A 60,276-nucleotide genomic window follows, 5' to 3' on the forward strand; every position below is an offset into this window, starting at 1 on the left:
AGATTTTTATGGGGATGGCATTAAATCTGTATATTGCTTTTGGCAGGATGGCCATTTTGATGACAACATGCTACTTTTTAAAGACCTCCCCCAAAGCATTAAGACCTGTAAGACTGGGCCCTCCCTGGTGGTGCAGTGGGTTAAAGCACAGCACTAAAAAGCTAAAGCCACTTCAGCATGAGTTTGATCCCTGCCCCGGAGGTTACCCATATGGTGCAGCAGACCTCTCCTGGCCCACCCGCTGCTTCCCTCAGCAGTGTACTTCGTCAGTCAGCCTGTTCTGCTCCCCACTCTGTTTTCAGTGAATCCTCTCACTGCTCCTGCACCTCTGGCCTATACCCCAGTTCTGTATGCATAAGTAAATAAATCTTAAAAAAAAAAAAGGACCTGTAAGACCAGTCAGATACAAGTAACAGCATCCTTCTTGAAGTAGCTTTAAAAATTGCTCTTTACTAAGTGTCAGGTACTGTTGAAAAACTTCATGTTATCTATCTCATTTCATTTTCATAATGGAGTAGGCACTATTATTATGACTATTTCATATATGTGTGTGTGTATATGTATGTGTGTCTTCAGTGTGCATATATACTGAATATATATGTATATATATACACATATGCTGAAACTAGATAAGGTTCAATAACAATATGGCATAACAAGTGACGAGACCTAGTTTGACTGTCATATTCACAGTTTAGAGTTTCTCTCACTCTCTTGTACACACATCCAAATTCCAGTTTCCTGAGGAAAAGAGTTTCACTGACTTTTGGTGTTTTTTTTTTTATGCATACAGAACTTGGGTACAGGTCAGAGGTGCCGGGGGGGGTGGTGGTGAGACAATTCACTAGAGATAGAGTGGGGAGCAGAACAGGCAGACTGAGGGGTACACTGCTGAGGGGAGCAGCGGGCAGTCAGGAGAAGTCTGCCACACCATGTGGGTCACCTGCACTGATTGAACTGATTGCACTGACTGAACTTGCACTGAAGCGGCTGTGGCTAGGTTGCAGCGCTGTGTCCTAACCCATTGCACCACCAGGGAGGGTCCTTGGTGTTTTAAGATTGATTTATTTATGCATACAAGAGCTGGGGTGCAGGCCAGAAGTGCAGGGGCTTGAGAGGATTCACCAGAGACAAAGTAGGGAGCAGAATAGGCAGACTTACTGAAATACATTTCTGAGAGGAGCAGAGGATGAGGCCGAAGAGGTCTGCTGCACAACGTGGGTCATCTCCCTGGCCAAGGATCAAACTCAAACTTGGGTTACAGCCTGATAGCGCTGCTGTCTTTAACCCCTGTGTCACCAGGGAGGCACCTGTTTTTGTTTTTGTTTTTAAAGAAGTACTCAGAAACAGCTGTATCCAGTGGTTAACACAAGATCAACAGTTTCTCTACATCTTTTAGCTCTAATCTTTTAAAGATTTATTTATTTATGCATACAAGAATTGGGGTACAGGCTAGAGGTATGGAGACGATTCACTAGAGACAGAGTGGGGACAGTACAGGCAGATCTACTGAAATACACTGCTGAGGGGAACAGAGGGCTGAGACAGGAGAGGTTTGCTGCTGAGCAATGTGGGTCACCTCCCTGGCCAGGGATCAAACTCATGATGCAATGATAGCTTTAATAGTGCTATGCTTTAACCCATTGCATCACCTATCTACCATTTTAGTTGCAAGATTATCTTCTACTACTCCATATGCTTACCTTTCAACCAATAGAAAGGTACTCCTTTCTCCTAACTTCAGATAAAGTCCCAAAATGGAAGCTCATTAGATCCCTTTGGGCCACTAGCCCTCCCTGACCACCAATCACTGTGTTCCAGAGAATCAAGTGCTTTGATTGACTAGTTTGGGGAGAACAGTAATAATGAAGTATATAACCACCCTACCCCCAGGCAAGTATCTAAGTGAGGGGAAACTCAGCCTAAAAGAATAGCTGTTAAGACTATACTATAATTACTTTCCAGATTGCTCAAAGAACCTAACACTCCTTGTGAAACAAAAGAGTATCAACGTGCAAGGAATCAAAAAATCCACCCATCCCCAGAAAAAAACTCACAAAGGATCTCTCCAGCTCCAGAGTGTGTATAATTTTGCAAACCCAGGATCATATTGTACATTCTGTTTGGCAGCTCTGCCTGGCACTGGGCAAACACTCAACAGTTAGTTATTAAGATTTTATTTATTCTTACCCGATTAGGAAGAGATCTTGGGCCCTCCCTGGTGGCGCAGCAGGTTAAAGCACAGCACCAAAAAGCTAAAGCCACTTCAGCATGAGTTCATCCCGCCCAGATGCGACCCATGTGGCGTAGCAGACCTCTCCTGACCCACTGGCTGCTCCCCTCAGCAGTGTACTTGTCTATCTGCCTGTTCTGCTCCCCACTCTGTCTCTGGTGAATCCTCTCACCACTCCTGCATTTCTGGCCTGAACCCCAGTTCTGTATGTATAATAAATAAATCTTAAAGAAAAAAAAGATTTTATTTATTCTTACCCGGAGTAGGAAGAGATGTTGATTAGTACGATAATATCAGCAGCGTACAATACATTTTTTGAATGTTTGCTTTGTGCAAGGTTGGAGTTCACAGATGAGAAGGTCGAAGCCCAGATAAGGTCAAGTCATTTGTCTAGGGTCACACAGCAAGAAAGTAGGTCTGTAGCCAAAACCATAGCTTTCAGTCCTCCCGGAGAGACAGTGTCCTGGAGGCCCCTGCCCCCTTCAGCCTGGCGGGCCTCCCTCTTATCTCAAACCAGGCTGCATGCTGGTCCCGCCCCCTCCAGGGAACTGCCACTCTAGGCGTCTTGCCGGGAAAGCCTGGTCAGCTGTGTCCGGCGGAGGCAGCTGCCGCTGACCCAGCTCTGGACTGTGCTAGAGGTGGAGGAGACGCGAGGAGCCCGGGGGTGGGGGTGGGAGGCAGGGCAGGGGGGGTTGGCAGAGCTATATCATGGACCACCTCAGCGCACCACTCTGGCCTGGAGTTAGCTCCCTCTGTCTACTGCTAGCTGGGGTCGCCTGGGCTTCTCCCACCATAACTCCGGACCCCAGGTTTGAAAGCAAAGGTAAGGATGGGTGTGTGTGTAGACTTCTGAATGGTTCTGGAGGGTAATGCTGGGTCTGAAATTGTAGCCTGAGTCCTGGGACAAAATCTGTTGCCTGAACCCCTAGACCTGGTCCTGGTGGGGCTTTCGATGGTGGGGTGGGAGCAAATAGGTGTTGTCTAAATCTCTAGACTGGGTCCTGGGGGAGGTAGATATATAAATTTTAATGGGATGGTGCTGGAACTAGGCTCTGAAGTGTGAGTCCCTGAGGAGAGGGGATCCAGTGAACTCTCCAGTTGGGAAAGTTAAAGCCCTGGTCTCAGTTAGAGGGGCTGGGCAGCAGGCGACTGTAAACACCGTTTGCGTGCGCGCGTCTGATCCCTTTTTCTGCCGGGTACAGGGAAGGGAGTGGGGACACGGTTGGCGCTATCAGGTAGCTGGGAGCCTGCAGGAGCTGATACCGGGCCCCGCCTCCTCCACACACCCTTCTACCGGAACGCGCGTCCGGGCTAGGGGAGGTGGGGGCGGGGAGCGGGCGGTGGAAGGCTGAGACCTTGAAAGCCGAGCGCGGTTCAGTCAACCGTGCGGTGGGCTGGCTCTGCAGTGCGGAGAGGTGAGGTAGTAAACTGCTCCTGGGAGTTTGGGAGCCCACACCTCTGCGGACCCATCCAAGGGGCCCGTTTGGATAGAGCAGGGCGGGACATTTTTCTTATCGGCCTTCCCAGGCAGCGGAAAGTAGTGGGGAGGGCTCTGAGGACTGAGGACAGGGCTCAGCTTCCTTGACACCCCTCTTTGTACCACACCCTCAGTGGCTCTGCTGGCGGCCCGCGGTCCCAAAGACTTTCTGTGCTTCTCTGAACGATTGGAAGACTTAGTGTGTTTTTGGGAGGAAGCGGCAAGCGTAGGGGTCGGCCCGCAGAACTACAGCTTCTCTTACCAACACGAGTGAGTCCGACCCGGCAGATGGAGCACCCCACAGGTGGAGGTGGAGGGGCAGTTTGGGACGTCTCATGGTGCCAGGAACCGGATGGCACCTCCCTTGGTTCCCTGGTGGGAAGGTCGCGGGGTCTCGGCTGACTCGCCCCCCTAGTGGCCAGGACTGGAACACTCCCGTGATCATCCCGAACTTCAGAGACAGGACAATACTCCTCCAAATCCCAGACCTACTTCAGAGCTGAAACGCCCTCTGGTGATAGTATCCAAAAGCGGGGCGGTACAAATTCCCTCGTCCCCACTACCAACTTCCTCCCGGTTCCTTGATTCACAGGGGTGAGCCACGGAAGCCCTGTCCCTTGCACCAGGCGCCCACGTCTCGCGGCCTGGTGCGTTTTTGGTGCTCGCTGCCTACGGCCGACACGTCGAGCTTCGTTCCCTTAGAGTTACGAGTCACAGCGGACTCCTCGGGCGCTCTACTCTATAGAAGAATAATCCACGTGAACGAAGTGGGTCAGTTCGCTGGGAACGGGAGAGTGGTGGGGGAGAGGGTCACGGCTTCCGCCCACCTCATCACCCCCTCTCTGCAGTGCTCTTGGATCCCCCCGCTGGACTGGTAGCGCGACAGGCCAACGACAGTGGCCACGTGGTACTGCGCTGGCTTCCTCCTCCAGGGGCACCCATGACGAGCCTTATCCGTTATGAGGTGAACATCTCTGCAGGCAGCTCTACAGGAGGAACTCAGAGGGTGAGGCTCCACGATCCACCCGGCCCAGCATCATTAGCTCCTCCCCAGGCAGTCACCACGGCCCCGCCCCCGTGGCTTGACCCCGCCAGACCCTGCTCCGACGCCCGAGCACCCAAGACAGCGCTAGGACCACCGTCTTGTCCTGTTACTGCCTCCCCCGCACATCTGCACCCAAGCCCTTTCATCCCTTGTTCCCAAACTCCCATCCCTTCCGCAGGGTTCCGCTTTCTTTAAGCTCTGACCCCGCCTACTGCGACCGGTGGTTGACTGCTCTGATTGGTCCTGAGTCTTTTCTGGGTACCGCCTCCTGCTTTCCTCTCTGCTCCCGCTACCTGCTGCTCACCGCAATGCTTGGGCACTGTCCTTCCTTTCTCAGGTTGGTTCTGTACTTCCAGAGTCCGCCCCCAAGTGTATTTCCCGCAAGTATACTTCTCCGCTTGTCCCCGTCTTACTGACCACTCCTCTCCCCGGCCTCCCCCCCCCGCCCCCCAGGTGGAGATCTCGGATGGGCGCACCGAGTGCGTGCTGAGCAATCTGCGCGGTGGGACGCACTACACCTTCACTGTACGCGCACGTATGGCTGAACCGAGCTTTGGTGGCTTCTGGAGCGCCTGGTCTGAGCCAGCGTGGCTGCTGACGACTAGTGGTGATGCCCGAGGCAGGGGTATATGAGGGCCTGGGGTGGAGCATGCCATAAGCCCACCACCCTGACTTTACCCTGTTCCCCAGACTTGGACCCCCTCATCCTGACGCTCTCTCTCATCCTCGTGCTCATACTGCTGCTGCTGGCCGTGCTCGCCCTGCTCTCCCACCGCCGGTGAGCGTCCCATTTCGACTCCTGGCTCAGACTCCTCCCCTCTAACGACCCCTTTCTCTGGGAGAATATAGGCTCAGAGACAAGCAGGCACTTTCCCGGTGTCACATAGTAAGGAGTCAGTGGCTGGACTGGATGCAAACTAGACCAGATCCAAACTTAGCTAAAATTCTGTGCTCTTGGGGACATTTTTGGTTCTTTCTACCCCAGTGGATGCCCCTTCTTGGATTATTTTGTTAGTTCCTTTCTCTATTTTCATTACCTGAGTAGTTCACCAGATGGGTTTAATGTGAAGAATTAACTCCTTGAGTGCCTCTCCTTGCCTTGTAGTTTAGTCTCTTAGAGCAGCCACCTTGAGTGTTTTGTGGTTCCAAGCAGTAGCATGTCGTTTCCCATCCCCGAGACCTGGCCCATGCTATTCCTTCTACCTGGAACACCATTTCTACCGTGTCCACCAAGTAATCTCCTTGTTGTTTTTCAAGGTCCCATTCGTTTACTTAGTTCAAAAATACATGTGTTATGCACTGGGGAGAAAATTAAGAACATAAGATATCCCTCACCTTGTGGATCTCATAGTTGTCAGACAACAAACAAAGGAACCAACAGATATATGATTCTAAGTTGTGATAAAATAAACAGGATATGGCAACATACAGGATGGTAGGGGAAGGCCCCTAGGAGGAGACTTCAAAGCAAAAGTCTGAAAGTTTAGTAGGAGGTAGCCATGTGACAAGTTGGGAAAAGAAACAGCAAGTGCAAAGGTTCTGAGGTGGGAATGAAACACTGAAGCAGTTGTAAGAAGAGCTGTCACAACTAGGGCAAAGTATGTGAAGAGGGACTGGTGAGTGATGATATCAGGGTGGTGACAGGGTCAGGTCTTGCATTATAAAACAGGTTTTATTAATGCATGGGAGAGCCGTGGAAAGGAGTGAGGAGGGAAGTAGCAAAATGAACTTCCAGGCACACCTGGGTCAGTCTAAAGGGAATATAAAGTCATATGTATCGAACTCTACATATTTTTCAAACCCTATTCTAGCCCCTGCCTCCCAAGGCCTCTGTCTCCATCACAATCACCAGATGCCAGAAATATCTGTGTCCCTGAGAATGCTATAGGAATATGTTGAGTGTTCAGTGACATAGTTTTGTTTCTTTTGGCTTCACAGGGCTCTGAAGCAGAAGATCTGGCCTGGCATCCCAAGCCCTGAGAATGAGTTTGAGGGTCTCTTTACCACCCACAAGGGTAACTTCCAGGTAGGTGGCCTGACTGTCCCCTCAGGACCTGGGATTTCTCTGTTCCTGTGGCCAAACCGCAGGTCTCTGAGTAGATTGGTGCTATTTTTCTAGCTGTGGCTGTACCAGAATGATGGATGTCTGTGGTGGAGCCCCTGCACCCCCTTCACAGAGGACCCACCTGCCCCCGTGGAAGTCCTCTCTGAGCGCTGCTGGAGTGTGACACAGACAGTGGAGCCTGGGGCAGATGATAAGGGGCCCCTGTTGGAGGCAGTAAGCAGTGAGCATGCCCAAGACTCCTACTTGGTGCTGGACAAGTGGTTGCTGCCTCGAAGTCCATCTAACGAGGACCTCCCAGGGCCTGGTGGCAGTTTGGACGTAGCAACCATGGATGAAGGCTCAGACACATCCTCTTGCTCATTCACCTTGGCCCTGAAGCCTGGACCAGAAGGGGTCTTGGCTGCCAGCTTTGAGTACACCATATTGGATCCTAGCTCTCAGCTCTTGCGTCCACGGGCACTGCCCCTTGAACTGCCCCCCACACCGCCCCACCTAAAGTACCTGTACCTCATGGTGTCTGACTCTGGCATTTCAACTGACTACAGTTCTCGTGGCTCCCAGGGAGCCCAGGGGAGCTCGTCCAATAACCCCTACTCCAACCCTTATGAGAACAGCCTCGTCTCAGCTCCTGAGCCTTCACCTCCCAACTACGTGGTATGTTCTTAGGACTCTAGACCTCCGATTCTTGATTCTTTAAGATCCAGATTGACTTCAAGTGCCAGTCCAGGCCAAAAACTTTCAGGCAGGTCTCCCTCAGGACCAGGGCACTGCTCACTTGACTGTGTGCCCAATCTATCCTGCTCCAGAAATTACTAGGCAATACTGCAAAATGTATGATCTTTTTTGTGTGCACACACACAGACACATATATATACTCTCACATAAGTCTATCATAGTTTCTACTTACATTCTGTAAACCCCATATTTCTCTGGGCCCAGGCTATAGTAATAGGCCTTGAGCTCAATGTGAAATTTTGGATCTGGCAATTTGAATAAAAGTAGGTATTCAGTATAAGTTACATCAGTTGCCATAATAAACAACTAATCTGAATGTCTTAACACATAAAATGGTTTCTCTCTCATACCTCCATTCAAATAGGTGGGTAGCCCTCCCTGGGATGAGTCAGAAACCCAGACTCTTCCAGACTATAGATTTCACTATGCCACAGGGCCATCCTGGAATCTTCAGATGGATCATCTATACCCTGTTAGTCAACAGGCAAAGAGAAAAGCAGAAGATTCTATGGACTATTTGGGGGATCTAGCTGAGAAGTGGCTGCCATCTTTTCACAAGTCCCAGGGAGAAGACAGTTATGTAAAGAGTCTCTGCAACTAATAACAATAATGATAACATTATTAATTCATAGGGCTCTAGTCTGTTAAGCCATGTTATAAGTGGTTCAATGGAAGTTCTGTTTTAATCACTTTTATTTACAATTTGATATATAACCTAGGAAAGCAGAACAACAATTATGTACTTTTTGCTCCAGCAATTCCACTTCTAGATGTATGTCCTAAAAACGTACACCCATGCGCAAGGATGTATGTGAAAGGATGTTCATAGCAGTAAAGAAGTAAATCTGATTAATAAATTGGGGTATAGTCACTCATGGAATTATATGAAGAAAAAGGAATGGTCTAAAAAATATGGCTAAATCTTAGTAACAATGTTGAGTGGCAAAAGGAAGTCTCAGATTAAATTTTTCATAAAGTTCATTTAATATAGTTACAAAGAGCAAAACTAAACAATATATTGCTTAGGCATAATATGTACACAATACTATTATTGAGTTTAAAATTCACTTTACATTCTTTAGGTCTTAGAGTGGGTACATGTCCCTGAGGTTAATTTCCAGCCTTGAGAAACAAGAGAGGTGGTCAAAAGCTCAAGATTGGCCTTCAGAACTTGAGCTCTTGTCTGAACTAGGATTACCAGTCTGGGTGGCACATGAAGTGATTGTCATCTCTCCATCTTGTTGGAAAGACATCCACCACTCTGCTCTAGGGCCCAGTTCTCTGGGCTCCAGGCAGATTCGAAGGCGGTGGGGACCTGGACCTGGTGCCTCCAGCTGTAGCCAGCACTGGGCAGGGAAATACCTCTGGAGCAACAACAGCTGCAGGGTATCACCACTGTTTCCTTCCTCCTGGGTCTGCAGGGTCACAATGAGCCCACAGCCCCGGCCTGGCCCAACCCGGTGGCTGAAGTGGGCAGCTGTGTCTAGAAGCAGGGCAGCCAGGTGGGCAGTTCCTTGAGTTCCCAGGTCTTCCATGAGGTACTTTTCCAGGCCATCCAGCAGCAGGAGTGAAGGGGCTGGCCCCGGGGTTTCATGAGCTGAGCACAGGAGACGAAGAAGCTCACGGGTTGAGCTTGGGTATTGAAAACGGATCTTCTAGAGGTAGGAAAAGAAAAAAGTTTCAGGAGAGAGAACTTTTAGGGGGAAAGAAAACCCTGAAGGAGCTCCAAGGTTTTGTAGCCTCCATCCCCGACTTCAGGCCAAAGCCATCCAGACAAGGGAAACTACAAATCCCATCATCACAGAAGGGAAGATTGCTGGGACTTGAGGGTGGAGTTAGCCAGCTAGGTTTGGTAAAAAACCAGACATGGGGGCCTTGGAGCTCTCTTGGTTTTTGACTCTTCTTGCTCCTGCTCCTCTTGGCTCTTGGCTTTCACTGGCTCCTAGCGTATCATTGGGATTGCAGGTTGGTGGAACTGGTAGGACACAGTACCAATTTTCCCCCTCTCTTTCTCCTGAAATATTAATTTCCTCATTTCCCATACTTTTGTAAATAAATCCTTTACCAACCTTTTTGTGTGTGCCTGCAGTTGAATATTATTATATAAGTCCCTTCAAGTGCACGGATGAGGACCCACAATCAGGCAACCCAAGGTTGCCTTGTAACAGAACCAGACTTCTAGCTATGGCAGCCCTGTTCCCTTGCATACTTTCCTGAAAGACGCTGGTTCCAGAGCATAGCGCTCAGAGTGGTCAAATATTATATTTGCCCCAACACACACTTTTTAAATCTATCGCCCTAATGTTAGATAAGAATAGACAAACTGGAAAGAATGCCACAGGTCAGGAATCTGTTTCATACAAGGAGATGGAGGTAAAAGAGATTAACACAGACATTAATCCAGCTATCAGACTCTGTAGGGAGTGTCAGGAGCACAGACCTGAAGGTGAAGGTATGGGAATTAAGGGACAAAACATCCACCCTCAGAGATGAGGCCCCCAACCCCCATCCAGTCCTTCTCCCCACAGAGGGGCAGCAGTCTTTCTACCCACCTCTGACTATTCAGGTGCTTCTTTCCACCCATTCTCTCCCTCCGCAGGGCAGCAGCTTCCTGCCTGCCCAAGCTAATCTCCCTCAGCAGAGGCAACTCTCCTCAAGGCCCCCAGCGTGCAACCATGCAAGCCGCACTCAGCAAACCTGCCCCTTTTTCAGCGCAGCTCTTCCTGTCCGCTGGTGTCTATGCAAGTGTCTTTTACTCTTCTGTCCTAATAAACCTGCTCTTCAAATATAACTAACATCTTTGTGTAGTGGAGAAACTCGCCTGGGAAACTCGCCACCGGCAGCAGAAAGGGGAGCTCTGGTGAAACCTTTAATAGAGTAAACCTAAGGACCCCGCTCTTAACTTATCTCCAAAAACTACATGATCCCCATATTAAATGAGAACAAGGTGTGTCTTTCTGCCAAATCTCTAGGGCAGTCTTGCAACGGAAAACCCGCCCCTGGCGGTCCTCCGTCTCGAACCATTTTCACCCAACACTCCGGCTTCACTGGAAGCAACGAGAATCCAAGAGAGGGCCCAAGGTTAGTACTTTACTCGCCCCAGACCCTGGCCTTAGGGCATCGCCTTTCGCTAACTCCACCACTGGAAGGACTCTTAATTAGCCTCGCTGGGTGTGCCTCTCCCATACTCTTCATTTTGTCTCAGGATGGCGGCTCAGGCGCATCCTTCTGCCTCCTCGCTATTGGGCTGTGTATTTGTCACTCAATTCTTGACTCGCCCAACACAGGCTGACCCGCCTCCGGTCTCGCTTCTCCGTTACCTGCAGCCGCAAGGGATCTAGCCCGGCCCGGGTTCCGCGGGGCAGGCTTTGCAGAGGCACCCGGGTCAAGAAGAGGACGGAGCCTCGGTCCTCCCCCGCCACCTCCAGAGCCGCTGCCAAGAGCAGCGCTGTCTTTCCAGAGCCTGGACCTCCGAGCAGCAGCAAAGGTGGCCCGATCTCAGCAGCGTTCTCCTGCTGGGGCCCAGCCGGGCGGCCCCAGTTAAGCGCCCGCCTCAGGATCTCCGCCATTCGCAACGTGCCTTGGTCCAATCGGCGGCCTTAATCCTGCCCAAGCCGAATCCGCATTGGTTACGGCACACTTAGCTTCTCCATTGGTCCACGTTCCTGTCCATCAAGGTTAGACCGGCCTTTGCTAGCTCCTCCCCCGGTGAAGGGGCGAATATACTTTGAAGGAGAAATATGGGTATTAGAGAGAAATAAGACCCTTTCCTGGGTGAGTTGGCAGGGGGAGACAACACAAATGCTGTTATTGTGAGTTAATCCTCTAGACAGAACACTGAGTGTTGGAGGGAGCAAGCCCAAAACCCTGACATAAAATCCTAGCTTCGGGTTGCTCACCTGGAAAATGAGTATTGTGTTAGCTTCTCTCGTGTATGTTTCTGTTGATGTCACCCAGTGACAACTGAGAAGTGGAAAGATGGATGAACTGTGTCTTTGCCTTTCTGTATCTGAGTACTGGCACGTCAGCAGATATCTCTGAGGGCTTTTGAGGAGTTTCAACTGACCAGGGGGCGTCTTGGGTACAGGGGAAGGCATGGCACCGACAGACAGCGATAGGGGTTGGGAAGCTGAAGGAACATTATTGCGGGGATCTTGTCTGTGTTCACTTCTGTATCTCCCGTGCCCCCGATGGTGACCGCCTCATAGGCTCTCAATCTAGGTCCCTAAATGAATGAAAAAATGAAGGTAGAGTTAATGAGAAACTGGGAGAGAAGGTGGAATTAGGTTAGTGATGGGGGCTGGTCTCCTTACCCAGGCTTTGCCCCAGAGCTGCCACTCATGCTCCTGTTGCCCTGGCAACTCGATTTCCTGGTAACTTCAAAGTGTGCTGTTGCCAGGAGACCTGGGGGCAGGGCAGAACAGACTTCCTGGGCTCCCTCTCTTCCTCTGGGACCAGAACACAGATCCACAACATCCCCCAATACACCCACTCACACAGCTGGCTACCCCCACATGCTACACACACACACCATGACATCACTATATATATTCTACTTCCAAAATCCCCCTCACTCACATGCTCACAGCCTTATCTTGATATAAAGCATCCTATTCATCTCTTTCCTAAATTTGCTCTCATACCCTTTCCCCTGTACAAACCACACTGATATAACCATACCATTGCTATGCACACACATGCCAAACACCCCACTTCAACTCCACAAAGGATATACAACCCATGAATCACCTCACATTGCAACACTCCAAAAGTATAGGCACCCAGTAGTGACACTTGTACCACAGACTCTCAAACAGTTAAATACACAGGAACATGTGAACACTGCCCACTACAGGTCTGGCACTCCTTTTTTTCTTGCCTAGAACACTCAGCTCACAGATATCCCTGTGGCTCATTTCCTCACACCATTCAGGTCTCTGCCCAGATATTACTCAGAGAGGCTTTCCCTGACCATCTGTGTAAAATCACACACCCTTCACTCTTTAACTGTTTATTCATCTTTATTTCTATTTAAATAACATGTATTCATCTTTTTCTATTTAAATAACTTAACATTTTCAATGTTATGTATTTTATTGCCTCTCTCTCACCTAGAATGTCAGTTTCACTGAGATAGGGTCTGTTTTTTTTTTTCACTGCTGGGTCTTGAGTGCCTAGAACAGGAGCCGGTACAAGAAGGTACTCATAAATATAGGCTGAGTGAGAGTATTGGTAGAGATGTGGATGTTTTGCAGATCTCTCACACATACAGTACTTCTCTCAGTTCTCAGATTCCCATCTTAATATTCTGACAGGACACTTACCTCCTTGGGAGGTTGAGGGCTGATGGGTAAGGGGGTGGGGAATAGATGGTTCAGTCCATCTTTCTACCTGAAATGACTAGTTCACCATCTGTAATTGATTAGTTCTTTTCATTAGCAAACATTTCTTGAGCACTTACTATGTGTCAGGTCCTATTTTAGGCACTGGGGATTCAGCATTTTGAACTATTAAAATGGAGATAACAAAGTCTTGGGACCCTCCCTAGTGGGGACAGGGGTTAAAGTGCAGCATTATGAAGCTGTCTGCAACCACTGCAGCATGAATTCAATCCCAGGCCGGGGAGTGACCCACATGGCATGGCAAATCTACTGCTTCCCTCAGCAGTGTATTTCAGTCAATCTACCTGTTCTGCTCCCCACTCTGTCTCTGGTGAATCCTCTCATCCCCTGTACCCCAGTTTGACCTATTCCCCCAGTTCTTGTATGTATAAATAAATCCAAAAAATAAAAAAGGTTTCAGTCCTGGTCGAACTGACATTCTAGCAAACGAGATGACAGCTAAACATAAACAAGAGTAAGTAGTCTATGAGCAGAAAAAGGTGTGCACACAAAAATGTTTGAATAAGCAAAGGAAGCTGAAGTGTCAGTTCGTGTCCTTTTGCAATTTTGAATAGGGCAGTAGAGACGGATCTTTGAGAAAGTGATTTGAAAAAGGTTTTGTAACTAGGGAAGGAGTGAACCTCTGTGATAATATACACAATGCAGATGTGGGGGGAAATTAACATTTCAGGTGGAGGCACTTGCAAGTTACAAAGGCCCTGAGGCATAGAGAGAACTTTGACTTTTACTAACAGTGCCATGGGGAGCCGTGAGAGGTTTGAAGAAGAGGACCATGGTCTGCCATACATTCTAAACTGGAGCTCTGCTTTGGTCAAGTTGAGAGCAACATTGAAAAGGTTTTTTTGAATAAGTAAAGTGCACCTTAATCTGAGTTTTCTGCCAAGATTATTCATCCTGAGATGGGGGTATGGGCAAGACTAGGTAGGGCTCATATCATCAGCCTCTCTAGCAGGCCCAGACACTCCTTCCTACTCTATAGCTCCCCCTTTACCCTTTCTGGGCTGGAACCATGGACAGCACAAAGCAGGTGGTGGTCAAGGTGCTGTCCACTGTGCTGAAATTATGCTTCTTTCCTAGCCTGTGCGGAGGCACTTGTGCCACCCACCAGCTAGAAGGTGCCATAGGTACCAGAGTTTCAGCCCTGGGAACAGATGCTCTGGTCAGTGAATCAGAGATCTCCATGATTCTGTCCCTCCGCTGCCTTCAGCCTCTCATGATCCCATTTCATATCCCATGACCCACAATCACATTGATCACTCCACTCACAGGTCTCCTCATTATTCCCTGCACACAGCAGGCATGCTCCTTTCTCAAGACTTTCATGCTGGAAACAGTTCTTGCCTCACCCCTGATGTTTTCATGGCTTCCTCTCTCCCTACTTAGACCTTATCTACAGAGCCATCTACTTACAGAAAATTTTCCTGACCACCCTCTGTAAAGTGCAAACCGTGTCCTCATTCCACAGCTGTCCCATTGTTTCCTCTAGCCAGCCTTCTTATCAGTGATCAATATTTAACAGCTTATGGGCTTTCTTGGTGGTACAAGGGGTTAAAAAACAGCACTATGAAGCTATCTACGGCCACTGTAGTTCAATCCCCAGCCAGGGAGCTACCCACATGGCACAGCAGGCCTCTCCTGTCTCTCCTGCTGCTCTCCTCAGCAGAATATTTCAGTAGACCCACCTCTTTTGTTCCCCACTCTGTCTCTGGTGCCTCCTCACCCCTTCCCCTCTGGCCTGTACCCAGTTCTTGTATGCATAAATATATCTTTAAAACTATTTAACATATCAGAGTCCTTATCCTTGCCCTAAATACTTGATCCTAAAATTCAAAATTTTTTATTTTTTCAAAAAGCATAATGGAATAAAAATTACTTACTGTATAACAACCATAATGGGACCTGGAATAACATCTCAAAATAAAATGCCTTATCTTCTGTGGTACATAAACACAATGGAATATTACTCAGCAACCAAAAAAAGAAACACATGTCTTTTGCAGCAACTTGGATGGAGCTGGAAAAGATCATGCTTAGTGAGATAAGCCAGAAAGAGAAAGAAAAATACTGATGGTTTCACTCATAGCAGGAGTATAATGGACCAGGCGAGAAAATAATAATAATAATGAACAGCCATATACCAGAGACATTTTGTGGGGGTGGAGCGGGGAATGGGATAAAAAAATGGGGAGGGGGCAGAGGAGGAGGGAAGTGCAGGGGACAATGGTGATGGCACAGGGTGACTTGGTGATGGGAAACCCAAGGGGATTACAATTGAGATGAAAAAAAAATTTACAAAATGATGTAAAAATAAACTATTACATTATGAATAAAATAAAATGCCTTATCTTCAATGAAATATAAGAATATATTCATTGAGTGAAATAAAAACTATATATGTCATGTCATTTCAGGTCAGGTTTTGCTACAGTGAGTTATAAAAAAAAGTTCAGTTTTCAGACCTTTCTCAAATCATTAATTGTAGCTCTGTGTATAGCTTATTTATCTTGTTTATTGTCTGTCTCATATATTAGAATGTAAGCTTCACAGGGGCAGAAATCTGATTGTTCTGTTCACTGCTTCAGCCCCTGTGCCTAACTAAACAGGTTCTGGGCTCACAATCAGTGCTCCATAGTGTTTGTTGAATGAATGAAGGATAAAGAAATAGACTATGCTTTTTTGCTTCTTGGACAACTGTGTGCCCCAGTGACCTGTCTGAAGCCCCCTCAGAGCCACAGTGGTTGTGATTGGGTGTGGCTTCCCAATCCTCCTACCTTATCTGGTTTCTATTAGGTCTTCAGTGGTCTGGACACAACACACTCTCACAATCACAAATCCTGCTCTCATTCAAGCAATCGTGGGTTATTTTAGTGTTCTCAGTATCCTCTTTTGCCTTTATCCTGTTCTTTGTTGCCTGGCAGTAGTCAGAAACAGGCTAGATGCCCAGAGTAAACAGTCACATGAGGCCCTTATATATTTCTTAGATGGAACTTGTGGGTCTGTCCTCATTTGATGATGAACATACAAGGGCATGGAAAGGTTAATCAACTTCCCTGAGGCCACACAGCCAGGAGATGTTGAACCAGTATTTAAGTCCAAACTACTAGACCCACAACCCCACACTGTCTCTCCACAATCACCTTCAGACACACTGTGATTCGTGATTGAAGTCTCACACACAATACCACCAGGGGGAGGGAGGCTGGTGGCCAAACTTCTGTTACAAACAGGTCTTTATTAAAGATGAGGAGGGGCAAGGAAGGAGGGCAGTGTCTCCTCTGTCCACTGCCTTTGGCTGCCCAGGATGGGAGAGCCCTCTTTGCCCCACCCATGCTCCCCATGATGGAACATCTGCATGAGGCTGAGGCATGGGGGGCCAGTGTTAAGAACAGGGGTGGGTTCCAAGAAAAATGTCCTTTCACAGCCCTCATAAATAAGGATTTGGTTTAACCGGGGCACAGGCAAGGGGAGACAGCACCCTGGACCCCAAAACCTATAAACTGGGGCAAATCCTGCATAAGCAGGGATTAAGGAGTTAAGGTTGTACATAGGGGAGGGGCTGAGAAGCATAGGGGGATCTATAATGACCCTTCCACAGGGGAACCTACACCCCCACTTTAGCTAGACTCTGAATATGAGGAGAGAGGACCTACTGACATAGGATAACCCGATTTCCCTCCCTTCTTCTGCATATGCCTAGACATGGGTGGTCCCCCATTGACTGGAATCATACCCACCCACCCTAGAAATTCTGAAAACCAAGGCGCCTGTTGGCTATTCAACACTAAATACTGGCTGAAGTTGCCCACTTGTCTGAGGGTCCTAGGAAGTGAGGGGAAACATTGGTTGGCTAGAGTAAACTCCTCTGGTCAGAATTCTGAGAAATGGGGTCTTCTGTTGGCTGGCCAATGACCGATGGGGTCAAGATATGGCCCTTAAAAGGGAACTCCTGGGGCAACGGTCCATCTCCCAGTTATACCCATTTGGATGTCCCAGAGGACAAGTGAGGCAGGGTGTGCTCCATGTCCTTTCAGCCATCTTCTGATCTTGGAGCCTGGCTGGTTTGGGGACAGGGAGCTTTGGCACTCACGTGGCATGTGCACACACATGTGTGGTAGGGAAGAAATGGGGACAGGGCAGGTTCTGGGTGGGGGGGGTAGGCTTCACAGCAGGTGGTCACGACTGGCAAACAGGTAAGGGCTGAAGTTGTCCCGGTGGAATGGAGAGGGGTAGAGTCCACTAAGGGTGTATAGGTCCCGCAGCAGTGGCGTGGGCAGCAGCAACTTCCGGCCACGTCCACTGCCTCCCCCGCCCGGCCCCCCAGGTCCAGGGGAGGAGGGCGAGGGGCCCTGACTGGGGGTTGGTGCAGGCAGGGGCACAGGCAGTGGCAGGGGCGTCGGCTCAGACCTCAGTCGAGGGCGGGGCACACGGGGTGATGAACACATGGCTGGAGCCCTGGAGGACACGCAGCTGGGAATCAGGTGGCCACGGCGGGCGCAGTTCTGCGGCTCTGGGGGTTAAGGATCAGAGGTCAGGTGATGAGAATGTTTGGGAGGAGGCCATGACAGCATAGACCTCTACGGCAGTTACCGCCATCTAGAAACCCCCCTATTTGTCCCCCCACACCCTCAACACTCACTGGATGGGGTGAGCCGTGCCGGTGTCGAATGCGGCCTGCAGGCCTCGGGTTCCTGAGACAAAAAGGTAGAAGGAAGGGGCTAGCGGCCCCCCAGGCCCCACTGACCGTAGCCACGAGAGACTCATCAGGTAGAGAGCCCGATGGAAAAGACAACCAGAGTTCTCAAGTATAACCACATACCCATGACAGGAAGAGAAGAAGCTAACCTTTATATTCTGTAGGACTGTCCCCCCAGGACCTGGGGCCATAGAGACCAGCAATTGCACCCATTGCCCAGAGCCCCCCACCTGTCGTCTGACTTTCTGCCTCCTTGGAACCCCTCCACCCACCACCCTCTCCAGCCGGGAGTGGCCCCCGGCCCCCCTTACCTGGGCCACACTTAACTTTTCGAGGGGGTTATCCATGGCGGGGGTTTGGCCCAGATCCTCCCAGGTGGGGAGCCTTCGACCAGAAGGTGGCCGACTCTGGAAGTTGTGAACAACACAGGTAACCTAGGATAGGGTGAAAGAACTGTGTTAAGGCCCAAGGCCAATAAAGTAGGAGTTGAGTAAATATCATCCCTGTCATTTAGATAAGAAAACTGAGGTTTAGGTTTTAAAAACAGCTTAATTTTTATGGTGTTCACGATGTGCCAAGCTTTGTACTTTCCACTTTACCAAGGGGTAAGGATTATTATTAGTTATTACACAGAGTGGTGCTAGGAAGAGGCAGATTAAGCTGAGTTGTACTAGTACAGGATCTGATTCTGACTTTCAACATTTTACTCTTTGTATACCATGGGTCTTTTAAATTAATTTTGGGTTTTTGTTTGGTTGGTTGGTTCTGTATAGTATTAAGTTTGACTTTAAAAAATATTACTGAGCACCCTCCCTTGTGGCATGGTGGGTTAAAGTGCAGCACTATGAAGCTATCCACAGCCACTGCAGAACAAGTTCAATTCCCGGCCAGGGGGGTGACCCACATGGCAGCAGACCTAACCTGTCTCACCCACTGCTCCCCTCAGCTATGTATTTTCAGCCAATCTGCCTGTTCTGCTCCCCACTCTGTCTCATCCCCCCCTCAACTGGCCTGTACTCCAGTTCTTGTATGCATAAATAAATAAATCTTTAAAAATATATACATTACTGAATGTTATATACTCATAGCACATGGCTTACCCTGGTCCTGTTATCCCATTTCACTGATAAGGACATCAAGACAGGGTAGGGTTAAGGAACTTAGCCCTAAGTCACAGAAAACCCACCTTTCAGTATGGTGTGGTCCCAACTTTTGGGCTTACCAGAAAGGTTGCGATGGCCGACCCAGTCAGGAAACCAGCCAGCACGTCTGACCAGTGATTCCGATACTCAGCCACTCGGACCACACCCACCAGGAAGGCAGGGCACAGCAGGGCCAGGCAGAGTGATGGTTTGACCAGACGGGAACCCTTCACCCGGAATACGAGTGTCACGTACATCTGAGGGAGTCAGACTTGTCAGGCACACATGGCAGTGCAGTTGCTGAACTCGAGTATGCAGTGTTCTGGGATGGGAAGTGTTTAGAATTCTCAGGAGTTGAATTGCGGATGGAGGCTGTGGCCAGGGGTTCCAAGGAAAGTAACTAGGTGGGTGGTAAACAGGTGGAGTTGGCGGTGAATTTCAGGGGTGAAATGATGGAGTCAAGGTGGGTCCTTGATTGTGGGAGCATGACCATGGCAGCAAAGAGCCAGATATGGGTCTGAGCCCATATCTCTGGGGACCAGTCTCAAAAGGGGAAAGATGCTTGCTCCATTAATGTCTGGCCACAGAAGCAGAGGGTGTGGAGTGGAGGCCCAAGGGGCAGGTTGAGGAGCTCCAGGAGGTGGAGGAGTTCAAACACTAAGAGACCAGGCAGGTTTAGAAGCTAGCTCAAGAAGCTAGAAAAAGGAGTCAAAACTACATGCAGAAGCAGGCAACAAAATCAGAAGTCAAGTGAGGAGCGAGGCTAGATCAAAAATGGGGCAAGATCAAATGGGAATGGCCATGGATCCTCCCAGCCAACACAGGACCTGGGGACAAGCAGGACTAGGCTCCAGGGGAGAAAGTCAGGTGCTCCAGTGACAACAGCATGCTTCCACAGGGCAGAAGCAAAGTTTCCTGAGGGCTTGGTACTACAGGGGTCAGATACCAAGGGTACAGTCAAAACCAGCAGAGGACAGAGACTCCAGGGGGCACAACCAGAATTACAGGGAAAGGGTCGGAGTCCCCAGTGTTACAGTCCGCACTGAGGGCAGTGTTACAGCACTGGGCGTGGTCTCACCAGAGTAGGAACCGGAGGCAGCAGTTGCTCAGGCAGGCTGCAGCCCACTGGCAGCCCCCCATTACCCGGCTCCCACATGGGGCTCACCGCTGTGTAGGTAACTGCGTAGGCACAAAGGGCCGCATCCTTGCAGGGGAAGGCTCGGCGCGCAGCGGCCACCAGGCTGGGGCTGCCGGCGCAGGCACCCTGATCAGTAACGAAGTGGTCGGGACCCAGTCGTTCAGGTGTGGGTGGCAGGCAACCCAGTGCCGTGTAGTTGGGGCGGCACACAGACAGGAAGTGTGGCGTGGGGTTGCCGGTCACCACCTGCCCAGCATTGGCGAAGATGGTCGTAGTGAAGAGGCCAAAGGAGTAGACCCCTGCCAGGCGGATGGGAGAAGGCGATGATACCCAGAGTTCTCATGCCCCATGTGGCCTTCCTCCTGTCAGTCTCCTTGTGGCTCATCTGGGTCCCCTGTCTCACTTTCCTGGGACTGCCACTGATGCAAACCTTGACTCCCCCTACCGTTGTGCCCCATTACAGTTGCACCAAGGTCCTGCTCCCTTGGGATATACTTTTATGCCTCTTGCTCCTGGGACACTCCATACAGCTGACCTCCTGGGATTATCACTGTCAGGAGTGGACCATCCTCAGAACTCCTTTCTAGCGAGGCTGAGACCACTCTACAACTTTGTGTCAGGATTGAGTCCATATCCAGGACCTCCTCAGGCCACTCTGATGGCACTCCAGAGCCTGTCTCTCTGTGGCCTAGACTTGAGATTCATGAGTTGATCACTTTCCCCTGGGTAATTAATCAGGTGAAGCTGGATCTCCAATCCAGTGTCCCAGGAACCACCATGACACATGAGCTTGCACCCTCCCCTGCCCTATGGCCAACCAATTGTGTCAGGATCTCACCTCTCTGCCCTAGTTTCCCCTGGTGTTTGGCTTGAGCCTGTGTCCCCTTTCTCTTCCTTAACCTCTCCTAAGGGCATTTTTGTGTCCTTCTCTTATAGTTGCCATCATGGTTGGCTCAGGTCCCACCCATGTCCTTAACCTTCTTGGGCCTGAGACCAAGACCTTCTTTGCCCCTTGGAGTCACCATCATGACAGTTCAAGGCCTTCTTCCCCTTGGAAGGTTTATCAGGGTTGAGCCTGGCCCATATCCCTTTGCATAGCTGACCCCTGGGGCAGCATCACTCACCTAGGAAGCGAACTAGCCTCCGGAGTGGGGGACTGAAGCGGCAGCAGGCCCCAGACACGATAGTGCTCTCCCGGATAATAGGGATGGCTGAGGGTGGTGCAGGGAAAAAGGCACGCGCCAGCTCGGCCAGCAGAATCTGAGGGCAAGACCAAGGCAGGGTCTTCCTGGCCTTCCAGCCCAGCCCTCTGCCCACCTCCTTGGCCCTTCTGCCTTCTGGGAGGTCCTCCCACCTTCTGACCAGTGCTCCCTTCAGTCTCACCGTGAGGGTAGGTCCAGCAGTGACCAGGGCATAGATGAGTGCAGGAGGTGCTCGGCTGGCAGCCTCAGGTCCAGGGTAGGGTTTGGCGTAGGTGCTGTCATAGCAGAAGAATCCTTGGGTGTGCACCGGGAAGGTGTCTGTGAACTCCAGGCGGTAAGCAAGCAGAACTACAACTCCCAGCAGCACTGACTGCCACCCAGTCACAGTGGAAAGAGAGAGATATATAAAGAAAAGAGAGGTCAGTGCCTAGCTGGGAAGCAGAGACACAGAGATGGAGCTGGACAGAGGAAAGGAGCGAGACACACTAAGAGAGATCAAGACTGAGGGTGATAAACAGTGACAGAGAGATGTGGAGGAGGAGAGGGAGAAGGGTCAGGACCTGGGGGAACAGAGAGACATGGAGAAAAGAGATGGAGATAGAAACAGAAAATAAGAGAGGAGCTGGAGAAGAGACAAAGAAAGAAAAGGGCATCAAATAGAATCCAAAGAGAAGAGAGGACTGGGGAGAGGGAGTGAGGACAGGACTAGGGATTGTTCTAGTGAGAGACAGACAGTGGCTAGTGGAGGGACAGACCAACAGGCAGGGGATTAATACTACTGGTAGAAATACTAGCAGCTACAAGAAGTGTAACCCTGTGGGCGGGGTCCTAATAAATCCCTTTGATGAATTAATACATTTTACCTTCATAACAGACCTAAGTGAGAGGCACTCTAATAATACCCATATGACAGATGAGAAAACAGAAGCTGGAGGGGGTGTATGGGAGTGTCCCAAGTCCTGCAGTAAGGATGGGCAGAGCGGGACTGGATCGCAGGGAGTGCCACTTCTGATTCCAAGTGCCTAAGCACCTCAATAGGAAAGGAACCACACTTTTACTCCCCAGAGAGCTGTGCAGTAGGAGATGAAGGTGTATGGGTGGGAGTGAGGGAGATGGAAAATGGGTACAGGTGGGGACCTGGCAAAGATATGGGAGACAGGAAGACAGGTGCACTCCCTCCTAGCCAAGGGTCTGGGGAGGCAGGTACAGGCTCCTCACCTCCACAAATACAAAGCAGGGAATAATGGAGAAGCTCCTCTTCAGCTGAGGTCCCCCTCCCGCCATGGTGAAGGCCAGGCCTGTAGAGGTGGGAAGGAAGTAGGGCCGCCAGGGCCAGGGCCGGGCCTGGGAAAGTCACCAGCAAGAGTGAAGTTCTCTGACCCCACCCTTGGGCCCACAGACAAGGTTTGTAAGCCTTGGCTCCGCCTCCTGAGCCTTTCAGCCACACCTCTGCAAATCCAAGTCCTGCCTCCCCTTGGTCTCTGATTTGTTCAATAGAAAAAGGGCCTTCCCTGACCCAACCCATTTGCTTCAGGTGCTGAAAGGGACCCCTGAGATTCTTCTATAGAAGTCTCCCCTCACAGCCTAATAGGAGACTGCAGGCTCATGCCTTTTTGGAGGACCTCTCTAAATGAGCGGGAGCCCCTGCTTTCAGACTTTAGAAGAGACTTCGCCTTAATGGGAACTCCTTCCCCATAGGATTTAAAAGGGTCCTCAATACTATCACTTTTTAGGGAACCCCATCCTCCTTCCCATCATACCTTATAGAGGAGACCTCGTGCTCTCTGTCACCACCTCTCTCTCCAGTCCCTTTGGGCAGTGCCTGGCTGGTGTGGGCTACTGGCTAGACACTCCTTTTCTCCCAGTTGCCTCTCTCTCTCTCTCCCACCCCCCTACCCCCCCAGTCTGTCTCCCAGTATCAGGAGGGGATTATGAGCTCCACTCCCACATATTCCTTCCTTCTCCCAATTAAACCTCAGTACTACAGAGGCCAACACAGTCATGCCTGCTTGACCCAATCTCCCAGCCTCACCTCACCTGCAGAAAGGCCCTATGGTTTCCCACGGGTGGCTGCAAGGCCCACAGACTCACAGCTGCTCCTGATGGCCAGCAGGGCAGGGATGGTCACCCCCATGGCACAGGTGTGGAAATTGAGGCCTAGGGAGATGAGGGAAGGCACTCTGGGTCCAGTGCCCCATCCACATAACTTGCTCTGTGGTGTGACATGGAAAGAGTTGCTAGAGATGCCACATGCCCAACTTCCACAGTTCCCTCACTTTCCAGAGACACAATCACCCACTCTGGCACCCCCAGAATATACAATACAGCCAGAGCCTCCACCCCAACCACCACACACATACCCACACACCATGGCACAGCATTTGTCCGTCCCACCAACATGGACCAAGTGTCTGTTGGGACTGAGCTGGGTGCCAGCCTTGTGATGAAAGAGATAGGATTGTTCATTCAGACAGGTGCCCAACACCCACCATATATATAACTGCACACACACACACAGTACAGTACCACATGGCCTGCCACAGACACCCACACAAATCAAACAATTCCTGTGACACACACAGTCACAGCAACACACTGGAGGACCTCCACATACCTCACAGTCCCACACAAGCCCTTTTCCTATCACTGTCGGGGATGTATGCTGAGGGCTGCCAACACATTTAAGAATCACATCTATAAGAGTCAACACAGTGGGGGTCACAGAACTGGTCACAGCATCACACCCCCAATTACAAGATACTCTATGACAGTCACACACATTAGCAGCCTCTTATCCACATTACCATAGGAGAGACACAGTGCCATTCACAACCACAGCCACATGGCCCTGCACAAACACATACATGGCCCATGACACAAACTCACACACAGAGCCACACAAAACAGGGTCACGATCATAACCACACAAAACCGCCCCTCACACGCCATCAGAAGGAACATACAATAGCAGTCACATAACGACAGTCATATGCACACAATCACACAACCATCAGGACAGTCACAATGTCACAGTGATAGCAGTCACAACAGCTACCACATACACACCATCAGAATGATAAGCACGACAGCTACACAGAGACAACCACGGCAGATACAGTCTCTCTCTCTCTCTCTCTCTCTCTCTCACACACACACACACACACACACACACACACCACTGACACCCCCCCCAAGCCATAAAACCAGCCATACAAAATGACAGTTATACAAGCACACACTGACACATCATAACGATGAACAATCACAGTCACCCTCACCACCGCTTGGCTTCTTGAGCCTGGGGCTCCCTCTTCACCCTCCCTTCCCCCAGTCCAGTTCCGAAGCCCCAGCTTGTCACCTCCCCTCCCCCTCCTGCTGCTGGACCCACTGGGGACCCGACTTGCCAGAATCGAACCCCAGCGGGACAGATAGACTGAGGGTCTGAAGCCCACAGGAGGAAGTGCCGGGGATATCCCAAAGCCCTCCCCTCACCGAGTCGAGGATGCTGCCGCCTGAGTCCCCGATCAGCCTAAAAAACCCTCGCGCGGGGAGACCGTCAGACTGCTGGGCCCAGCTCGGCAGACGCAGGAATGGAGACTCCGCCGACCTGGCAAGGCAGCCGGGCGCAGACTCCTCGAGACACAGAGCGAGGGGCGGGGCCTCAAGATCCTCATTTGCATAAGACAGTGGGGCGGGGCCTCGGTTGCTATTGGGGGTGGAGCGTGTTAGAATAGATTCAGAAGGGAATGGAAGCTGGGGGTTCAGTGGAAGAACCTGCGGGAGGGGGTGCTTAAGGAAACAGATGCGCTGGGTGCCTGGCATGATCCAGAGTCACAACCTCTCGGGTTCCCTATTTGGGCAGTAGAAGCAGCAGGCCAGATGGCCACAGCCCTCCCAAGAAAGAAGGCTGGCAGCCAGTATTGAAGAGCCTCTCTGACCACTCGTATCTGCAGACATTCCTGTGAGTTTGTCTGTCTCACAATATCCCCTTTAGTCCACCCATCCCAAACAGCCCCAGGGGTCTCTGCAGCCTTCCCAGTACAGAGAAGTAAGTTGTGGGGGGAAGGCATTTCCATGCACATGCAGAGCAGCAGCAACAGTCTACAAGTGAAGGAGGGTCTTGGCTAGTTTATTTTTTCTCTGGAGGGCTCTTCGGGGAGAGCAGTCCCGGCTGCTCAGGCTGTGGAAAGAGAGGGTGACTGGTCAGGGCTTGGCCTGGGTCCAGGAAACCTCAGGGTTAGAGGTCAGCAAGCAGATGCCTAGTTTGGGAGCTGGGAGGGTTCATACTGTGGGATTCCAGGGCAGGCCAGGAGGAAGGGGTGGATGGGGCAGGGGAATATCCACACCAAGTGGGAAGGAGCGGTTCTTGCTGAATGGTGCCTGGGAAGGGTCCTGGTCTGAGTCTGAGTCCGAGTCCCAGGATGGGAGTAGAGAGCTCAAGCACTGGTGCCCCTTGTAGCCTGCAAGAGGGAGAGATACCTCTGGCCCTTTATGCATGAATCCTGAGTGAGACCCTTTAGTGACCTCTAATTATGAGCCCCATGTCCCTTGATTTTATAATGTATTGGTCCTTAGTCATGTCCCTTTAATGGGACCCAATATGATGAGAAAGGATGATGAGAATGATCCTTGAATCTTATGCCTTAAGAAAGATGCCAGTGATTCTGAGTAAATGAAACTCTGAGGACTCCTTAATGAACATGACTTAATCTGACCCCAGAATAAGCTCCGACAAATATAGCCCCAAATATTGGCGTCCATGTAAGAAGCTGAAGAATAACCATGCCCCATCTCAGAGCAATGTTCAGTGTCCCTTACCCCTGAGGTTCATGGTCCTGGGGTGGCCCCCTGAGGGCATGGTAAGGTCATCAAATGAGTTCTGAAGCACATGCACAGCAGACCTGTGGGGAGATGGGGAGATGGGGGCCCTGGGAGACTCTGCACTACTCAGGACAGGGGCAGGGAGCTTGGTGAGGTCAGGAGCAGAGGTGAGTTCTGAGATGAGAGGGAGGACTGGACTAGTGGCAGCTCCAGGTTCTGGTGGTCACTGTTTGATTTGATGGTGGGGGCAAGGAGATAAGAGCAGGAGCCAGAGGTTAGAGTGTGAGCTGGGCATCACCATATGTCACTCAGCTCCTTCTGGAGGTCATCTTTCCAGGAGCCAGTGCCTCCTGCTGGCATCTCCTCAGTCTCTGGCCAGTTGGATGTGTCATACCCATGCTGCTTCATCTTGGTCAGGACCTGGGGCAAAGGGAGAGGGATGAAAGAACAACCATAGTAATTACAGTGCCGATCGTGAAAAATGACCATTCCACAGTATTTAGTAAATGCCAGGCTGCCTTCAAAATGCTTAGCACTCAGTTTTTGTGGCTACCCCTTCAGGTAAGCCTATGCCATCGCACCCATTACATAGATGAGGAAACGCAGGCCTAGAGAGGGAAAGTGACTTGTCACCATGATACAAGTGACATGATGTAAGAAGTGACAGAGCTGAATCTTGAACCTGGGCCTTCTGGCTTCAGACCAATGATAAAGGCTGGTAGAGATCCCTCTACTTCTCATGCAGCTTCTCTGATCTCTCTGCTTACCTTTCGGCACTTCACCTGGGTTTTCTGCATCTTCTGGATGTTCATCAGGTTCTCTGTGATCTCCTCCTCCTGGGCCTCTGTAGGGGGAGCAGAATCAAAGGGGGTCCTTTGGGCTGCAGAACAACAACCCTCCTGGCTGTGGGCACCAGGCACTCACGGAGCTTCTGATAGATGAAGGTGACCTCTTCCCGCACCAGCTCCAGCTCCTCCCAAAGGAACTTCTTGCTGAAGGGAAAGTGCAGCCTAAACCACCCCTCCCTGCCCAGCCCCTCACCCGCTCTGCTCACCTGCCTCCCCAAGTCACCCCCACTTTCCACATACCCATGTGTTCAACCACTATTTCCCCAAATTCTGGCCTCCTTCCCTCCCTCTAGCTTCCCACACTGCCATCCAGTTTCCAGATGCCCTGGCCTCCCTCCCTACCTTTCCTCCAGTTTCCTGCCTTCCCTGTCTTCTGGCTTCCTAATCTCCCACATAAGCCCTCCTTCCCCCTACCAGTCAGCTAGCTGTCTCTCCCCTATCCTCTCCTTTTGTACCTCCAGCTTTCTCTGACCTTTTAGTCCCTCTTACCCAGACCTCTTCCCAGTACCCCTTATCCTGCTCCTAATTCCCTCTGAGCAGTTCCCCCTCCCTCCCAAAGCCCTCAGGCATGCCCACCTGTCCCGGATCTCCTGTGCCAGTAGCTGCAGGCAGCGGGTGGTTCGGGCCTGCTGCACCTCCTCACTGTCCCGCAGGGTTTTTTGCAGCCCCTGCAGGCCTTGTGCCAGAGCCCCATACAGTTCTTGGTGTCCCTGCTCCATGCCACACTTTTGTCTTTCCTTCTCTGTTTGGTGGCTTGTGGGGCTCAGCACCTCTGCAGAGATAGTAGGGACATGACAACCTGGACCACACCTTGAACCCAGACTCACCCACCTCCTCTAAACATGACCTTAGCTGACTGCAATAGGTCTAGTGTCTAGCCTTTGCTTGACCTTGCCAGATCTCACCTTCAAGCTGTTGAAGCTTGATTTGTTGCAGGCAGCTCTCCTTCTCCAACATGGTCACTGAGTGGTTGAGGAATTCAAAAGCCTGGGGGGAAGAGGTCAGACCTGGGTGGGAGACAATATGGGGGACAGGAGCAGAGGTTGCTGGATACTGGGGCTGAGGCTGCTCACTTTGGTCTGGGCCTGTAGCTGGCTCTTGACTGATTCCAGTTCACATCGCAGGTGTTTCTGAGAATCAGGAATCACCATGGTGGACTTATTAGCTATGAGCAGAGGTAAGTGTTAGCAGAAGCTGGAGGAAGGGCAGAGTAGCAGCGAGGTCAGGGCAGAAGTCAGAGGCTCACGGGAAGGGTAGAGGCAGGGGGCAAGGAGCAGAAACCCCTGAGACTGAGGTAGAGGCAGGGATAGAAAGCAAGGTCAGGGGCTAGAGTCAGGTAAGGCTGGGCCAGGGACATATGGGCAGCAATTGTGGGCATGGGTTGAGGCTGGGGCAGAGGGTAGAGGTAGAAACTCACAATTTTCCATTGGGAAGGAGGGGTCTCACCTTTGATTTTGGAAGAGTTGATCTCCAAGGGTTTCTGGGGAAGGGGACAAGGAGGCAGTGGAAATCATTCTTGGGCTACCTCCCTACTTACCCTAACCCAGTCTGAGGGGTTGGACATGAGTTGGGTCTGCTGAATTCTTGGTGTCCCAAACCCCAGGTGCAAGCAAAGTTGCCTGCAGGTGCATGTTCATATCCTGCCCTGGCCTACACAAGCTTGGGGTATACTGACTGGTCCCCTACATTGCAGGTCTGTGGGCTGCCCAAGAGCACAGAGTTGTAGAACCCCTGTCTCTGTCCTGAGCTCAGACAATGGCCCTCTCCTCCTTAGGGGCAAATTAATTGTCTGGAATGGGTGCTAATAATACCTGATGCACAACCTCACTTGGTAATCAAACCACAAGCAGTCACACACACACACACTGCCGCAGACACAACCATGCATGCTAAGTTGTAACCACAAGGGCATCCACTCACACCTCTAAGACACACAACTACCAGCACTGCTAGTCACCCAGAGACTATCACACATAAGACCCCCTAAGACACACAATCGTACAGCCATTCCTTTATTTCCTTCACCCTTTCATTTAAGACCTCTGTAGTGGACAGGCCTCCTGACTACATTGGGCATTGTCCTGGTTACTGAGGACACATGGCTTGAAGGTTCTTCAGGACACTCCTACTGGCACTGCCCCCACCTTAAGCCCCACAATGGTAGATTGGATGAGGCAGGAAAGGATTCCCCTGGTGGAGGTGACCTTAGCAATGCTGTGAATCCTCTTCAGAAGCTCCTGGTCATTACAGCACTCCTTTGAATCTATGTTGAGGAATGAGGAAGACCCATGCGACCCAGGCCCTGAGCCCTTCGCTGGCCTCCAGTCTATAGTCAGTGCTTTGTTCTCAGAAGTAGCTGGTGCCAATGTTTCTGGTTCACTGCCTCTGGACCAGTGAATTGTATAGTCCAAGATCTTGTCTGAGGAAGAGGCTGGGGAGGTGATGGCTTCTTGAGGGCCAGCCAGGAGCCCTCTAGCCCCTTTTAGCTCCCCAGTCCCAGGGTTGCCCATCGACGAACCCCAGGACTTGTCACACTTCCCGTTATCAGGCAAACACAAGTTGGAGGGTGATGGAGATGAGCAGAGGCAGGGTACAGAGTAGTCAGGGTCCCGGGGTAGGCCAGCCAGAAGAGGATCGCTTCAAGTACAGGGGACAAAAAGCTGCTCTGAGACCAGCTTCCATGTCCCGACACTCCCAGACCCTCCCTGATACCCTACAGAGGCCTCAGCCTTGAACATAGATCCTCTAAGTTAAGGTAGGAGTGGAAGCTGCTACCTTGGATGGAAGATGATCCCAGACCTACAGTTTGGGCTAGGAAGAGAGAAAGGCCCCCAAAGCCCCACAGGAGGTAATAAGGCCTCAGAAGAGCCTAAAAAAAAATCTTGATATGGACCCTAGAGGGTGGGCATTTGTGGCAGCAAACAATATATGTAAAAGTTCAGAGGTGATGAACCACAGGCTTTGTGATAGAGACAGGGTTGAAGAAGAAGCAGCAGGAGGTTAGCAAGACAGCTTGAGCAAGGCATTGAAAGTCAAGCAGGGGAGTTGGAACCAGGCTTCCAGGTAAATGGGAGCCATAGAATATGAGCAGGAGAGACAGAGCCTATGTATTTAGTAATTGTTAGCTGAATTGGGGCTCAGGCCTGTGCTAGGTAAGGTCAACAGTAAGAACGAACTCAGCTATAGGTCTCATATCCACACCCCCCTCCCTGTTGCAGTGTAGCCAGGGTTAGTATATATGGAGAAGCTTGGGTAAATAAAACTTCTGGGTGAAGGATGCCTTTCCTTGAGTCACACTCAGCCAGTTTCTCAACGCTCCAGGCCTTTCTCTTCTGCTCTTGCTAGGCTCTCTGCCAGGTGTCTTTCCTCTGACCCAGTCTGCTTGGACTCTTCAAAACCCTACCTAGAAATTCCTCTATAAAAATCTCCCTCAATCCTTTTGTAAGCTCTTATTTTCTGAGCATCTCATTGAACGCTGGCACCACCCTAAGAACTCATTGGATCTATCACACCCACCCTATGATACAGGAATTATTCTTCTGTCTGAAATATTCTAGGCTATCCCTTCAAGAATGACTGCTTCATTGAGACCCTCACTTCCAGAAAAAGAGCAGTATGACGATTAAGGAGACCCTCCAGTTGTATAGCATGGGTTCAAATCCTGGCTTTACCTCTTACCAGCTGTGTGATGTTTGGAAGAGTTACTGAATCTCTCCATGTTTCAATGTCCCCAACTATAAAGATGTAATGACTAACTATCTACCTTATGGGCTGCTGTGACTAAGAAATACGTGCCATGGGCCCTCCCTGGTGGCATAACAGGTTAAAGCGCAGAACTGCGAACCTGACTATCATCACTCTGGTGTGAGTTTGATCCTGGCCAGGGAGGTGACCCACATGGCACAGCAGACCTCTCCTGCCTTGTTAACTGCAACCCTCAGTAGCATACTCCAGTCAATCTGCCTGTTCTGATCCCCACTCTGACTCTGGTGAATCCTCTCACCGCCCCTGCACCTCTGGCCTTGTACCCCAGTTCTGTATGCATAAATAAATAAATCTTTAATAATAAAGAAAAAAAGAAATACATGCCAGTGCCTGGCACAATAGTGGGAAGTTCTGTGTTTGTCTTTGAACCTCAGGGACTTAGGGACCAAAGGAACAGTGAGAGGCCTGGAGGGGAGAAGGGAAGAGGTATTGCTGAGTGCCAAGTGCAGGCAAGCCCCCCCTCCCCTCATCCACATACACCCCAGTTCCCTCACTCTTCCCAGCCTTCAATTTCTCTCCATGTTCATCCAGTAAGTCATCTTTGGGAAAGGAGGCGGGGCCATAATCAGGAGCCTCGCCCCTCGAGCCGTGAATCCTGTGTTCACCAGGCTTCCGACCCTTTCCGCACCCACCTACCACATACCACCTGTTCATGCTCTCCCATCAGGGACCGCGAAGCCAGTCCCCAGCTGTGACGCTGAAATTTGATCCCGTGGGGGCACCATTGCTTTAAAACTCTCGGAGCCTAAAGGTAGAGTCACAGAGAGGGGTGTGGTCAGTATTTAGCCCCGCCCCCTCCGGAGACCTCATTGACGCCTTCCCGCTTCCGTAGATCTCCAGAGTTACCGTGTAATTGGATAAAAGCCTGATGAGGGGGCGGGATTTCAGGATGATTTCTGCGAATCAGTTAGTAAATCTCTAAGAGGGCGGTACAGGAGGCCGCAGACCTACGATTTGATTGGCTTTGGCCTTAGCTAGAGGCGGAACGGGTTCCTGGCTCTACGAAAGGAGGTGGCCGAAGAGGGCCATCGGCCACCTGGAACGAGGGAGTGAGGTACTGAGCCCAGCACGCCTGGCCCCAGAATTTACCCCTAGCGTCTCTGGTTTTGCATTTCTGGGAACTGCGAGTTGAGATCGAGTTCTTAATGGTGATTTCCTGTCCTCCGCATGGCTTCCCAAAGATAGATGGAGCCTGAGGGTTCTTTGGGAACTTTCGTAATGGATTCTGAGAGCAATAATCTTTGTAGTTAGAACTGGCTTCTTAAGACGATCATTGAAGACTTAAGGGCTGCGTGCAATTTTGAGCGGCTGAGGCTGAATTTAGGGGTTGCAGAAGTCGCATGGACATTGTTGGGGTCCAGAGGCCTTGAGGTCTTGAGAGCAGTTTGCAGTGATGGGGTTGGGATTGTCACAGGACTGCTCTGCTCCTCCTCCACTTCTGGCTTGCTTTCTCTGGATCTCTGCCGAATGGCCATGACCCAGGCCTTGAGCAGATTCACTGAGTCTGAACGCCTCCACATAGAGGTAAAGCTCTGATGCATGGTGCCTCCTTCCTAGACCTGCAAGATGGAAGACGGTGGGACCCTGGGAAGCCTGACAAAAGTGGTTCATCTACTGGTCTTGTCAGGGGCCTGGGGCATGCAAATCTGGGTGACCTTCGCCTCAGGTAGGGATCTTCACCTGGACAGCTTGGTGCCTGGGGTGGGGACAGGAATCAGTGCAGATTCAGAAGATTGTTAACAGGTGTGTGGCTTCCTGCACTCCCACAGGCTTCCTGCTTTTCCGAGGCCTTCCCCGACATACTTTTGGTCTTGTGCAGAGCAAACTCTTCCCTTTCTACTTTCACATCTCCATGAGCTGTGCCTTCGTCAACCTCTGCATTTTGGCTTCACAGCATTCCTGGGCTCAGCTCACATACTGGGAAGCCAGCCAGGTATGCCAACTTAGGCTCCACTACCCTCTGGAGACTAGACTTATTGCTAGGACCCCACTGAACACCTATGGCTATACTTTTGAGATAATTAAAAGTATAGTCCTCCTCTTCTTGGTGGATACAAAACTGGGTTTTAAATGCCCTGGAGCAGTGCACAACGTGCACAACTGTCCCCAGCAGCCCTGTATATCCCCCAGTGTGTCTCTGCTGCCTGCTGCTCCCTCTCCTCCTAGCTTGGCCTGCCTCCAAGCTGTGGTGACTCAGCTGGACTGGGGCATTGACCCCAGTTCATTGTTTAAAAACCAGCCTGACTGGGAATTTAGTCTCCTATCCTCATCCACACATTGAGCCACAAGGCAAGAAACCATCTATATGTCTCATATTTCCCTATCCTGTGTCTCCACTGTGTTCCTCAGAGTTGGGCAGGTAAGGCCTGCCAGGTGTCTTAAGAATAATCCCACAGAGACAGGAGAGGATAATGGGCAACTGGAACTCTAAGGACTTATTTACTCCCTGCGGGCCCAGTGTTAGCTTCTGGGGCTTGGGCAAGGGCCAAAGAGGAGACAGATGTACTATTTTGAGGGAGTGAGGTGATAGTCATAATTTGGGGAAGAAAGGATAACTTAGATAACTTCAGTAGGGGAAAATAGAAGATGGGAGGAAACAAGACTGTGTTATGGAGACTTCTCGTATGGGCATCTAAGGACAGGAGGCTCAAGGTTTTCGTGGGATAGAAATGGGTAATGAAGCCTTTCCTTAAGGGGCTGCAAGTTGGGACCCCTAGTCTGGGTTTGGGGAAGGAGGAAGGCCCATCACTGTCCCCTTTCCCCCTTGCTTTCTGGGATATGAGGATGCAGAAGGGCCTTTCCTGGAGCCCTTCTGGCTCTCACGCTCAGATAACCTTGTCTTCCCACTGCCCTTGCCAGCTGTGCTTGCTGTTCCTGAACCTCACACTGGCCACCATCAATGCCCGCTGGCTGGAACCTCGAACCACAGCTGCTATGTGGGCCCTGCAGATGGTGGAGAAGGAGCGGGGCCTGGGCCAGGAAGTGCCTGGCAATCACCAGGGTCCTGATCCCTACCGCCAGTTGCGGGGACAGGACCCCAAGTACAATGCGCTCCGCCAGACCTTCTTCCACTACCATGGCCTCTCCTCCCTTTGCAACCTGGGTTGTCTCCTGAGCAATGGGTTCTGTCTTACAGGCCTTGCCCTGGGCCTCAGGAGCCTCTAGCTCCCACTGCCTCTCTGGCAAACTAAATGTCAATAAACACTTTTTTTTTTGAAATGGCTGCTCTTGTGTTTTTCCTAAAACAGGGGCAGGGGTGGGCAAGGATTGAGCTGATGTTTTCCTCATTCATATGGGATGATGATTTAGATTATCAGCTATGGCAGTGCCTAAGCTCTTACTATAATGACAGGGTATGGACCTGTACTGTCCCGGTAGTGGACATGCCATTTTTTTGTGATAAGAAAAGTTAATTCTGATCCCTAGTGAATAACCGTATTTCCCACTTCATTGACACTGGGGGGGAGGGCATGACTGTGACTTGCTTTTCACCAATGCAATGTGAGCAGAGGTGGCAGGAGTCATTTCCAAAGGTGAAGGTATGAACCAGTGCATGATTTGCCACCCGCTCCATTCACCACAATGAGCAGGAGGAGAAGCAGATCAGGTGCACTTGCTTGTAACAGCATACGCTGGCCCTTTCTGATTCATGTCATCTCACCACCTGTGAGGGAGCCCTTGGAGGCTGCTACTGTTGTTCCCATGAAACAATAGGGGCTCTGCTTTTAAGTGGACAGATGGAGTTGTTGGGATTTAACAGCAAAGCCTGCACTATTTCAACTGCAGTCTCTTAAGTGGTCCTGGAAGCCAAATGTCCTTATTATGTGGCTTCAGGCAAGGGGTTGCCCCTCTCTGAGCTTCTGTTTCCTTATTCAGAAAGGGAAATGTTAATTCTGAGGGTTCTTAAAAGTCTTTCACAAAGGGGTCTATTTACTTTCTGGTCAGGCACTGTACTTTGCAAATACTAACTCAGGCTTAACAAAACTCTGAGGGGGGACTTACTGCCCACTGAAAAAGACCTGGGAAGTTTAAGTGACATGCCCAAAGCCACAGAGCTGGAAAGAGATTGAGATGGGGTTGAAATCCATCTCCAGAATCCTCTGTGCATGTAGTAGAAGCTCTACATACATTTGGGGGAAAGAAAAGCTTATTGTTGACAGGCAGCGATAGACTCCTGCAGGTTTAGGCTGTGTCCAACTCCACCGCCCACCCACCTCCTACCCGCACACCCTCCAACCCCCATCTTCTCCCCACCCCTACAACCCCTCAGCTTTCCTCAAGCCTCGCCCCCTCTGCCCCGCCCGTCCTTCCCGGGGAGCGGTCCCTCCCCTGCCTGGGCGGAGCCGGCGTTGGATCCGGGTGGCTGCGGCGGCGGCGGCGGCGGCGGCGGCGGAGGCGGAGGGTTTGGGGTCGCGACCAAGACCAGGCTGCAGCGAGTTCGGAGGCAGAACGCCCGCGGACATCGTCCCCCAACAAGAGGTGACACTCCTCCCCTCCCCCAGCTAGGGAGCCCTGTACTTCTGCGTCTTAACAGGTCTGGGGGTACAGGGAGAATAGGAAAAGGACCAGGAGAACAAAGGCAGGTGGCGTGGGACGACACTTTTCCCTCGCCCCCACCCAGCTGGGCTCTTCGGGGAGCGTTAACTGGTTGCGGGAGGAGCAGAGAGCCCAGCTGGGGACATGGGCTGGGACCATATGGTGATGGGAGGGAGCCCCTGAGCTCCCTTGCACCAGCTGGGTTACCCCAATCCAGTGAAGGGAAACAGGGCCCAACCCTCCTGGGACCCTCACCCACTGTCAGGAGTGAGGGGAGGTGGGCAGGTAATCAGAAAGAGGTGAGACCGACTGACAGGTGTGCTGTGGGCGGGGAATTGAGGGTTCCAGCCTGGAGGCCAGGCCCAGCTTGGGGAAAGATTTCCTGCCTCTTCTCTTGCCCTCCTCAAACTCGTTCTCCCAGTACTTGGGGTGGGGCCCCAGGGCAGGGCAGGAAAGAGGGGCCTCTTGGGTTCTCCTTTAAAATGGAAAAAAGTTCCACAAGCTGTTTTGAAATAATTATGCCTGGGATTCTCCCGTCAGTGTGCCCTCTACTCACCCAGGCATTCTGGTGCCTCCCAGTTCAGCTCTGGAAGCAGCAGTAACCAGCTGGGAAAACTGAGGCCTAGGGAGGAATAAGGGCTGGGGGGATGCCCTGGACCCAAATGAAGCAGCCCAGCTGTCAAGACAGATTGGCAGGAAAGAAAGTCTGGGTGTTCTTGATTATTATGTGATTGGGGTGGTTTCCTTAGGCTTGAGGATTGTCACTCTCACCAAGCCAACATGGGCTAGGGCTTAGATGAGTCAGCCCTGCCTTAGGGAGACTGCCCAGCCCCTTTTACAAACAGAAGTTGGAGGTACCCACTTGGAGATGAAACTAGGCTTTAAACCTAGGCTGTAGCCCCCTGAAACTACACCCCCCCCCTTGGGGTTAACAAAGAGGTGGCCCTCCAGTGGCTGATACCTGTTAAAATGAACTCTGGGCTATGGGGGAGGGAGAGAGAGAGGCTCTATCCAGCTGGCAAGGTCTTCCTCCCCCCAGTTCATACCTGGGCCATGCCAGCTGCTTAGCCTGGGGCAAAGTCCACACCTATACCTTCTTCAAGATCTGGTTCCTCACTGGCCAGAGGAGGCACCCCATGTGTCCCCCATGTGTCTTTGTATTTGGTAAAAATCCCCATTTTCCAGAGGAGGGTGTTGAGGCCCAGAGAGAGCCAGTGATGTGCCCAGAGTCCAGTACTTGAATTCAGGCCTGACATAATGCATTGGGGCCCTTACTCTGGTGTTTGATTTCCTTACAGGACCCTAGTCCTCCCCAGTTGAGGATTCTAGGCCTCTCCCTTCCCCCTGCCAAGGCTCCCTGCCAAGATGGCATCAGCAGGAGACACCCCCACCAGCCCCCGGGATGCAGCAGACCAGAATTTCGACTACATGTTCAAGTTGCTCCTCATCGGCAACAGCAGCGTGGGCAAAACGTCTTTCCTGTTCCGCTATGCCGATGACTCCTTCACACCTGCCTTTGTCAGTACTGTGGGCATTGACTTCAAAGTCAAGACGGTCTACAGGCATGACAAGAGGATCAAACTGCAGATCTGGGTGGGCCAGCAACCTGGGCTGCTTTGTTGGGGTGGGAGGGCTAGAGTTACTCCAGAGATCTCATGTAAGGGTATAGGGTTGTGAAAGGGTCCCACAGAGTTGGTGAGGTAGCCTGGAGTAGGTATGATGAGTAGGGGGGAATTATCTATGTGATTAATTTGTCAAATGAGGGCGATGTGCTCTGTCCTATGAAGTCTGAAAAGGAGATGGTGGGTTAGAAGTCCTGGTAACCATTGAGGAAGAGGTTCTGGTACCATCTCAGGTAACACTGTGGGCCCTGAATGAGCCTGCCTGCCACTCAGGGCTAGTGTCTGCTGTCAACACTTGCCATGGTAATGAACACAACACTGTAGGGTGCCTGCAATAGGGCACTCTCTGGCTCATGTGGCTCTTGTCTGTGGTCACTAAGTTGGTTTTTAGAGGTGAGGTCAAAGGGGCTCATAAGTCTTTGAGAGGCCACAGATTCCCTCAGACTGGGAACCCTTTAGGGCCAGGGCTATGTCTCCATTCATCCAGGAGACTGTGGACAAGCCAGATTTATCCCATTAGACTAGAAGCTGTGCAGCCAGCCCCCATGATCCCCTAATTATCCTAGAGGCTCTGTGGGCCAGCCTTTGTTTCTCCCATCAATCTAGAGCCTATGAGGACAGGCCCATGTCTCCGAATTGACTGGAGATTATATAGGCAGGTTCATGTCTCACCCATCAAACTGGGACTAAGAGCAGACAAAGCAGTGCACCCTCAGACAAGTGCCTCCAGGGTGGGGTAAACAGTGCTTCCAGCTGTCTGATTCCACTGTTCACCCAGGACACTGCGGGCCAGGAGCGCTACCGTACCATCACCACAGCCTACTACCGTGGTGCCATGGGCTTCCTATTGATGTATGATGTTGCTAACCAGGAGTCTTTTGCTGCTGTGCAGGACTGGTGAGTGCTTGCTGACCACTGACACCCTGATTTTTGCCCTCCCCACCCCACCCCCTAATTCCAGCCCTAATGGCCCTCAAATTCTACAGGGCTACACAGATCAAGACCTATTCCTGGGACAATGCCCAGGTCATCCTTGTGGGGAACAAGTGTGACCTGGAAGATGAGCGTGTTGTGGCTGCGGAGGATGGCCGGAGGCTTGCTGATGACCTTGGTTAGTATAAAACCTGGCCCACAGGCCCTGAGCCTCCCACACCTAACTCTCATCCCTACCCTCAGGTCCTCTGTCCAAGAGCAATCACCAGCAGTTTGCTTTTTGAGTATCCTCCCCAGAAATGTCCATAAACATGCCACCTTCTCCATTTAATTTTTGGAGATTCATCCACAGTTAATTCTCAATTTCCTCACTGCCCTGTGATCCCAGACTCAGCAAAATCACTTCTGGAAGTTTATTCTACAGAATCTACAACAATGTGGGAAATGGCTTATATCAAACTGAAGCAGTGTTAGTAGGAGGAAAACTTTGACAACCTCACAGTAGTGGAAACAGCTAAACATAAAGTTTACAGTTATGCATTGCTTAATAACATTTTGGTTAATGATGGACCTTATAAAAGATGGCAATAACTTGATAGCACTGCCAGTGAGGCAACACATAAAAGATGATAGCTCCAATAAGCCATTCCATGTAGCTTAGTTATAATAGGCTATACCATCTAGGTGTGTAATTACACTTTATGATGTCTACACAATATGATATCACTTAATGATTTGTTTCTGAGAATATCCCCATCATTAAGTGGCATGACTATATATTTACATGGTGGAATACTATACAGCCATAAAATCGATCAAGCTGTTCTCTGTGTTTCACTATGGCAAGATCTATGGGATATATGATTGAGTGGTAAAAGTAAACTGTAAAAGTCATGGTTATTACTGCTCCCTTTAGTCCAGGGCTCACTTTCTTTAAGGACCAGACAGGAAGTATTTTTAGCCATAGAGTTGCAACAGTTCAACTCTGCTTCAAAGTTGCTATAGACAATCCGTTTCACTAATGAATGAGTGTGATCATTTGTCCATAAAACCTGTTTACAAAAGCACACAATGGGCCAGAATTGGTCTATGGTTTGGAGTTTGTTCACTCCTGCATTAGTGTATAAAAAAGATAAGAAAAGAATAAAAGCATGTTTGCCTAAAGAAAATGTGGAGATATACACAGAAATCTAGTAGCAGTGGTGACCTATGTGTGTCTGAGAAATGGGAAGCCAGGGCACCAGAGTGGGAGGGGGATTTTCATTTTACCTTTTGGAATCAGGTGGGACTGTATATTCAGAATTTAGGCTACATGAAAATCTGATCTTGGAGTATCCAGTATTCTAGGCTATCCTGGGACTTTTATTCTGGGAGGTGGTATCATCATTGCAGGAGGAGAGCAAGTTAAGGGCCCAGACCTGGAGTTAGAATCCCAGTCAACAATCCATCTGTTTTGGGACCTCCTTCTTTCCATTTCTCCATCTCGAAAACAAGTGAAAACTGTGTTAACTGTTTTTTGCTGTTTTTACTGTTGTTGTGGAGTGAGCTCGTGTGGTCATACTCTAGACCCACAATTGGGCTGGCAATAGTGAAATCAGCTATGACCGGGTCTTGGACTGGGGTTCTTGCCCCTACTTTCTTGCAGGGAATATTTGGAGCTGTTAGAAAGGTTAAATAAGCTAATGTTGGCCCTGGTGGAACATTAACTCAGTGTTATTTCTCGATTGCTTCGTGATCTTGTACTACCAGTGACTTCAGCTCTCTGTGCCTGCACTTCCTTGTTTGTGCAACAGAAATGATAACAGCTCCACCTCATTGAGTTGTCATGAAGAGTAAATGAGTTCTAATATATGTGGCAGTAATAACAGTCAGAGCTGTGGGTGGGTTGCATCTAAGGGTGAACATGAATGTAAATTATTGTTGATGTAAAACTCTCAATACCACGTGGCCCTCAAAGCCAAAAATATTTGTATCTGGCCCTTTATTACTATTTTTTAAAAGATGTATTTATTTATGCATATAAGAACTGGGGTACAGGCCAAAGGTGCAGGGGCAGTGAGAGGATTCACCAGAGACAGAGTGGTGAGCAGAACTGGCAGACTGACGAAGTACACTGCTGAGGGGAGCGGTGGGTGTGTCAGGAGAGGTCTGCCATGCCATGTGGGTCACCTCTAGGGCGGGAATCGAACTCATGCTGAAGTGGCTTTAGCTTCTTAGTGCAGTGCTTTAACGCGCTGTGCCACCAGGGAGGGCCTGATCTGGCCCTTTAAAAAGAAAGTTCAACCCCATGCCATTGTCTTTTTGGAGAAAGTAAATCTTTGTTCTATGGACTGTCTCCCATTTAAGTTTGGCTTTTTGTTCCCTGTGGTGTCATGTAACCTGCTCCTCTGTCCCTTATGTTTTCTGGGAATTCCAACCTGGTGTGCTGTGGAGTAAGCTCATGTGGTCAGACCCTGGACCTTCAATTTGCCTGGAACTGGGGAAATCCACCATGACCCAGCCCTAGGCTGGGGTTCCTTCTTGCAGGGAATATCTAGTAATTGGGAATGGTGTGTGTTGGGGGGGTAGCAGGGGTGGGGGCGGGGGAGGCTGTCATTCTGTCGCTAAATTTAAAATATTGGAGTACAAAGAGAGAGAGAGAATTTGATCCCAATTTTATAGGAAAAAGACCAGACATGCACACATCCCTTAAAACCCAACCCTAACCATTGTGTATTTGTATTTTAAAAACTGGAAAACTAAATATCAAAAACAAAAAAAAAAACAGTAGTAACTATTTCTGGGTGTTATGATTACAAAGAGTTTTTTTATTTGTCTTGATATTTTTCAGGATGTAGTATCTAGCTTCTACAGTGAATCTCCAGTGAATATTTATAATCAGGGGAAAAATGTTAAGAAAACAAACAATTCAGATTGTTTGAAATAGAATCACACATAGAGAAGGTGTGCCAGACTTGCCCCCAGAAGACAATCTAGTGACTTGGTGATCACAGCTTGTAGTAGGAGATCTAATTCAGGCTCTGCCTGTCATTTATTTATTCAGTTGTAAGCAACAGTAACTGAGCACCATCTTTTTGCCAAGCACCAGGCTGGATGAAGTCATGGACAAGGCAGACAGAAATCCTAGTATTCTAGTAAATAGATAATCACATACTACTATTTAACTACTTATATTTTTATATTATGACATTTTACAGCTTGAGAAGGGCTGCATAGAACCCTGTTTACGCTGTGCTATGTGTAATATGGTAATTTTTTTTTTTTTTTTTGGATCTCTGACCCACCTCAATGGGCGTGGCAGGTGGGGACACATTAGGAGCAATTCAGGGACAGTCACCTGCAGGTAGCGCCTGAATCAGCCTTTCAGAGGAATAGAAAGGACTACTTTCATGTCAGTAGGCCACATTTTGTAGACAAACGGTTTTTGGGCAGATCCCCAAGGTATTTGCACCACTTCCTACCTTTGGAAATATAAAAGTTGACAAATTATGATAGCCTGAGAATATTCAAAGCCAGGCAGCTGGACATAAATTCCAGCTGTGCATGTATTATTACTTGTGTGAATTTAGATGAGTGACTTGCCTTCTCTTTGCAGCACAAATTGGACATAAACCAAGCACAGTCACCCACAGGCATCCCAGTTCTTCCTGGGCGCCAGGACGTACCTGGAGTCTTGTAGCTACTACCTTGTGATAGAGAGCTTCCTACCAGTATCGAGAACAGGATGCATCTGCAGATTTTTATCATCATCAATATTATTGTTCCCACTGCACAGATGCGCAGGCCGAGGTTGACAGACTAAAGTATACTCAATTCAGGCAGGGTCAGTCTTGGAGACTCAGGTTGGGTGGTGCCACAGCCCAGGCTCTGCCTGTGGTAGAGTCTTTCTCATCAGTGTCCCTCCTTATGTCCCTCCAGGTTTCGAGTTCTTTGAGGCCAGTGCCAAGGAAAACATCAACGTGAAACAGGTCTTCGAGCGCCTGGTAGACATCATCTGTGAGAAGATGAATGAATCCCTGGAACCCAGCTCCAGTGTGGGCAGCAATGGGAAAGGCCCAGCCCTGGGGGATACTCCACCCCCCCAGCCAAGTAGCTGTAGTTGCTGAGATGGCCCCAACCCCTATCTACTCCCTCCTGCCACAGCAGGGACTGTGATGAGCCATGAGCCACAAGGGCTGTTTCTAAGCTCAGGGCACTGCCAGCCTTGCCTCCCATCAGCTACCAACTGCCCCTAACACCTGCATGACCTGTTCACTAGCCATGGCTGCAATAGCCTCAATCACAAGCCCCCAGGCCCTGGGAGCTCTACAGTGCAGGCAGGGACTGGGGACTTTGACATGCCTGAACTCGCTGCTTTTCAGGGGTTTTAATGAGGGTGGCATGGGCTGCATGGTCTCCCCTGCCTGGTGGAGGGGTATCAGGTGCCTTCTGCATTAGGGGCATTGTCCAGGGCCATTCTGTTGGTGGGTATGTGTTGTGCCTTGCCTGGTGTTCACAGGCCAGCTGAAGATGGTTTGTTTTCTCCCTTATGTAATATGGGTTCTCATAATTAATCTCTGGAACGGTGGAAGACAGCTCTTCTTAGACCTCCATCTATTTCCCAAGCCTGTCTGTGAACCTCTTAAGACCTCAGTGTGCTGAGGTAGAAGGTGATTTAGCCCTTGTAGACTCCTCCCTTCTGGCCTGCAGATCCTCTGCCTATGAAAACAGTATTAAAGCAGCTTTTCCCATACGACAGGACAGGGAGTCAGCAGCTCCCCAGCCCCCGCCACCTTGCTTTCAGGGACCCCCAAAAAGTGCCTTCTGAGCTTCCCCAGAATTCCAAACCACTATCCTCCATGACCCTTTCACTGTTTTGGCTTGTCCACTGAATCTCTGATCCAAAATTGATTTCTGGAACTACCGATGGGCTGTGTCAGGTGGAGCAGAGAAGCTCTTAACCCCTGGCATTCCTGCATGGGGTTTTTTACCAGTAGCTAAACTCAGTCATGAGCCTGGTCCCCCCTCTCCTTTTGGCCCCTGGCTCTCTTGTCTAGAAAAAAAAGGCCCTCTTGGGGCTTTTCCACTGCTAGTGTTTTAAGCAAGCAGAGCCTTTCTACATCTTACATCCTGCTAGAAATGGAAATTGAGCAACGTTTAGAATTTGCCCTTGCTGGAGACTTTCCAAAATGAGGACTTGGGCCCATCCCATTTGAGAGCTTGACCACCTGGCTTGTTTCCTAAGCCATGTCATAAGTGAGCCCCAGTGATGTGGCACTTTCTGCTAATGCCGGCATCACTCAGAGGAATGCTTTGTGGTTAGACCAGAGGGCTAAGGAAGCAGAATTGTATAACTGCTATTTCTTGCACATCAACAGCCACAGCTTGGGAACGGCAGGTTTATGAGGGGATGAGCGAGGGTTAGTCCCCCTGGCTGGGGCACAACTAAGGGAGCCATGAGACTGAAGCCCCAGCTGCTGGGGCTCCTGCTGGGAAGTTATGTGTAGTTTGGGGCTCTAGATCTTAAGACACTCCTTTGTCCCCTTTCCCTGCCTCAACAGCCCCACAAAGCCAAAACTGATGGCACAATACCTCCCACCCCAGAACGCCAACTGACACTCCATTGACCAACACTGTGAGGATAACCTTAGAGATGCTTTGTTCTGCCTCCGCTCACCACCAAAATGACTTAAACCTCCTCCTTCTGAAGTTAGGTTCAAATTCACATTTAATCTTACTCTAGAATAAATTTCTTCCTATAAGATCCTATTTGCCTTATACCAAGGGCTAGCTATCCATAGAGCTTGAAAGTAAGGATATCTTTATATGTCAACAAATTAGATTCTCACTATGAAAGGCTAAGTTCCTAAAAGCACAGAGTATCTGAGTGTTTTAGGTGGAAGTCAAGTATTTTAGTTTTATTACAGAAATGAAATTAATGCAGCTAAAAAGTGTGTGCATCACAGTCTGTCAACAGGCTAGTGTCTGGTGCTTTTTTCTTAAGCTGCTACCAGGAAAATATGGTGGAATAGAGGGTCATTATCTAAGGGACAAACCTACTTGGACACCAGAGTTGGCCTAAGCTTCCTGTTTACACATGAATTTTTTAATAGTTTGACTTCAAAGTAGCAATGAAGCAACTGCCTCTGGGAATAAAGCATGAGAACTTTTTTGTTCTAAAAATAGTACAAGTTTTTATTTTATGATGTTTGGGGGCAATGTTTGATTCCTGGTGGCAAAACTGATTATCTTCAAAGATCACTGGGGAACTAGAAGTTTAAATTTACAAACAACAATTAAACCAACTGCAGTGACTTCCCACTTCTGGGGAGAGGAAGGCAGACGCAGACCCTGAGGTGGTTCTGCACCAGTGCAGCGCCTTCCTACCATTCACTTCTAGCAATTTGTCTTTCTGAAAACAGGTTCAGTGGGAAATTACCATATCTGGTTAAGGGTTCTGCTTTTTTTTTTTTTTTTTTTTTTTGACTTCTCCAGGGATAATTTTCTTCTGTCTGTCCTCCTTAGTAAAAAAATAAGGGGTAAAATTTGTTCTCAGTGTTGAAACACTAATTGCCCTGGCTGACTTCTCCCTAATTATCCTGAAACACTATGATGAGAGCTTTTGACCTGGTCATTTGTATCCTGGATGTGGTTCTGTGTAAGTGATTCTTTGATGTCCATTTAAAAAGACATGTGCTTTTTTCCACAAGGAAAATTAAATTAAAGCCATTTGCCCAAATGTGGTGACTTACTTCCATTAGTGAAATGTGATTTTCAGGAAGAGAGACTGATTCTCAGCCAAGTAGATGAGGGCACAGTGATGCAGCAGAACCTGCCTGGGTCAGGCCATGAAAGCTGTTTTGGGGCTCTAACCAAGCCTCATAGCCACTGTCTTGCTTCTTAAAAATCCGTTTGTATAGGGATGTATCCCTAGTTAATCCTAGTGAGATCTGACTTACTCTCAGCATCCAGAGTATACCTGTAGCACCTGAATTGAATCAAATCCCTCCTTGTTCAGAGCCTTCCATCATTCCCACTTTCCCCGGGGTAAAAGCCAAAGACCTCGCCTGCTCAAGCTGACCTGTCAACTCCCTACCCTCCACTCTTGCTGCTTTCCATGCTCCAGTCACACTGGTTTGTCTCTTTTTGAGCACACTAGACCCTGGCCTGAGGGCTTTGCACTGGTTATTCCCTCAGCCTGGAAGGTTCTCAACCCAAGTAATCACAGGACTTCTCTCACCTCCTCCTCCAAGGCAACTCTCACCTTATTGACCCTCTGTTTAGTACTGTAACATTTAGTACCGCAACACTTCTGATGTCCCTTTCCCTATGCTCCACATAACCTCTAGAATCTAAACTACTATTCAGTCTACTTGTCTACTTATGTAACTTAAATAGGTGTCTCCCTCACTAAAGAGTAAGAGCAGGGCTCCACTGAGGAATGAACTGTTGAGTGTACTCTCCTAGGCTCTATGGTATTGTTCACAGAGATAAACATTTTTCTTTCATTGACCTAAATGTGATTAAGTAATGCCTAGCTAGTATCAACTCAGGTGCAGGGATTTCAATTTTTTTTTTTTTTTTTTTTTTTTGTAATCAACTTACCCAGGGTCCTCTGAGACATAATAGAAAAGAAATATTTGGTCTTTGGTTCCTGGCACACAGCTCCTTAAACCCTTGGAACCTCCTAGTAATGTGTGTTTTTTGCATGCTAAAGCGGACTTAAGGCCGGGGGTCCCTGGATAGTATTTGAATGGGAGCCAGAAAGACCAAGGCTGGATTGGAACTTTCTGCCCCCTCCACTCTCCACATTCAGAGAGAGGGGCAAGAGAATGAGTTAATCACCAGTGTTCAGTAGTTTAATTAATCATACCTACCTGATGAAACCTCCATAAAAACCCCTGAACAGTGGGGTTAAGTGTTCTTTTGGTGAATACATAAAGGTGCTGGAGGGTGGTGCACCAGAGAGGGCATGGGAGCTCCATGCCCTTCCTCATGCTCTATGAGTTTCTTCCCCCAGCTGTTCTTGGGCTGTAGCCTTTCTTTTTAAATGATAGGATTCCTGACTTTCATGTCATCTTTGCACAGAATGATGCTAACCTGTTCTGTATTGTTGCTTTTTTTAAAAAAGCATACAGAACTGGGGTACAGGCCAGAGGTGCAGGGGTGGTGAGAGGATTCACCAGAGACAGAGTGGGGAGCAGAACAGGCAGACTGACGAAGTACACAGCTGAGGAGAACAGAAGAGGTCTGCAGCACCACGTAAATCACCTCCCGCGCTGGGGATCCAACTTGCAGGGCTGCGGCCAACTTGTAGTGCTGTGCTTTAACCCATTTTTTGAGTCATTTCATCAATAATTATCAAACCTGAAAGGGAGGGGAGGTGTAGGGCCACCCCGACTTTGTAGCTCAGTCATGTAGAAGTACGGATCAGTTGCAAATCCAGTATTTCCAATAAACTTCTGAAATGCAGGCATTCTTGTGGGACTATGGTGTCTGTTGCAAAAATCTGGGACATGTCATAATGGAATTGAACTGTAGGACATTCATTTAGTGCCTGCAGAGAATTGCTTGGTGTGGAGAACCCCTCACCTTTGGTGTCACAAGTATTTTGTGTAGGTGCTCCACAGATTTCACTGAATGAATGCACTGAGTACTGAATGCTAGACTATTATATCCAAAGACTCACACTGCCCCGGTATTCTCAACCTTCCCCTTTGAGGTGGCCCTTTCCAAACCAGACAGGCTTTGGTAAGAGATCCTCTCTCCTATGCAGAGTTCCCAAACCTAGCCTCTCAGTTTGGGTTCTACTTCCATGTGTAAACAAACAGCAACAATTACACATACAAAACACACTGATGGGCCAGCGGGGATCACATGTCCACCACTCATTTAAGGATGGAAATCTAAGAGTTGGCTGGTTTCAAAGAGAACCTTGTGTGTTCTTGCCAAAAGTGGGAGATGACTGCAGTGATAGCAAATATGATATGCCCATTTCTCTTCTTCAAAATGCCTCCCATCCACCTCTCCCAATCCTGCAAAGAAAGAGGAAGAATTGATGAGCCACCGTTTCTGCAATCCTCAACAAATGAATTGATTCAGGCTGCAATGGTCATTGGATTAAGTCCTTGGTTTACTGATTCTCAGGCATGACCATGGCTTAGAATCACCTGGATGTATGCAAAAAGTACCTGCTCTGGGCACAGACAAGTACAATTCAATCAGGAGATGGGAAATGGGATCCAGATTTGGGTATTTTGTTAGTGCTTAGCAGGCAGGGCTGAGAAGAGTGAGTTACCGGAAATACAGGGGAGAGAGAGAGAGAAACAAGGTAGAGTCCGCACCTTCTGGAAATCAAGAAGCAAATCCAGAAAGTGCTGTAAAGTGAATAAGCTCTGGGGATGCATGGAAACTATGGCTAATAATATTATGCTGTTCATTTTAAAACTTCTAATAGAGTAAATTTTAAAAGTTTTCATCAGGGCCCTCCCTGGTGGCACAACAGGTTAAAGCTCAGCACTATGAAGCGATCAACTGCAGCACAGATTCGATTCCTGGTCAGGGAGCTGACCCACATGGCGTGGCAGACCTCTCCTGTCTCTCCAGCTGCTCCCCTCAGCAGTGTACTTCGTCAATCTGCCTGTTCTGCTCCCCTGCTTTCTAGTGACTCCTCTCACACCCCTGCACCGCTGGCCTATAGCCTAGTTCCCATGTGCATAATTAAATTAATCTTTGAAAAAAAGTTTTCATCAGACACACAAAACTTTTACATCTATGTATGGTGGCAGGTGTTAATGGGACTCACTATGACCATTTTGTAATATGTGCAAATACTGAAGCATTATGTTGTGCACCTGAAACTAATATGATATTATGTTTCTATTATAGCTTAATAAAAAACAAAGAACTAAAACATAAGCATTTCTGAGCCAATAGGAAGAATTCGGTGATGGCCTGGGTTTTGGGTGATGCCAAGGAAATAGCTATTAGCCTTAGTGGTTCAAGTTGTCCACGTCACTGTAACTGAATGTCAAAGGGCGGGGAGTTTATAAACAACATTTACTTCTTGTAGCTCTGGAGGTTGGAAAGTTCACGATCAAAGCATCAGCAGATTCAGTGTCCGTGATGACCACCTTCCTGGTTCATGGATGGCCATCAATTTGTCACATCCTCACATGGCAGAAGGGATGAGGGAGCAATCTGGGGTATGTCTTTTTTTTTTTTTTTTAAGATTTATTTATTTATGCACACAAGAGCTGGGATATAGGCCAGAGGTGCGTTAGGTGAGAGGACTTACCAGAGACAGCAGGGACCAGAACAGGTGGATTGACTGGAATATACTGCCGAGGGGAGCAGCACGTGAAAAAGGAGATGTCTGCTGCACCTGGAGTCTGTCTTTTCTAACTAACTAATCCCACTCACGAGTGCTTCACCCTATGACCTGATCACCTCTCAAAGACCCCCTGTCCTGACACCATCGCCATGGGCGTTTCAACATGTGAATGTTCGTGGGGGGGGGAGGTTTCAGGGGATGCACAAACTTTCAGTCAGGTGTGCTAATGGCATTAGGGTTAGGAACACAAATGTGTACATTTAAATTTTTATTTATTTATTTTTAAAAGATTTATTTCTTTATGCACACAAGAACTGGGGTACAGGCCGGAGGTGCAGGGAGTGAGAGGATTCACCAGAGACAGAGTGAGGGAGCAGAACAGGCGGATTAACTGAAATACACTTCTGAGGGGAGCAGAGGGCTGAGACAGGAGAGGCCTGCTGTGCCATAGGTCATTTCCTTGGCCAAGAATGGAACTCATGCTGCAGTGGCTGCAGATAGCTTCATAATGCTGCAATTTAATCCCTTGCACCACTAGGTAGGCCCCAATTTCCAAATATTTTATTATCAACCAATCTCCCTTCCAAAAGTAGGGAGTACCACAGAGAAATCAAAACGATTCCACATCCCCAGCCAGGTGGGCTTAGGTGTTTGTCCTCTAGAGGTCGGTCAGCTCAACTTGACAAACAGCCGGAATAAATGGTTCCCAGCAGCCGAAAGGAGAGAAGAAGCACTGAGCCAAATCAGGGGACCTCCAAATCCACATCAAATCAAATAGGCAGGTAGCATCCTGCTCCAGAAAGCTGAAGGCAGAGTTTTACAGATGGCTAATGATTACTCAGGATCAAGTTGAAACCACTTTGACAGTCAACAAATCGATCTCAGCAGGGGTGGATAGAAGGTGAAAGATGTTCATGGTGCTTGCCAACTCTTCTCCTTTTGCTTCTTGTCTCCACTATCCTTCTGCCTGCACTTGGGTTCAGTAGACTATTCCCAGAATCCCCTGCCCCCTCACTTCCTGTTAGGTTAGGCCAGTAGGAAGCACCAGCCAGGGGGTGGGGCAGGAGAGAAGGTTGCAGTATTTCTTGCTCACTCCTTCTTCTCTTGTGCCCATCATGATTTCTCCATGACCACATCCATGGGCAAATGGCCTCTCCTCCTTGGCTCTTGCTCTGCTACCTCCATCAGGCTGAGGGAAAGTTAAAATTTCCGTGTCACCACAGGGATTACAACTGAGATGGAAAAAAAAATGTACAAAATGATGTAAAAATAAACTGTTATAAAAAAAAATTTCCGTGCCACTAACTTCTCATTTCCTTAGACTTGTTCACACATCTGCAAGGAGGTCCCTCGGAACCTCTTAAATGGACCACCTGGGGGATGATTCTCTTTCTTACCAGAATCCCAACTGCTACCACAACTTTGATGAAGACAGTGTGGTATACTTTGCTAATACATTCAAAAGTTTACATTAGCATAATGGAAAAATATACCCATTTAAAAAATACAGATCAGACCAATGAGATAAATCCATGAATCATCTAGTGATAATCTGCAGAAAAATACTACTGCATACTGAACATCAACTTGAAGACAGCACATAAGGAAAACTTCTTAGGGGCCCAGAGGAATAGGGAATTTTTTTAAATTCCAGTTTTATTGACATATAATTTAAATATCATACAATTCACCTTTCTGAAGTTTGCAGTTCAGTGGTTTAATCCCTTCATATTTATCTTTAAAATTGCTATTTGTTTTTGTAGTTGCCCCCCCAACTTATTTTTGTGGTTTCAGTTTTATTCACACACAGCCATCTTCTTTGGTGGATATAGCGTAATATTTTGCTTTCCTTTTTTTTTGACAATATGTTAAAGTTATTTCCTTAGTGATTGTCCTGAGGGTTGCAATCCTAGTGTGGATTAATATTGTATTAATTTTAGTAGCATATAAAGACTTTGCTCCTATATAACTGTCCCAACACCCTCTTTTGTGCTATTATTGTCATGTGAATTACATTTTAACATCATTCTATCAATACAGTTTTATAGCTATGCCTTAGGTAATTATCTTTTTTTTTTTTTAGATTTATTTATTTATCCATACAGAACAGGGGTACAGGCCAGAGGTGCAGAAGTGGTGAGAGGATTCACCAGAGACAGAGTGGAGAGCAGAGCAGGCCAACTGATGAAGTATACGCTGCTGAGGGGAGCAGCAAGTGAGATAGGAGAGGTCTGCTGTGCCATGTGGGTCACCTCCAGGGCTGGGGTTGGAATTTGCAGTGGAGCCTCTACAGCCAGCTTACAGTGCTGCATCCTAACAGGTCACGACTCCAGGGAGGGCCCAAGTAGTTTTTTTTTTTTTTTTAATAATTTAATAGTTTATTTTTACATCATTTTGTGCCTTTTCCCATCTTAGTTGTAATCCTTGTGGGCTTCCCATCACCATATCACCCATGTGCCATCACCATAGTCCAGAGCACTTCCCTCCCTCCACTGTTTTTGATCCCATTCCCCACTCTACCCCCATAAAATGTCTCTGGTATATAGCTGTTCATTATTATTATTATTACTCCCCTGGTCTGTTATACTCCTGCTATGAGTGAAACCATATGGTATTTTTCCCTTTTCTTTTCTGGCTTATTTCACTCAGCATGATCTTTTCCAGCTCCATCCATGTTACTGCAAAATGCATGTGTTTATTTATTTATTTTGGTTGCTGAGTAATATTCCATTGCGTATATGTACCACAGTCATCCACTTTTGGGCATTTGGGCTGTTTCCATGTCTTTCCAATTGTAAATAAAGCAGCAATAAACATGGGGTGCAGGTATCTTTTTTAATCAGTGTTTTTGTGTCCTTTGGGTAGATATCTAGGAGTGGGATTGCTGGGTTGTAGGGAAACTCCATGTTTAGCAGTTTGAGGAACCTCCAAACAGTTTTCCATAGTGGTTGTACTAGTTTGTATTCCCACCAGCAGTGCAGAAGAGCAGGTAGTTATCTTTGAGGTAAAAATTATATTTTTATTGTAGTCTGCTACAATAAAAATTATTGTAACATTGATGAAAAACAAGTTTAGCTGAAGCTGGAAAAACAAAATTAAGGGGCCTCCCTGGTGGCACAAGAGGCTGAGTATCAGCACTAAGAAACTATCTGCAGCTACTGTGGCATGAGTTTGATCCCTGGCCAAGGAGCTGACCCACATGGTGCAGCAGACCTCTCCTGTCTTGTTGGCTGCTCCCCTCAGCAGTGTATTTCAGTCAGTCCACCTGTTCTGCTACCCACTCTGTCTGTGGTGAGTCCTCTCAAACCTCCCCCCCCACCACCACCACTGCCAACATCTATGGCCTGTACACCAGATCTTGCATGCATAAATAAATAAATCTTTTTTTTAATGTTATTTATCGGGCCCTCGCTGGTGGTGCAACAAGTTAAAGCTAGCACTACAAAGATAGCTGCAGCCTCTTCAGCATGAGCTCCCATTGATCAGGGAAGTGACCCACATGGCACAGCAGACCTCTCTTGTCTCACCCACTGCTCCCCTCAGCAGTGTACTTTGTTGATCTGCCTGTTCTGCTCCCAACTCTGTCTCTGGCAAATCCTCTCACTCCACTGTACCTCTGGCCTCTACCCCAGTTCTGTACCATAAATAAATAAATATTTTTTAAAAATGTTGTTCATGGACCCATTTTTATTATCTGTTACTTCACTCAAAATTACAATTTCTAATGATCTGATTTACCACACTGTCTTAATTTATATATGTAGTTATCTTTAGCATCTTTTTATTTTTTCATGGGTATTCAAGTTGATGTTGTCCTTTCATTGGAATCTGAAGGACTCCCTGTAGTATTTCTTTTTCTTTTCTTTAAAAATTTATTTATTTATGCATACAGAACTGGGGTGCAGGCCAGAGAAACAGTGAGAGGATTCACCAGAGACAGAGTAGGGAGCAGAACAGGCAGATCGACAAAGTATACTTCTGAAGGCAGTAGCAGGATAGACAGGAGAGGTCTGCCACACCATTTGGATCACCTCCAAGGCTGGGGATTGAACTTGCACCAAAGTTGCTGCAGCTAGCTTTCAGTGCTGTGCTTTCACCCGTTATGCCACCAGGGAGGGCCCTGGTCTTCCTGGTTTCTGAAAAGAGATCAACTATTATTCTCAATGAGTATATCTTGTAACTGGGAAGTCTCTTCTGACTTGATTTCTTTTTTTCTCATCAAGCTTTTATTTTAATGAGGATATGCACTGGAACAAGGACAGCCTTTTCAATAAATGGTACCGGGAAAACTGGACCATTTCATGCAAAAGAATGAAACAAGGGTACTATCTCATACCATACACAAAGACCAACTCAAAATGGATAAAAGACCTAAAGGTAAGAACTGAAACCAGGGCCCTCTCTGGTGGTGCAATGAGTTAAAGCACAGCACTATAAAGCTATCAAAGCCATTGCAGCATGAGCTCCATACCATCCAGGGAGATGACCCGCTCACTGCTCCCCTCAGCGGTGTGTTTCAGTCAATCTGCCTGTTCGGTTCCCTACTATTTCTGGTGAATCCTCTCACTCCCCACACCTCTGGCTTGTACCCCAATTCTGTATGCATAAATAAATTAATCTTTAAAATAACTGAAACCATACAATATATAGAAGAAAACAATCAAAAAAAAAAGAAAGAAAGAAAGAAAAAAAACACAATCAAAAAAGAAAATTGCTGGTACGAATGTAAATTTGTCCAACCACCATGAAATGTGAAGGATCCTCAAATTACTAAAAATGGAACTACCATATGACCCAGCAATTCCACTTCTAGGAATCTACCCAAAGGACACAAATACATTAATTCAAAAGAATACCTGCACTATTTTTACTGCAGCACTATTTATAATATCTAAAACACGGAAACAACCTAAATGCCCAAAAATAGATGACTAGGTCAAAAAGATGTGATATACACACACACATACACACATAGGAATATTCAGCAAACCAAAAACAGACAAGCAAACAAACACCTCATCCCATTTGCTGCAACATGGACAGAGTTGGGGGGGCAGGGGTTATGCTCAGTGCAATAAATCAGAAGAAAAAAGAATATTCTATGATATCACTTATAGAAGGAATATCAGGAAACCTAATATAGGATCAAAAAGAAAAAAACACAAAACTTCTAGGCAATTGTAGATCTGAGGATTAAAGCAGGGGAGGAAAAGGGATCAAAACGGGAGGGAAGAGCACAAGGGAACATGGTGAGGTTTCATAGGCAATATGATATTTATGGGACCTACACCTGAGGAAAGAAGTCAAATACTGCAAAAATATGAACATTTAAAAAATTTTAAATGGTCCCTCCCTGGTGACACAACAGGTTAGGATGCAGCACTACAAGCTGGCCTCAGCAGCTTCAATGAGTTTGATCCCCGGCCCCAGACATGGCGAGGCAGACCTATCCTGTCTCACCCGTTGCTCCCCTCAACAGTGTATTTCAGTAGATCTGCCTGTCTTGGGTGGGGACCAGTCCTCACTCTGTCTTCAATGTATCCTCTCACCTCCCACACCTCTAGCTTACACCACAGTTCTATGCATAAATAAATAATTTTTTTTAAAACATTACAACAAAAAGTTATAGCCCTTGGCTTCCACTAGGCAATTCGCAACAAAACCTCAAGTTACCCCTGGAAGATGACATCTGAGGACATAGCACTTCTGTTGTAGGCTGCTGTGAAGTAGGTGTGGCCAGCTGTCATCCAAAGGAACCAGAAAAATCTGTGTAGTTCTTCACGAACAGCACTTTAGCTGCAGAAATAAGAACAAACACTTGAAGAGTCCCTTTCAAGTATGAAACACTAAAACCAGTAGGAATCACAGTCACTATGGTTACTGTCTACGCAGTTACAGTATCCCCGGGTCCATGCTAAATGCCTCCCTTGCTTCTCCCATCAGGCTCAGAGCCTTTCACGGCTCTTCAAGTCAGAGCTGAATTTATCACTTAACAACAACAAAGAGGAACCCTAATATATTGTTGGTGGGATTGTAAACTGGTGCAGTCATTGTGAAAGTGATTTCTACCTACCCTAAAAAACTAGTAATAGAAATACCATATGACCTATAAGTCCCACTTTTGGGTATCTAGCCAAAGAAAATGAAACTATCAACCCCCCCCCAAATTGTATGCTCCATCTGTTTATGCAGCATTTTTTACAATAGCTTACTCAGAAGCAAAGTAAGTATCCATTGAAAAGAATTGGATAAAGAAGATGTGGTATATCCACTTTGTGGAACACTATTAGCAAAACGGAAGAAGGTCAAGGGGATTATATGTAGTAGAGCAAGTTAGGTAAAGACAAATGTTGAAAGTTTTCATATATAGGTATATGTATACACACATAGCAGACGAATCAACAAAGTGAATTAATTATAAACTGGTGGATATCCATAAACAAAGTGAGGTTTCTGAGGTTAAGAGGAAGGAAGGAGAGAAAAAGGGATCTAAAGGATGATGTGCGGGGAGCTGAATTCCTCACTATAAACCCACGGAGCCCTGCACCAGCTGCCCTATGGGCTCCAGGCCCTCGTCTCCCCCACACTCCCACTGGTCTTTTTGCTGTTCCTCAAACACACTTGCATGTGCCAGCCTGGGGGCTGGTAGACAGGCTGCTTACTGCTTTAGGAACACTGTCACATCTACATGGCTCCCCTTCATTTTACTCTCCATCCAGATGACCCTCTTCTGGGACCTGACACCTCTTTCCATTTTTTTTTTAATTAAAAACAATTTTTTTTACATCATTCTTCATTCTGTGAATTTTTTCATCTCAGTTGTAATCCCCATGGGTTTCCCACGACCAATTTCACCTGTGTGCCATCACCATAGCCCAGTGCACTCTTCCCACCCCTGTTCTTATTTTCATTTTTACTCTATTACATTTGTTTCTCTCTCCCTCTCTTTCCCCCCCACCACCCTGATCCCTGATGCTTCTGCTATGAGTGAAACCATCTGGTATTTTTTTGTTTTCTTTCCAGCTAATTTCACTAAGCATGATCCCTTCCAGCTCCATCCATGTTGCTGCAAAAGGCATGAGTTTATCTTTTTGATTGCTGAGTAATATTCCATTGTGTATATATGCCACATCTTTGTAATCCAGTCATCTATTTTGGGGCATTTGTGTTGATCCCATGTCTTCCCTATTGTAAATAGAGCAGCAATAAACATGGGGGTGCAGGTGTCCTTTGGAATTGATGCTTTTGCATCCTTTGGGTATATACCTTTGCTTGTTTGTTTAATAGTTTTTATTTCTGACTCCTTTTTCTATATTTGTCACAACCCCTGTGTCAGTCGGAGTGGACTAGTAGTGCTGGTATCGAGCAGCCCTTCAAATTCAGCAGTTCATTTCTCACACTACATGCTTATCACAACTCAGTTCTGGAGCTCTGTTTGTCACAATCACCAAGGGCTCAGGCAAAAAGAGAGTAGCCCCTCTTCTAATGCTGCATTGTTGTGGCAAAAGGAAACATCCTCCAGAGGGTCTTGCACTGGTGATGAAATAATTTGGCCCAGAAGCAATATATGTACTTACTTGCTGCTCACAGCTCTCTGGCCAGAACTGGTCAGGTGACCCCTCCCCAAAGGGTGCAATGATAGCCCATTCTACTGAGGGCTGAAAATAAGTGACTGACAACACTTAAAAGTAAATAAAGCCCTCGCTTTCTATTACTATTTCTATGCTCTTTTTTCTTTCATAGTGATGTAGTTTTTGGAGATGAGGTAAGTGCGGGGTCCCTGGGGTCACTTTGGAAAAGTTTTCACCTGAGCTCCCCTTGCTACTTTCAGTAGCAAGTTTCTCCACCACATAGAGATGTTAATTATATTCAAAAGAGCAGGTTTATTAGGAAAAGGAATATAAGAGGAAAAGAGTTGTACAGACACAAACAAGCAAGAAAAGCTGCCCTGAAAGGGCCAAGTTTACTGAGTGAGGCCTGCATGGTTGCAGGTAGGTGGCCTTGAGGAGGGCAGGCAGTCAATGTAGAGAAGCCCTGGCATGGGCAGGCAGGAGGCTGCTGCCCTTCAGAGGAAGAGAGTTGGTGGAAAGAAGCACCTGCATAGTCACAGGTGGGCTGAAAGACTTCTGCCCCTCTGTGGGTTTTATCGTCCTCTTTTGGGTAGGGAGGGGCTCATCTTCATGAGTGGATGGTTTGTCCCTTAATCCCTATATCTTCAGTTTTTTATTTTTTTTTAAGATTTATTTATTTGTGCATACAGAACTGGGGTACAGGCCAGAGGCTCAGGAGCGGTGAGAGGCTTCACCAGAGACAGAGAGGGGAATAGAACAGGCAGATGGACGAAGTACACTGCTGAGAGGAGCAGCGGGGCGGGTCAGGAGAGGTCTGCCACACCATGTGGTCACCTCCAGGGCAGGCGGGAATTGAACTCATGCGGAAGCAGCTCTAGATTCTCAGTGCTGTGCTTCAACCCGCTGCTCCACCAGGGAGGGCCCCTATATCTTCACTTTTAGGTCTGTGTTCCTGACACTCCATACAGGGATCTCAGGGATTCCCCTCAACTTCCTGCCCCAAGAGCTTAGATGACATTTGGAGGTTGGGCTTTCTTCTTAAATGCCAAGACTCAACAATGCACACCTCTGAGGATGACCTCTATACATATTAATAATAATAACAGCAACCCTGTGGCAATGAGAAGCCCGAACCCTGTGCTTTGCTGCTGGAAGTGAAAACTGGTACAGCACTACAGAAAACAGAATGGAGGTTCCTCAAGACAGAATTCCCAGGTGATCCAACAACTCCCCTTCTGGGCATATACCTAAAGAATTGAAAGTAGGGGCATGAACAAAGACTGGCACACCCATGTTCATAGCAACATTAATCACAAAATGTCTATTGGTGGAGGACTGAATAAACAAAATGTGCTCCATCCATCCAAAGGAATGTCATTCTACTTTAAAAAGGAAGGAAATCCTGACACATGCTGCATGAACTCAGAGGACACTATGTGGAGAGAAGTAAATCAATCACGGGAGTACAGATACTGTATGGTTCCACTTACATGAGGCCCTGAGAGGAGTCGGATTCCTTAAGACAAGAAGCAGAATGGTGGGTGCCAGGGCTGGGAAGGGGAGGTGGGGAATTAGTGTTTACTGGGCACAGAGGTTCAGTTTCAGAAGATGAAAATGTTCTGGATGTGGGTAGTGGGGATGGGTGCCCAACACTGTGAATATATTTAATGCCATTGAAATGAACACTTGAAAATGATTAAGATGGCCCACTCATGCTATGCGTACTTTACCATCCTTTTAAAAAATTGTGAATCTCACCTTCTCCGAGACCAAGTTCCATTTTGTGGAAGTCATCTGGCTCACTCTTTAATTTTTTCCTCAGTGTCACAAAAGCCAAGGCCAGGCCCTTCTTGGTGGTGCAAGGGGTTAGAGTGCAGCACTATGAAGCAGTCTGCAACCACAACAGTCCAAGTTCAGTCCCCAGCTAGGGAGCTGACCCACATGGCACAGCAGACCTCCCCTGTCTCACTGCTGCTCCCCTCACTCCCCTCAGCAATATATTTCAGTTGATCCACTTGTTCTGCTCCCTTGTTTGTCTCTGGTGAATCCTCTCACCCCAGAACCTCTGGCCTGTACCCCAGTTCTTATATGCATAAATCATTCTTAAAAACAAACAAATAGGCCCTCCCTGGTGGCGCAGGGGGTTAAAGCACTGCACTAAGAAGCTTAAGCCACTTCCGCATGAGTTAGATCCCCACCTGCCCTGGAGGTGACCGCATGGCTGGCAGACCTCTCCTGACCCGCCCGCTGCTCCCCTCAGCAGTGTACTTCGTAGATCTGCCTGTTCTGCTCCCCACTCTGTCCCTGGTGAATCCTCTCACCCACCCGCATCTCTGGCCTGTACCCCAGTTCTGTATGAATAAATAAATGAATCTTTAAAAAAATGTATTAAAAAAAAAACAAATAAACAAACACCAAGGCCACTTCTCCTGCTCCAACTTCAGTTCTTGAACCTCAAAGATGGAAAAGGAAGCAACAAGCACACACAATAGCAAGGTGACCCACGTGAAATTCCATGGGGATAGACAAGGGGAGTTTACCTGTTGCTTTCTCCATGCCCCCCCTCCCCCGCCCCTTGGTCATGGGTCTGAGTTAGAAGAAGACAAGCTCAAGCTACTACCACCCTCCCCAACCCTTCCCCCCACCACACACACAGATACACTCACAGAGGGTCCTGGGAAGAGCGTGGGTCCTGAGCAGAGTGCATCTGGTCGTACCCACCACAAACGAGCTTGAATCATCTGCTCTTTTGAATCGCCCACATGCCTGCTACACCCCCAGTTTGGCTGTAACTCTATTATAAAGATTTGAATATCGCCTTTAGCAACTGAATTGCACTCTCCTGCACAGAGGGGGCAAATTAAATTTTCTATATTTTAAATAAAGGTTTACATTTTTTCCCAAAGAGTACCATGGTCACATGGTCAAAATTCACAAAACACAGAAGGTAGACCATGAAAAGTCTCCCACTTTTTTTCCTCCCAGCCAACAAAGTTCCACCCACCACACCTCGGTGACTGTTACTGTTTCCTGTGTCCCAAAAGAGATAGTCTATGTGTGTCAAAGCAAAGGACCTTCTCATTTATCTCCTTATTTCATACTTCTCATAGCAATGAGAAGCAAGTGCAGCATGCTGCTCCAGGGCCCTGCCAATAACCCTGTGCCTTTGTCTTGCCTGAGCACAGCAGGGTGCTCAAAGCTCCTGGGAGCATAATGGTGAAGGGGAGGCTATGGGTCTGTCCCGCAGCTCCCTCCCTTCACCATCCCATAAGTACCTGCCGCCAGCCCAGATCCATACACCCCCACGAGGGATTCCACCCAGTTCTCCCAGTGTCACCTTTTACCGGGGCATCCCCTTCCTTGCCTCACTTCTCCTGCCCCTACTTCTTGGGATCACGTCTCAAATAAACCAGGAGCCTTTCAGTCCTCCTCTCAGGCCTGGCCTCTGGGGAGACACAAATTAGGACAGCAGTCCTTCCTGGAGATCTGCTCCACCCGAGAGCCCCTCCCGCCACCTCTCTGCGGTGGCGAATCCCTCCTGCGGATTACACATTAAATTAAACGCTCCCTATTTTTTATCTCTAGCCTGGCAGCAATCTTGCACACCCTGCTATGTATGCCAGCTTGATGGGCAAGTCCTTAGATAATTCCTAGAGGTGGGATGAGCGGGTCAACGCATTCGTTCTTGCTTAGTCATTTTGATAGCTTTTGCTAAATAAGCCTCTTTTTGGAACCTATTTCAACACCTCAACAGCTTTTCCTTTTTTCCATTGTCAAGTCATGAGCCCATCGCCAGTGAAAAGCAGAAGAGTTTCTCGGTCAATCCCAATCCCAAACTCAGGGTCGCAGGCTCCCTGGGTGGGGGCAGGGAGGGTTTCGTGGATTCTCTCGCTGAGAAAGAAGCAAGGGCCGCGGGGTCCCCAGGATGTCCACAGTGAGAATAATAACCACGAATGAGCAACACTGGAAGGCACGGAGGGTGGAAGGAACCAGCAGCCTGCTCTGCTCGATGCTCTAGTGCAGGCGTTGGGGCTGTCTCCCGGACTCTAGCTGGTGTGGTCTCTCGTTCCTCCGAGCGCTGAGCGGGGAGCCCTTTCTTCACTGTTGCTCCTCTCAGTGTGCATAGAGCAGGGCTGCGGAGAGCGCAGAACCAAGAAATTCACCCCTGCAAATGGCAGGCAGGGATGAGGAGATGGAGCTGAAAGGGAGACTCCCACCAACAATTGGAGAGGCGCCAGTGCCTTTGTTTCCCATTATATTCCCCTGAGTGGTGGAAAAAAGTGCCGACTTGGCAAGCAGACTAGGAGAGGTCTTGTTTCTCAGGGTAAACTAGGTGGCTGGGTGCCAGGGTGAAAGAGTTCACCGGAGATGGTGGAGAACAGAAAAGGTGGAATTATTGAAATGAACACAAGGGAGCTGGAGGATCAGCTGGAAATGTTTGTGCAGGAAGAAGGATTTGATGCGTTTTCATACTGTTTTTGAGGGCTTTCTCGATTGAGGTGTTAGTTTGCACCAGTTTTCTGCTCTAGGGCCATAGGCTTTGACACAGAATGGATTCTGGCCCTGCCTTCCGGGCTGGGCTGGACTTTCTGGTCCTAGTGGTCCACCTTAAGGCCCATTTCCCATGGCAGCCTTATTGATTCCCTCCTCTAGTCAAGCCCCCAAACCTGCCTCCTGGGCTTAGTTTTAAACTTTATTAAATGATACCCCAATGGCCATCCTGCCAAAAGCAATAT

General features: G+C 48.5%; 6 protein-coding genes across 12 annotated transcripts; 3 read left to right on the plus strand and 3 right to left on the minus strand.

Annotated features, from left to right (window-relative positions):
- Positions 1-2,933: 2,933 nt before the first annotated feature.
- On the plus strand, positions 2,934-7,630 carry EPOR (erythropoietin receptor). Its single transcript, XM_004689004.2, has 8 exons — positions 2,934-3,056; positions 3,845-3,980; positions 4,303-4,481; positions 4,559-4,716; positions 5,209-5,362; positions 5,446-5,533; positions 6,694-6,781; positions 6,875-7,630. Exons 1-8 carry the CDS (start codon positions 2,942-2,944, stop codon positions 7,484-7,486), a joined length of 1,530 nt encoding a protein of 509 aa, XP_004689061.1. The 5' UTR covers positions 2,934-2,941; the 3' UTR covers positions 7,487-7,630.
- A 97-nt stretch (positions 7,631-7,727) lies between these two features.
- SWSAP1 (SWIM-type zinc finger 7 associated protein 1) lies at positions 7,728-11,143 on the minus strand. Its single transcript, XM_004688732.2, has 2 exons — positions 10,876-11,143; positions 7,728-9,210 (listed from the first exon to the last, which is right to left on the minus strand). The coding sequence occupies exons 1-2, from the start codon at positions 11,122-11,124 to the stop codon at positions 8,707-8,709; spliced, it is 753 nt and encodes a 250-aa protein (XP_004688789.1). The 5' UTR covers positions 11,125-11,143; the 3' UTR covers positions 7,728-8,706.
- A 5,020-nt stretch (positions 11,144-16,163) lies between these two features.
- Positions 16,164-24,628, minus strand: LOC101621517 (lipid phosphate phosphatase-related protein type 2). 5 transcript variants are annotated; one of them, XM_012729791.1, is made up of 10 exons: positions 24,625-24,628; positions 23,224-23,289; positions 22,351-22,430; positions 21,314-21,502; positions 21,055-21,190; positions 19,958-20,229; positions 18,873-19,049; positions 17,962-18,084; positions 17,594-17,645; positions 16,164-17,464 (listed from the first exon to the last, which is right to left on the minus strand). In XM_012729791.1, the coding sequence occupies exons 2-10, from the start codon at positions 23,264-23,266 to the stop codon at positions 17,118-17,120; spliced, it is 1,419 nt and encodes a 472-aa protein (XP_012585245.1). In that variant the 5' UTR covers positions 23,267-23,289; positions 24,625-24,628; the 3' UTR covers positions 16,164-17,117. The 5 variants fall into 5 exon arrangements, with proteins under 5 accessions (XP_012585245.1, XP_012585244.1, XP_012585246.1 ...); XM_012729790.1 differs by lacking the exon at positions 24,625-24,628 and adding an exon at positions 23,493-23,819 and having other exon boundaries at positions 23,224-23,344; XM_004689006.2 differs by lacking the exon at positions 24,625-24,628 and adding an exon at positions 23,493-23,821 and having other exon boundaries at positions 17,332-17,464; positions 17,978-18,084; positions 23,224-23,344.
- Positions 24,629-24,631: 3 nt separating this feature from the next.
- On the minus strand, positions 24,632-31,321 carry CCDC159 (coiled-coil domain containing 159). 3 transcript variants are annotated; one of them, XM_012729794.1, is made up of 12 exons: positions 31,210-31,321; positions 29,006-29,438; positions 28,248-28,281; positions 27,875-27,966; positions 27,707-27,788; positions 27,378-27,573; positions 26,878-26,945; positions 26,721-26,797; positions 26,252-26,373; positions 25,951-26,033; positions 25,420-25,592; positions 25,251-25,312 (listed from the first exon to the last, which is right to left on the minus strand). In XM_012729794.1, exons 1-12 carry the CDS (start codon positions 31,218-31,220, stop codon positions 25,262-25,264), a joined length of 1,422 nt encoding a protein of 473 aa, XP_012585248.1. In that variant the 5' UTR covers positions 31,221-31,321; the 3' UTR covers positions 25,251-25,261. The 3 variants fall into 3 exon arrangements, with proteins under 3 accessions (XP_004689064.2, XP_012585248.1, XP_012585249.1); XM_012729795.1 differs by having other exon boundaries at positions 25,275-25,312; positions 25,479-25,592; XM_004689007.2 differs by lacking the exons at positions 25,251-25,312; positions 29,006-29,438 and adding an exon at positions 24,632-24,838 and having other exon boundaries at positions 25,479-25,592.
- A 228-nt stretch (positions 31,322-31,549) lies between these two features.
- TMEM205 (transmembrane protein 205) lies at positions 31,550-33,781 on the plus strand. The gene is made up of 4 exons (XM_004689008.2): positions 31,550-31,620; positions 32,124-32,232; positions 32,336-32,499; positions 33,426-33,781. Exons 2-4 carry the CDS (start codon positions 32,133-32,135, stop codon positions 33,729-33,731), a joined length of 570 nt encoding a protein of 189 aa, XP_004689065.1. The 5' UTR covers positions 31,550-31,620; positions 32,124-32,132; the 3' UTR covers positions 33,732-33,781.
- A 1,169-nt stretch (positions 33,782-34,950) lies between these two features.
- RAB3D (RAB3D, member RAS oncogene family) lies at positions 34,951-45,224 on the plus strand. Its single transcript, XM_004689009.2, has 5 exons — positions 34,951-35,045; positions 36,401-36,695; positions 37,503-37,621; positions 37,711-37,835; positions 41,576-45,224. The coding sequence occupies exons 2-5, from the start codon at positions 36,468-36,470 to the stop codon at positions 41,761-41,763; spliced, it is 660 nt and encodes a 219-aa protein (XP_004689066.1). The 5' UTR covers positions 34,951-35,045; positions 36,401-36,467; the 3' UTR covers positions 41,764-45,224.
- The last annotated feature ends 15,052 nt before the right edge of the window (positions 45,225-60,276 follow it).

This window comes from Condylura cristata, unplaced genomic scaffold (genome assembly GCF_000260355.1).
Source record: "Condylura cristata isolate star-nosed mole 26May11 unplaced genomic scaffold, ConCri1.0 scaffold00025, whole genome shotgun sequence".
Lineage (NCBI taxonomy): Eukaryota > Metazoa > Chordata > Mammalia > Eulipotyphla > Talpidae > Condylura > Condylura cristata.

Excerpts from the sequence above, each read along its gene's own strand:
- EPOR (XM_004689004.2), top strand. The coding sequence starts at position 2,942 with ATGGACCACCTCAGCGCACCACTCTGGCCTGGAGTTAGCTCCCTCTGT. Across the intron at positions 3,981-4,302 it reads AGCTTCTCTTACCAACACGA|GGGTGAGCCACGGAAGCCCT; the intron begins GTGAGTCCGACC and ends CTTGATTCACAG. Across the intron at positions 5,363-5,445 it reads GTGGCTGCTGACGACTAGTG|ACTTGGACCCCCTCATCCTG; the intron begins GTGATGCCCGAG and ends CCTGTTCCCCAG.
- LOC101621517 (XM_012729790.1), bottom strand. The coding sequence starts at position 23,513 with ATGCTGTGCCATGGTGTGTGG. Across the intron at positions 21,503-22,350 it reads CCTGCTTTGTATTTGTGGAG|TCAGTGCTGCTGGGAGTTGT; the intron begins GTGAGGAGCCTG and ends ACTGGGTGGCAG. Across the intron at positions 21,191-21,313 it reads CTGCTGGACCTACCCTCACG|ATTCTGCTGGCCGAGCTGGC; the intron begins GTGAGACTGAAG and ends TCTTGCCCTCAG.
- CCDC159 (XM_012729794.1), bottom strand. Across the intron at positions 28,282-29,005 it reads GGATTCACAGCATTGCTAAG|AAACCCTTGGAGATCAACTC; the intron begins GTCACCTCCACC and ends CCCCTTCCCCAG. Across the intron at positions 25,593-25,950 it reads CAGGACCATGAACCTCAGGG|GCTACAAGGGGCACCAGTGC; the intron begins GTAAGGGACACT and ends TCCCTCTTGCAG.
- RAB3D (XM_004689009.2), top strand. The coding sequence starts at position 36,468 with ATGGCATCAGCAGGAGACACCCCCACCAGCCCCCGGGATGCAGCAGAC. Across the intron at positions 36,696-37,502 it reads GGATCAAACTGCAGATCTGG|GACACTGCGGGCCAGGAGCG; the intron begins GTGGGCCAGCAA and ends CTGTTCACCCAG. Across the intron at positions 37,622-37,710 it reads TTTGCTGCTGTGCAGGACTG|GGCTACACAGATCAAGACCT; the intron begins GTGAGTGCTTGC and ends CAAATTCTACAG.
- TMEM205 (XM_004689008.2), top strand. The coding sequence starts at position 32,133 with ATGGAAGACGGTGGGACCCTGGGAAGCCTGACAAAAGTGGTTCATCTA. Across the intron at positions 32,233-32,335 it reads CTGGGTGACCTTCGCCTCAG|GCTTCCTGCTTTTCCGAGGC; the intron begins GTAGGGATCTTC and ends GCACTCCCACAG. Across the intron at positions 32,500-33,425 it reads CATACTGGGAAGCCAGCCAG|CTGTGCTTGCTGTTCCTGAA; the intron begins GTATGCCAACTT and ends TGCCCTTGCCAG.
- SWSAP1 (XM_004688732.2), bottom strand. The coding sequence starts at position 11,124 with ATGGCGGAGATCCTGAGGCGGGCGCTTAACTGGGGCCGCCCGGCTGGG. Across the intron at positions 9,211-10,875 it reads TAGATCCCTTGCGGCTGCAG|AAGATCCGTTTTCAATACCC; the intron begins GTAACGGAGAAG and ends TCCTACCTCTAG.